General features: G+C 44.6%; 2 protein-coding genes across 4 annotated transcripts; both read left to right on the forward strand.

The window, feature by feature from the left end:
- The first annotated feature begins 14,685 nt into the window (after window positions 1-14,685).
- On the forward strand, window positions 14,686-21,391 carry LOC118792881 (transmembrane protein 154-like). 2 transcript variants are annotated; one of them, XM_036550709.1, is made up of 10 exons: window positions 14,686-15,161; window positions 15,686-15,730; window positions 16,316-16,375; window positions 16,476-16,544; window positions 16,907-16,957; window positions 17,161-17,304; window positions 17,863-17,914; window positions 19,380-19,459; window positions 20,650-20,699; window positions 20,807-21,391. In XM_036550709.1, the coding sequence occupies exons 1-9, from the start codon at window positions 15,104-15,106 to the stop codon at window positions 20,685-20,687; spliced, it is 597 nt and encodes a 198-aa protein (XP_036406602.1). In that variant the 5' UTR covers window positions 14,686-15,103; the 3' UTR covers window positions 20,688-20,699; window positions 20,807-21,391. The 2 variants fall into 2 exon arrangements, with proteins under 2 accessions (XP_036406602.1, XP_036406603.1); XM_036550710.1 differs by lacking the exon at window positions 15,686-15,730 and having other exon boundaries at window positions 14,694-15,161.
- A 2,753-nt stretch (window positions 21,392-24,144) lies between these two features.
- Window positions 24,145-56,559, forward strand: LOC118793200 (transmembrane anterior posterior transformation protein 1 homolog). Of its 2 annotated transcripts, XM_036551260.1 has the most exons (14): window positions 24,145-24,328; window positions 26,132-26,262; window positions 30,348-30,466; window positions 36,888-37,050; window positions 37,271-37,406; window positions 38,281-38,378; window positions 39,186-39,255; window positions 39,976-40,056; window positions 40,815-40,924; window positions 47,080-47,139; window positions 47,255-47,323; window positions 47,994-48,070; window positions 51,611-51,771; window positions 56,016-56,559. In XM_036551260.1, the coding sequence occupies exons 1-14, from the start codon at window positions 24,145-24,147 to the stop codon at window positions 56,258-56,260; spliced, it is 1,704 nt and encodes a 567-aa protein (XP_036407153.1). In that variant the 3' UTR covers window positions 56,261-56,559. The 2 variants fall into 2 exon arrangements, with proteins under 2 accessions (XP_036407153.1, XP_036407154.1); XM_036551261.1 differs by lacking the exons at window positions 24,145-24,328; window positions 26,132-26,262 and adding an exon at window positions 29,169-29,230.
- The last annotated feature ends 4,389 nt before the right edge of the window (window positions 56,560-60,948 follow it).

The raw sequence follows: 60,948 nt of genomic DNA on the forward strand, positions 1-60,948 counted from the left end.
TTTGAATGTTTGCCAACAGACGTGGATGATTTGAAAGGCAGAGAGCAGTGAACAAGAGGAGCAACAGATTCCAAGAAGACTCCCGTGATGTAATGGATGATGTCACTGGAGCTCACCACCAACCAATGAACTGTTTGCGTCTGTTGAGCTCATGGTGACCATGGATAGTTTTATTCAAATCAATGAAAAGTAAACACCAAATTAAAATTGTCATTTGTGTTACTTGGTGTTTTTAACCTGTTTTACATTGATTTACATGTCCTCGTGGTTTCATCTTCAGAGTGTTCACACTGGTAATGAAGCAGATCATTGTTCATAGTAGTTTCCATTTTTAGGCAGTTTTCGTGTTTCTGCAATATGGCCAACTTTCTCCTGAAAGTATATGGACGCTTGTACTTCCAAATATGAACAAAGATGCCCGACATTGATTTGTAAATACTTTTGCTCAATGCAGAAAATATTAGTCCCTTTTTGTATCATGTTGTTTCATTCTGATTACGTTTTTTGTTCACTACTAGTACAGTTATGTAGATGTCACAACAAATTCAAAGGAAAGAATTGTTTTGTAGTTAATTAAGCAGTACAATTTATTGATCATTGATCGCACTATCTCAAGAAAGCTGAATTGGATTGAAAGCTGGAAAGATTTAAAACAGATGAATATGACATAACAGATTGCTTTTGACAAATGTAAATCAGTAATCTCTAAAATAAAACAACAGCTAGGTCATCTAATATAAATGGTGAATGAATGTCTTGCACAAAGGTCAGTTTTTAAGAAGCCTCACTCCATTTTATTTTTCATTACAACATTACAACCCAGATGTTTTTTTTTCTCTTGCTACATCATAATCAAATATACGCTTGAGACATAAAAAGCCAACACTACATGCTTAGTCATCAGATTTGTTCTGATTTGTTGACAGGCAATTTCCATAGATTACAATGTGCAAGCCCTAGAACTGCCAGCAATTTAAAATAATCTAAAGAAGGCAGAACATAAAAATTGAAAAAACTGAAAATGTGAGAGTATTAAGTTTTCCTTTTAAAAAATGTCACTTGTTAAATGTAAGTGCTGTGTGGTGCATCCTTAAATGTCACCAACTAATTAAAGAATGATACATTTTTAGATTCATGAACATTTTTCATTGATATGTAATTAATTCATTTGTTACTGACTGCTGATTTGACAATGCTCAGATATCAGACAAATAGTGATATTCACTCAAACTGAACTCTCAAACAAGGACCCATTGCCTATAGAGGTGATTATCTGGGCAACTTTTGAGACCAACAGAGGTTTATGTATAATTACAGAATAGAGGAGATTACTGCACCAGCAGGCAATAGAGACTTAGAAAGAAAGAAAGAACACAGTGCAGTATGCTCGCGTAAGAGCCGTCATCTCGTGTTATGAAACAAGATACATAATCAGGCTAATGACCCACACACACAAAATCAAAGTACAGTGTAAGTTTCCTGCCTCTTTGCCAGGTCTGGATAAAAGCCTCTAACATCTAACTGAGGGGTTGGAGAAAAACATTCCTCCAAGTGTCCTGCTAACAGTGACTCCCAGTGCTGCAAAGCATGGCCTTGAATAAATAAAACCCAGTTTCAGCCCAAAAGAGTCTTAAATAGTTCAGGCTGCTTTGAAACTGTGCCTGCGACCGGCAGTTTCTCTCTTTTCTCAATTCAAATGATCTTGCTGGAGTCTTTTCAGCTAATGTTTCTATGTAGACGCAGCCTGCGACCAGCTCTTGTTAAAGTGCTGGATGGCATGCATCTAGATTTGGAGCACTGCACTGGATACAACTGACAACTGTGTTTGATACAACATCAAACACAGGTGAAACTGTCTCAGTTTAATCATTTAGAATGTAAATGAAATGGAGACATCTTTATTCTATCAGTGTTATGTGTTTTAATAAATATATATATATATATTCCTTTTTTTTCTAATTGCTGTATTTTGTAGACAAATATAATTCACGTGCAATTTAAAATTAACTTGATAAGAATACAAACTAACAATTATTATTATTATTTGCAATCAATTTTATTGTTTTTCTGTCAACCTAAACCGCTGCAGAAACACAGAAAAACAACTCTTTACTAAAATTTGTGTCTTGAATTGGATCAGTGGAGGCTGTTACATCACCGCATGGTTAGGACTTGGCACCAATGAAAGGTGAAGCTGGCCAGTCTAAGACTTCTGTGAGTTGGCAAGCGGTTGGTAAAATCTACTGTACTACAGTTACTCTCTTTGTGTGTCAGGTCTCCTCTTCATCTCGTTAAGAACACTGTGAACCTCAGCACTCCAAATCTGATGTGTCTGACAAACACATGCCAACAGGCACAAGGCTCCTCGCACCGTGAGACTGACACTTGTGACACCAATGACTCATAGTGCCAAACAAATCCCTTGTTGATGGTGAGGAGAAATGCATGTGGTTCTAAGAGCAATAAACCACACAGCTAAATTTAGATGTGGTTTTCTCAGCCTCTGACCTCTTGAAAGGTTATTGACACCGCAGAGTAGAAAGTAATAACACGCAATAAACCGCACAGTATGCATTTCAAGACTCCAGCATTATCTCTGTGGGGGCAGTGGGTGGGTTGTTATTTATTGTAAAATAATAAACATCCTTGTGTCTGATATCACATGTAATAAATACAATCATGTCATACTTTTTCCTTCCTTTTTCCTGTTCCTGGTGCTACCGCTTCACATTAAACATTAATGAGCAACTGCAGATAACAGGACCGGAATCAGATGGAGCCGATTGAGAGCTGGGTCCAGGATCACATTAAGCAATGTCGCCGTGTTAATTGCAGGCGTATTTGCCATCTGCCTGCCTGTCTATTGTGAGGAATTGAGGGACCTGTGAGATTCACTGTAACACAGATGTTGATGGAGAAAGCCACAATCACATAACACTGTCACATTTCTGTATCCTTCAGGGAATGTTCTTATGCTCCTGGGATATCATGTTATGGGAGTGCCACGTTTATGAAAATGTTAAACATTAAATGGGGATTGCAGCCCTTTTCAAATCAATGTTCACATTGGTTCCAGTGCTAGAGCTGTCTCTAGCCAGGTAATGCATAATGTGAAAATGATATTGCTGAATAATGACTTTTAAAAAGGCACTAAATATATTTTATCACTTGATTTCAACATAGGGCACCATGGAGGTGGTTAGGGAACTGGACTTTCAACCAGAAGTTTACAGGTTTGCATCTGAGGGGAAAGTATATGCTTATATGCTTGAGCAAAGTACCTGAATTGCTCCAGTAAATGGACAGTAAAGATATGGACTATATACAATGAATAGCTCCAGATAAGAGAGGCTACCAACCAAACTACAGATAACCAATGATGTTGGCTCCCCTCCTAGGTACAGGTGTTCTGTTTTTGATTGACAGGCTTCGGCCTTGTAGATTTCAGCTGATACCTGTGCTGCTCCTGTTGTTTTTGTATGTAAAATTCAGGCAATGCCTGGGGCCCGATCAGCATTAGGTGGCACGCTGCATCAAGCCAGTGGTTAAAATCCCTCCAAGTTTGCTCTTTGGATTAAAGCAGCGTTCTCACTCTGTCGAAAGACATTCAGCCAATGCTGAAAGCAGAGCGGAGCCCGTGGGATAAGCTTAATTAACACGTTAAGCTAACATCTGCAGCCTGCTCCGCGCACGGTGCACTCACAATCCCCATCCCAGACAAAGGCAGGCAGGTTAGAGCAGGAGCCTGGAATACAAATGAACCGGACGCCCACGGATATTGGAGAGTGAATTAACACGGAAAGACATCGCCGCCTCATTGGCACTGGCTCAGGCCAGGACAATGTGGCGTTCTGTGAAAATGACTGATGGGTAAACTGTAATCGCAGATTTCCAACAGTGAGCACAGAGATTGAATGGCTTATCAGGCCATGGGAGAGCAGTTTTGATATCATGTGTGCTTAGTTAACTTCCTGGATATTCTATTTGTCTTCATAAATAAAATAATGCATCACTCAGCAAGGCCTTTGCCTGGATTTCAGTTTGCCCTTAACTTTGCTAAGATAATTAAACACTTTGTTTCTTATTTTGTTATCTACCTGGTATTGTGAGTTTGACAAGACATTGAAATAAATGAAAAAAAGCTGTTAGGATAAAAAAAGAAAATTACACTTACCACAATATGGTGATCAATGTTTAAGACAGACTGCACCACAGAAGTGAATCCAGACCTTTGATGTTAACTGCCCCAGCAATGACTCAGGTTTAGATGACCACGGCAGCTGGGTAATACCAAACACAGAAATGTATGTATGTAACATTTTTGGAAATGTACACATAAATGAATGCCAAATTTCAGATTTCACCGAAGGATATTCAACGTGACAGTTTAAAATACAATGTCACACGTCGCCGGACTACCAGGCCCTGAAGGGTGATGTTTAGGATATGTAATGTTATCGACAGGTGTTAAGTGGAAGAGAGTCACCTCCGTTGAACGTCCCCCTTCGTTTGCCAGCAGGGCACCCGCGCAGTCCCGTTATTAACGAGTGTAATGGGCGTAACGAGGACGTGATAATAAAATTAAAGGGAAGAAGTGACACCTGCATGTATTCAAATAGCCCCCTCTGTTAGGGGGGAGATGCCCCCGTACAGGTAACACAGAGACATCTGGAGCTCCATGGTTTGTGTGAAAACGAGCCTGGTGTACAGCACTGTAAGAACTATGCGAAAGCAGCCTCTTTCCATGTGTCTGGGACAGCAACCCACAACATACTTCACTATGCAGCAGGGACTGCCCGAACCGAGGGTGCTGAATATTTGCTTATTTAACTAGAGTGATACAGCGGTACTGACGATACTGCAGCGCGTTTACATTTAACAGACCTCCAGCCTTCGGTTACTGAAAAGCGAATGCACATTTAACACAAAACACAATTTATGAGCTGCAAAGATAAAAGAAAAAAAAAATCATGCAATTGCTCATGCAATAGAATTGCCTTGACCATTGTCGCTGCCGTCGAGCTACAGTTGCTGAAGCTACAGTAGCCTACATGAGTTAGTGTTAGGGGTCTAATCCTAGTTGTTGGACACATCTTGTGACGATGTAGTGTGAACTTGCACAAACAGTCCGCTCAGAAATTACATTGTGTTAAGCTACGCGCATCACAAACCTTAAAACAATTTTTTGCTTGTAGCCTTTGGTCAGATTCGTACATACTCGGGTTCGTCATTGCACTGACAAATTTATTGTAAATGTAGCCTCCTGTCAATTATTTTAAATATTTAGTTATTATTACGTTTGTTGTTTATTTATTCCAATTTTCACACTGATGTTTAGGATATGCAATGAATGTTCAGCGTCTGCTAAGTGAATATTAATGTAAACCATACCATTGGACTGCGAGTAGCATTTTAATTTACGGTGGAACAAGTGATGTGTGAAAATTCCAGAGGGCATTCATTAGTGAAAATAACAAAGCTCTTCTGTCAACCCTAATCTTTCCTGTAAATGCCACTATGGGTATCAATCTCCTCCGTCACCTCACTTAGGTCTCTGGATGTCAGATCGCGAAAACACAAAAGCCTCATTCACAAGTGTGGGTCAGCAGCCTTGCCATCTCGACACGAGGGTGAAAACTGATCAAGCATGCATTTACGTAAGACATGCCAATTTACAGACAAAAATCAATGTCTAGCAATATAATTACCGATAAATAAGACAGATTTCAATATAACTATAATTTAAGCATTTCAATATAAGTATACTTTAAGCATAAGGCCTACTTTAAATTACTGTTTATTAACAGTAATAACCGTTTTTTTTTTATTTCCTCAATAAGGATCATTCCACAAAGGCCATGGTGCCTATCCTTTAATTGTGTAGAATGGTGAACAGCTTCATTGACAGATTTAGAATAGTACCTGCAGTTGTGATGTTGCTGAGGCTACTGAATTTACAGTTGACGGGATAACATTACATCATGTCAACACATCTTCCATTTAAAGACACATGTGCTTTCTCAAGTATTTGAGATATTGCATGGCTTTCAGTGGAAAAGCTGGTCCTTCTGAAACAATGGGGACAATTCTCTGTCCGTGCTCTCTTCAGCACAGTGTGTGACTTTAAGGACGTGCGACAGGGCCAGCTTTGCATGTCAGCTTCCTGATACTGGTGAGTACCACCCACTCTGTATTTTCATAGTGCAATTGATGTAGGTCGGGTATTTCTGTCATTATTGACTTTGATAACACTGAGGTCACTTGTCGTCCCCCCCCCCCCCCCCCCCCCCGCATGCTGTTTGCTCCAGTGCCAATCCCCCACTGCTCATCTCTGCTGGAACGGTCACCAGGACACAGGGAAAGAACCTCAGGCTAGATTTAAAATGTCATCCTCCTACCCCTCCTCTCCAGCCCTGTAATAGCCCAGTATGCTTTTACTCACCGATGCCATTCAGGAACCTGTGTCACAGTGCGATAACAAGTGACCGTGTTTCAGGAACAATCAATACTGTTAAATAAATGTGTCAGTTCATTCAGCGCCCAGTTTAGCACTGAGAATACAAATTAATTTCACGGAGCACGAGAATCACAACAGCCAGTCAGGCGGCAAACCTTTTATGTTAAGGAGGATATTAAAGGAATTAGTTCTTGGCTTCAAGGTAAAGTATCCCACAAGGCCCTGTGCTCTATGCAGCAAAGGATTAGGCTGTGTCACAGTTGCAGGTGCAGCTGTTACTCAAATCTGCAAAGGGCAGCTTGCAAGAGGGAATCATAAAACATATACAAAGACAAAAAAAACAAGAGATCCAAATTAGAATGGGCTGCTGTGTGTGCCATCATAAGCCATGTATTGTGAGTAGCCCACGCCCAAGGCAAACAAAGGCTTCCTGATCTTATTTTTGAAAGGCACCTGCACATCGCCCCTGAGGAATGGTGATGTCTCCTCCTTCTTTTCAAAGCACAACACCCTGTGCCCCTGTGTGAAGGGACAGGTGTTAGATGAGATGTTAAAAGTGCCCCAGGTGAGCAGGGGAGGGAGGATGGGAGCCCACCCCAGGGCTGTAACCCCATACAGCCACAGTGTGAGCAGGATATAACCGGTCAGCCTGCAACATTAAAGACCATGTGACCAAACAACAAGTGGCAACTGAGCACAGACTGGGGACAGCGTCTGGTCAAGGTGTTATGAACAAAACCAAGGCTGTTGCAGCTGTGACACTGATCTACGTTACTCTACTTGAATGGTAGATACATTCAAGTTGAATGGATATGCATTTGTCCTTTTGTGCTGGAAGTCACTCTGGATAAGAGTATCTGCTAAATGAATGTGATGTAATGTAATACTGAATGGAGGGGACTTGCTTTATCTTGAGTAGGGCTGAATGGTGCTGAGGCCCACTGTGACACTCATTGGACATGGGCATTATAGCAAGCCAGTCATACCTTTAAATTTCATTTTTTTTCTTATATCCTTATGTGCTAGTGATAAATGTCGTGAAATGTGTCTGATAATGGGTAAAAATGCAGTTGAAGTTGGGGAAATAGTCAACACACATACCCCATAGTGGTTTAATGGTGTCTTTTGAGCCTCAAAGGATGGTAACCTTAGGCATCCCTTGAGTGAGTGGACATCAGCAGTTGCTACCCAGGAGCACTGGCTGAGAATGGTGCTTCCCATTGCTGTTACTACAGGGTAGACAAGGAGATTATAAAACGGGTTCTCTCAGTGGAAGGTGTAATTTGGACAGCCGTCACCCTTCCCCACCCTCCGCCCCCCACCCTGGTGAGAATGCATCCGCAGTTTCCAAGAAAGCGCAGGGACCCCTGCGATACCGGCAGGAGCAGAGATCAGGTCTGGCTTTGAAGTCGCACACGCTCATTAGAGCCCCCGAATTCATCACTGTCGCTGACAGAGCCCATTACTTCCTGTGCGCTTAGCGCAGTCGGCCCTCTCTGTTCTCCCTGACAGCCCGGGCGCTACGCCCTCCGAGGCCGGCGTCAGGGGCGCGGGGCCGGCCCAATCGGAGCGGACCGGGGCGGCGGCTAGTTAGAGCAATTCATATCAACGTCACCGTCCCTGCGTTTCGCCTCAATTAGGAGCCCCGTCCGTCATCACCTCACCTGCCCCCGGGGCCGGACAGCCAACATGCTGTTCCACACCCCCCCACCACCCCCTGTCCGAACTCAACACTCGCATGAAACGAGCAATGTTCAGCTACATGTCTCACTCTGACATGTCCTGTCTGTGCTCTCAGCATGCAGAACGACCTTTGACCCACCTAATAGCATGTGTGAGGTCCTCCCTTGAGCGAGCCATGCTCCAGAGACACAGGGCACACACATGAAGAAAGTAAGCCCACAGACAGCGGACTTGTTAAAATATCCTCACAGATGTTAAAAAATACCCCCCACAGATATGAAAAAAATCAAAACATGATTCATTGACTGCAGTTTTTACAGACCGGGAGGACGGAGCAGGAAAACCTTTTTAGTCACCAAGTACAATGACTTATGAGAGATGTCTTATGCACTACTATTACAAGCGAATTTACAACCTCCCCCAGCAAAGCAACCGAATGACAGACTTACACACGTGGCGCGGCGTTAATCATCGCTCTGCCGGGTTGAGTCACGGTTGCTGAGTCACTGCCGCTTCGCCGCGCGGCCGTTATCTGCCCTGCCGTGCGCACAGAGAGCGCTGACGTCACCGTCAGCAAACAAAGTCGTGAGTCGGCTTCGGGTCCCCGTGAATGACATAGCCCTGCTCGCACCGCCCCTTTTTGTTCCAATCCTTTCACTGTACCTCTTCACACCACACAATGGCCTTCTTATCAGGTAGATAGGAAGGCTCCGGTGCTGATCCCTCTTTGTTACTTTGCTACTGATAGAGAAAACATTTATTATAAACAGGTCACATGCATTGAGCTGCGGGCCTGAAAGTCATTATTGTGGACTCTATATATTTTTGTGGACATGGCATCCAATGATTTCTAGGACATTAAAAGTAAATCCTATCTATTTAGCAGTCTCATTGTGTGCTATTTAAACACAGCGGTGTTGCCGCCATCATGAGGAGCCTCTGATTTACCTCCAGCATCTTTGTTTGCACATTTAGAACCACTGCTCTGTCCATACACATCTGTGAGGCACAAAAGAGCCTAGATCAGCCCCTCTGCAGCTGTGCAATAAATAAATAAATAACTTGCCTGGTGCTCAGACTGACAGAGAGATTGCTGCACGTTCGGCCGTCTTGCCGTAAGACCAAGGCTTTGGCTGAAAAATGCCCTCTGGGAAACTGACAGAGTCTCATTGTACGTAATGTCAAAACATTATTTCCAATCTACAAAAGAGAAACCGGAGCTCTCTTGAGAACGGAGTGAGAACTGAGACAGATTAATTAGCCGCAGAAGCCAAAAAAATAAGATGCTTATTGGATCCGGGGTTCTTAACGTAACAAAAGCAGAGCGGCCCACAAAGCAGAGCGGGGGAAGGCTTTGTGGGCCGAAATCCCAATTTTAAACTTTTAAAGGCCTTTTTGGACATGCCAGGGTAATGAAGGATGAGAGAGCTTTTCAGACTTTATGATGTGGATTTATGCTCACAAAGGCGTCCTTCGCCTTATTTATGTGTAATTATTTCTGGGGATGGGTCAAGACTAATTCTTCCAAATGAGACAAGAAATTTCTGACTCTTTTTCTCTAATAAAAGATACGTCCTGTGCATCCCTGAAGTCTGGACAGATAGATAGATAGACAGACAGACAGACAGACAGACAGATAAATAGATAATACATAATAATCTGAGACAATAATGTGAGAATTCTGTTCAGGGTAAGTCTTCTTTAACAGTGATCTGTGAATAAAAAGGCCACAATTCAGTACCGGCTATGGTGAGGCTTGACGTAAAACTCACAATGATAAATGCATGGGACAGGCAGTTCCACCATTTATGAGCAAACAATCTTCCTGATTCGATAGGAAATCCACCCTTAATATCAGAGGCCCTGCTTACAAAACGAGAAGGTGGAAACCTTAGATTAACGGATAATCAGTGGGTGTGTAAATAGCACTACCAGACACCTCTCATAGAACCAAGGTGATGCATTTGATATAGCAGGCTTTGCTTTGTAGGTGTGGGTCACTTCTATAATGATGCTTTCTCGGGACAGATACCATTGTGTGCGTGCTCGACTGCAAAGAACCGACTTACAGCTCAGCATTACTGACTGACAGGCAGTTTGGATCTCATTCTATGTTCAGTACATATACAGGGATTAGGGGATAGACTGCGAGTTGAGCTCTAAAAAGTTTATGGAGAAATATCAGTAAATATCCAACTGTATAAATGGATGATATGTAAAAACTGTAACCTATATAAACTGGTCTGGGTAAGAGCGTCTGCTAAATGACAATAATGTAATGTAATGATTTCAGGATCAATAAAGAGTAATTCAAAGAACTCGTGTTCTCAGAACAGTGTATACATGATACCCCCTTGTCAGGTGTTGCTAGTGGTAATTTGAGGATATTTGAGGATATTGTCCCTCTGTGGCTGCCTGAATGAAATGCCAATGCAAACCCTTTAACCTGCACACACAGTAGACAGACATCTGCGCTGACTTTAATTCATAAATCAGTGGCGGTGTTTTCAGAGCATGGGGTCAATCCATTGTTTACAAGGATGGATTAAATCTTAATACAAAGCCAACTCTGGAGACCTCCAGTCCCACTTAATTCACTTTACTGAGAGCATCATCCTAATACTTGTACTTACAGTGTCTGATGCAGTATAAAGTCAACAACACAGCAACGAATTACAGTATATAAAAAAGCAAACATACAGTACCAGTCAAAGGCTTTGACACACCTACTCATAGAAGGATATTTCTATTTTTACTATTTTCCACTTTTTAGAATAATAGTAGACATCAAAACTACAGAATAACACAAATGGAATTAAGCAGTGACCACAAGTGTTAAACAAACCAAAACTTTCTTATGTTTTAGGTTCTTGAAAGTAGGCAAAAAATATTTTTTAAAATTAATATTTTCCTGGAAAGAAATTCGTACATAGACATCAACTTCACAAGTTTTATTTGTCTAAGAAACAAATTTCAAGCATTTAAGCACAATTTTTTAGATCAACATGTCTTTGATCGCATGTTTCCCATTATCTTAACCTGGTGTGTCCAATCTTTTGACCGGTACTGTGTACCTTCTTTTACTACCACTACGAGTAACATTTTCTGAGGGACAGTGTGCTTTCCTGTTTTCTGCTGAGGTCGTTGAAGGTTTTGAATTCCCCATAGCTTCGGTCCAATGGATGAAAGAAAACAAACCCGCCTGATTGACATCATGGGATGAACATCAAAAAACTAATTACAGAGCATAAAATCAAATTAAAATACGATAACATTCAATCATTGGACAGAGATTCTAACATAAAGGGGGTCTGGTCATGGTAAAGAAGGATGGGTATTAGCAGATTTTTGACCATGTTAAAGAATGATACAGTCTGGGGTTCAGAGTTGAGGTCCCTCTGCATGACCACAGCAGTTCGCTGCTGATCTCAGGTGATCCCTCTCCAAACTGGTTGCATGGCATAAGAAAACCTGTTACGCTACCGAGCCTCGGACCTCGCTAATTTCTTTCTAATTTCCATTGGAATTACACATTTCTAAGTTGGATGTCGAGGATAATCAAAATGAATGCCATTTATATGTTTCCAGTTCGTCACCTGTTCAAACATAATTAGCATCTAGTAGTGCTCGTACCATATCCATGGGTGTGAAAGTGTCTCAGAGAGGAGGAAAGGACTCTGGTCCTGGCCCTTCTGCTATGGCTGCAACTACTATGACTTGTTCCAGGCCAGCTCCCCTGCCAGTGCTGTTCAATTACCCAGCGCTCTGCTGCCTAGCTGGTCTTTCCACTGACCACCTTTTTTCGGAGCCTCCACTAGCTTCCGATCGCTGCCTGGATCAGGCCCACGCTGTCCCATTCTCCAGACACACCCCGGCCAGAGCTCTGTATACACACTCCCTGTTCCATTAGCAGCCTCTCCATGACCTTATTACCTCCTCTGGCTTCTCATTGGTGGGATGAAGAACAGGTAGCCACGCCCACTAAGGACTGCTGAGGTCATTCACCACCTTCAGACACCATCCCTTTAAGTCCAGGTTAAAACTCTGACACACCCGAGACCTTTGGGATGACTTATGATTTAAAGCTTAGCATACCTGGTACATTGTTTCATAATCGAAATTAGTGCTTACATGGTTGATGGCTATGGGTCAGTCCTCATTGTGGTAAATTGTGGCTTTGATATAATGTTATGCTGCAATTTTTGTTTTTAGGCACATATTGTATTAAACTGTGCACTGTGACTGCACCCAGCCCTCTGTAGGATGGCTGTTATTGGTGCTGTCATTCACTCTGGTAACTAGCAAGCTCAACAAATCCTATTGGGTAAGGGCGTTTGCCAAATAGAGGAATAATGAGAAGTAATGATCCTGGAACTACATTCAATATTATGCTGGGTGTATGCTGCCACCTAGTGGTTATTTCATGTGCCCCCTTTTCTCCCTACTGTCCAGGAGAGAGGAAATATGCCTTTGTGCTGGTGGATATTGTAAATTAAAATGCTCAGTTTGGGTATGTCTGCTTCACTGTATTTGCATTGCCTTGCTTTGCCAGGTTTATTCATACAGCTAGCTGTGATCTGGATTTTTTTTTTTTTGTTTTGATCAGCTGGTCTGGTACTCAATACCATATAATGTGGCTAGACACACTGATTGCACTAGGTCTGCATTGATAGCCTGTAAACTACCTCAGTTGCAGGCTTACAATTCCAATCATATTCATTAATCAAAACAAAGGCTACAGGCTGTTCAACAAAGAACTTCTACCATCAGTTTGAGGTCCAGAGATAGTCAGAGATGGCATGAACCGCTAGGGGGCAGCAGTGTAACATAGTGGTAAAGAGAAGGGCTTATAACCTAAAGTTTGCTGGCTTGATTCCCCACTGGGGCAAGGTATTTAACCCACAATTGCCTCAGTAAATATCCAGCTGTATAAATGCTGTTAACATGTAAAAATTGTAACTTATGTAAGTCTGATTAAGAGCATCTGCTAAATGACAATATTGTATGTATGTCACATTCATGTGTGTAGTCTAGAAGTTCTATTTAATCCCGAGTCGTGTGATAGCTGGTTATGAATCAGAACCCGTGAGTGGGAATGACTGATTCAGCGTGTACATTTCTTGCTAGCTGTGTGTTTCGTGCCAGTGTAAGCATCCACATCCTTCCAGCGCTGCAAAGCGTCAACTTTTCCTGCTCCGCCCCGAACACCTGCCTCAGACGCCCCTGAAATCCATTTCAGAGGCCGAGGAGCTCTGTAGTTTCTCAGAGGGTGTAATTATAACTTTCACTGGAAAAAATAGTACAAATTTCTTGAAATACTATGCCCTTGAGAAGAAGGGCCTTAATGTTCCTGAATAGTTTTACATTCTGTCAAAATAATTTGTATGCGCCACTATGCTATTGACAGCTACAAAAATAGAATAATTCTGACTAGCGCATTAACAATACAATGGAAGACTGTGTATAATGATTCAAAAATAGGTTTTATACTGTTCTGATTCACTTTGCTGTTGTACATGAGTTATTGGGAATTTAACATTCAGACACAAGCACAAGCCTTCTGTCCTTTTTATGGCATTACATTACACAGACATTGATACTTTTAGACTTTTTTAGTGTGTGATGCTGTGCGATTCTAACATCTCAGATGTAAGTCACAGGCATGAAGTGCACCCTTTGTATATACTGAAAATTCAACATGTTAAAAATGGCAGTGGACATTTTCTGCAGAAACTAATCTGAAGTGTGACATGTTTTCCTGTGTATTTCTAGTTTGTGTTCACTCGGTGTCTTGGAAATGGTTTTGTTGTGCTTGAACGTTGCGAAATCTGTATCTGGAGCTATCTGGTGACTGTGAACAATTCAGCGTGAAGTGAACTTTATCCTCTCCATCAAACCAACATGACATCACCTTACTGCTTTGAATTTGTTCTCATATGGGGAACTGTGTAAGAGGAAGTACCCACAGAATGTGACACTAAAAAGAGGGACCTTGTTCCGCTTTGCCAACTGGTGAAGTGACTGTGTTTTCCTGTCTGGCCCTCTCAGTGGCAGGGGGGCTCTGACTGGCCCACTCTGGCAGGTGCTGTGTGAACCTGCTACGGCCTGGCCTGCGGTGTCTTCCTGAGCGTGACTCATGACTTAGCGGAGGAAGACCAGACTGCCGTGAGGCTGTGACACGTAGCCCCTACGGACGCGGCGGTCACGGCTGATTTCAGCTGAATGGGGAGCAGCGACTATGTGTTATTGTCTCAGCCGGCCGAGACGCCGCCGAGTCCTTGCATGTCCTGCCTTTGTCGGAAATCCCCCTGTTCCCATTCGTAAGGCACAGTGTAATGGAGCACGCGCAGCTCAGTGCAGGTCAGATCAGTCCAGAACAGGCCAGCTGATGTTAGACAAACCGGCTCGCTTGGTTTTCATATTCAAAACCGAGCTCTTCTGCGTTCAGATAAGCCCGGCCAATGAGGGCTTTTGTCCTTTTTTTCTGTTCTTGGGCGCGCGTCAGGCGTAAATGTGTTCATAGTTCGTTGTTTTTACCAAGCCTACGCCCCCAGATGGAAACTCCCTCCCCAGATCCTACCACAAATATTACATGAGTGGGGGAAAAGAAGGGCTGAGAAAGTAGAGCAGAGCTCCAGCAGCCAACTGAAACCCCCCCCCCCCCTTCCTCCACTCGATGGAGCTCGGCTCTCTGTTTTTCTGGCATGCCTGCATACCTTTCGCCGGAGGAATCTGTTTGAGCAGCTTGCACAAGAGCCACGTCCAGGCTTGTGGCCACAAGCCTCACAGCTGATTGCATCACATCCGAGAGACTCGGTCTACCACCAAGAAAGCTTTAGGTGAGTCAAACCCTGAGCAGGAAACAGGAAGTACAGAGTGCCATGAGAACGAGGGAGGAAACCGGAGGGCTATGGCACAGCGTCTGAGTTTGACGGCGCCGAGGGCCAGAGGAGGGACAGGGAGATGACCCCGCTGCTGTTGCTGGGACTGCTGGTGGCCGCGCTGGCTGGGAGAGGCGCAGGTAGGTGCGGAATGATCACCTTCCCCGCCCAGCCTGCCCGGTCTGACTGGAACAGTAATTAAAAGATGCCTCGTAGAATTACAACCAGACTTTTGTGTGGTCGCGGTCGCCAATGAAAAGTTTAAAACATGTCGGGCCAACGAATGTGTAAACCTGGGCTTTAACTCTTTTTTAGATGAAAGTTGCTACGTTTTACATATATGTGGTTGTGCAATTTAAAGTTGTGTTTAGCTGTACCTGAGGTGACAGTATTTTAATCAAGAGAAATTTTAAAGAGGACATTGAATAATTTTGAGCTTTCTTGATGAGTCATTTGTTTAACTGCTGTAAGTCTCACTGAGCAGTATTTATGTGACTGGAAGAACATGTGCGTACCTTAGACTTGCTTTAAGAATGGGTGTGTGAGTAAAGGTGTTTGTGGGAGCCTGGATACTTCTTTTGTCGAATGTGAGTGCCAGCAGAGGGAAGCAGTGATTATTATCAGCTCTAAACAGGCGTTTGTATTTAATCAATTTTCTCACAAGGTTATCACTTAACAAAGGAAGCAAAGCGTTTCGAAACAGAGAGGGGTAAGCAGCTCTCATGCAAATATGACATTTGCTTCCGTTTCTCAGTTGTACTATCAGCTATTCTCTCCTCTGGCCCCACAGATAAAGAAGTCATCTGGTCTAAGAATTCTTTCATGTGGAAATGTGGAACTGTACATCACATTGACAGTGTACATAGCCCCCACGCAAGCAGGGATTCACACCTGAGTGAATGTCTTCTGTTTGTCTATTTTCTCTTTTTACGAGCTGTCAAACATGTACACCAGTCCCAATTTGGTGCGGGGGGAAGAAGGGTCTGTTTCCATTCTGTTTCAAAGTTGAAAGGGTGTTTTTCGGTCCTCCTTGGCACTCTCAGTTTCGCGTGTGAGCTGCGAAATGCGTGGGGCCTGTGGGGCCTGTGCGCCTTATCTCAATCGCTCAGGAAAGGAGATAGCGCCGATCTCACGGGCTTGTGGCGCTCAGCTCACGAGCTGCATTCCTCTGTCTGCTCTGCATCGCAGTGGATGCGCCGCTGCATGTTACAGTCGCGCAGTTCGGTTCAGTTAGCACTGCGCCGCTCGCCCCCCGTTGCATTGAAAGATCTCATCTCCATCTATTTGGCTCCAGTGACCGCCGAGACGGACTCTCCCACCGAAAGCCCCGAATACGGCCCAGACGTCACTGCAGGTAACAGTCTTCTGCTTTGTCCTCTTCCTCCTCCTCTTCTTCTTCCTGCCTCTGGTTACCTTCCCGCGCCAATCACTCTCCTCCCGTTCCCTGTGTCCAGAGAGCTCTCCGAGTGAAGACACTGACGACACTGAGACAGAATCCGGAATTGAACCAGAGGGGTCCTCAGGTAAGTTGCATTGTGGGAGGAAAACCAGCTGGGCTTTCTTATGCGTTTCTCATCTGTATCAAATCAATATGCACATCTCATTCATTGAGGCACAGAGCATGCTCCATTCCTACTGAACAGATAAAACCTCTCCGAGCAGAAGCAGGGTTGTGCTTGTTGGATGTGCGTGACCGAACAGGCTGAGTGACAGTGGAAAGAGCATTACAGTGATAACCCACAACAGCAAAATACAAACCATGGCAAAATGCACCACTCCAAAGCCGAACTTGCTAAACCTGTTTTTCACCAAAAATGTTCAAGTCCTTGATATAAAAAAACCTGATCAGCAATGTTGATGTTTGTGTTTTTTTTTTTGCTTGTAGGAGATGGTGAAAGTATTGCTGCTCGAGATGAATCATTTCAAACTGTCGGAGGTTTGTTCAGCAAAGGCCGTATTCAGACCCGTGTGCTGAAACACTTGCAGCATCACCGAGAAACCTGGATACCTGTTTCAAGAATGGACATTGTCACAAATGCAATCACGCTATGCTCCAGCTGAAAAGGCAGATAAACAGATCTGCAATGTTACTTTTGAAAGTTAACTGCGGTCATTTTTACATTCCCACCTCTTTGCTAGATGTTGAAGCATCTGAGCATGAGACCGAGGACCATATGCCCCCCTACATGATTGCTGTCCCAGCTGTGCTGGTGGCCCTAATAATCGCAGTGATCGTCGCATTTGTGATCACCCGAAGGAGGCAGAAAAACAAGACCCCCCCTGGTAAGAAGCACAATGTTCATCTCCCATATTTTCGTCTGCATCGGCTCTTCCCACAACCAAAAATCTCACACCGGTTTTTGTGAAACAGCAGTTTTTCTGTCTTGGGATTTGTATGTCATTGGTTTGTAACTGGCCGTGACCTTCCAGGGTTAATGTGTGAATTCATTCCTGTCAGGGCGTTTTCATTAAAGACAGCAGCAATGACACTTCCATGTCTCAGGCTCCCCTCATTCATCTCCCCCGCTCAACCTAACCACTTAATGTGTCACTTAGCGTAGCAAAGGTTACATTTCATATTTTATCACGCCACTCAACACTTCAAAAATGTTGTGCCGGACATACAACAGTAACCCATGGTCTGGGTTATGAACAATGTGTATTGTTTTCAGATCGAAAAAGGTCCAGATTGTTACATTAATGTGTTAAAAAGTATTCCTAACCCATTGCAGAAACAAAATAAACTCAGCTAATCAGCAGTGAAGAAAGGAGAGGCTACAGATTGTTTCCATGGTTTCACTTTTAAACTTACGCCTGTCTGTTTTGTTTGCTTTCTTTCAGCCGACGTGAGAGAGGAGGAGTTTTTGGCCGGTTGTGATGAAAAGATACCGACGTAAGGACCTGCTGCATCCAGTGTCATTGTATGGAATAGCACTCGGTCAAAACTCAGTCTCATGCAAGTCAGTCTCGTGAAACGCTTGAAGGAGCCTCTTTTTGGTTTGGTTAGTCTTTGCTGATGTGCATTACACTGCAGTGCAATGGTGGCCTGTTTTCACATACTGAAGCCCTTACCCCAAAACACCAGGAGATTCTCTCAGCAGTGGTTCTTATAGGCACGCCGCTTTCTGTTGTCAGAGACCAGTAGAATAAAAGCCAGCTTTAAGGAGGCGCTTCACATTTTCCACGTGGTTTCCTATTGGTTGAGTGGGTTGGTATGTAGCACAGAGAGGTCTGACGAAGGTTCCACTGTGGCGTGAGTAGTGGCCGCAATGCTGAATGCATTTGCTTGTGCAAGACATTTGTTGCAAGACATTTGTTCGTGGCTCGTTGGCAACTTTGTGGAAATTGGTAACCTGTTGCATGCTGTGGTTCCAATGGAGGTGTGGTGCAAAGGGTTTAGTAACCAGCTCTTGCCTTTTAGAGAGGTCCCCAGACTCCTTCCAGAGCACCCATCCTGGTTCTATAAGTTCTTGAAGGAACAGCTCAGGAAAAGCATTTGGTCAGACTCTTTGAGCATTTACAAGTCAATATTATTAGGGCTGTTGACAGGTCTCCTTAATATGTCCAACCAAACGCTTTCACTAGGTTTCATTTTCTAACACTTACTTTGTCCAAAGCAGTTTCAAGCTCAGATTAGATACACTATGCATGCAAACCTATGGCTAAACAACTCACTGGAGGGCCACAATTCAGTAAGATTTAAAACCACTTTTAGACCACTGAGACCTTTTTTAGTCACGCTGACAACCAAAGCGATGCACACAAACCATGGTGGAAACAGTCTAGCATCTAGCTATCATTTGCTAGCAGTTACCCCTGGGAAGATTGCATCCTTCAGCACTCCTGTCAATTAGTAAACATGGGCAGCAGTGTGGCAGAGTGGTAATGAGCAGGACTTGTAACCCATAGTTCTGATTCCCTGGTGGGACATTATTGTTACAGCCTATAGCAAGATGCTAAGCCATAAAAGCACCAGTAAATATCCAGCTGTATAAATGGACAACATGTGAAAAATCTAAGCTGTGTAAACTGGTTCAGGGCATCTTCTGCTAAGAAAATAAAAATAAGAAAAATAAGTACGTTTACGTGGAGGATGTGAGAAATTGGTAAATCTGGCCCTCAACTAGAGAACTGCATACTCCTCAAAAATGCTGTCTTTAGCTCAGATGCATCCTGTCAAGGCTTTTTAATGACGCAAATTACTGTGAAACTGATTATATGAATGCATATCATTATGGTCATTTTGGATTTTTAGTATTTTACATTACTTGGCACTCTCTTCCCTCTGTCTCCCTTATGTGCTCTCTCTCCTCTCTCACTCTCTCTCTTTCTTTCCCTCTCTCCTTCCCCTCTCACAGGCCTAGGTTTGAGGAGGACATTCCCTCTGTGCTAGAGCTGGAGATGGAGGATCTGGATAAATGGGCAGTAAAGCAGGACTGTGAGTACTCCCCTCACTGTTTTTACCAATGGTCTGCACAGCTCATGAGATGGGTTATGTGTACTTGTCTGTAAGATGCACCTTGCCTTATGAGGTCAGTATTGTCTCAGTCTTGAGGTTAAATAAGGTGCATCATAAGGCTCTCTCACACAAAAGCTCAGGAACTCTTCCATTCCGTTCCATAGTTGCAGATGTCTCATAAAGTAGATCATAAAGATCAGATCCGAGTAGAGCAGGTCAGTTTCTAAGCATGACGAGCAGCAGGTCAAATGCACGTCAGTCTGTTCTGAAAGAGCTTCTTCGTTTGTGTCATTCGGCACCCGAGGCGTTTATGAAATGGCTTGCTGGGAGTTCTGGCGGTGACCACATGAGGTTACTGGGGTTTCGGTCTGCGCGTCTCTCTGCAGAATCCACAGCATGTCTGCACTGCATCGCGGAGAGAGCTCCTTCGCTGCTGCGCACGCCTCTGAAACCTGACACGCATGTGCCGTTACAATATCCTCTGCTTTGATCTCTGCAGAATTTTCCTTTACGAGCTGCTATTTTGCCTCTACATGTTTCTACCTCATCTATCATATTGTGTATTCTCAGACAATTGTTGATGACCATCAATTACATGATAATAAATAATGACGATACATGGTAATTAGGAGGCACTTTTCTCATACCAGAAACTCTGCGCAGAGTAAAACAAAAAAGGTAAAACAAAATTTAGCTTACAAAAAGAGAAAAGAGCGAATGTAAAATATGAATTTGGGGAAAAAGCAGTAATGTGATGAAATGAAGGCATAGAGTATATGTCTGCGATTGCATCAGCACCTCTGTCAACTGCAAATGCAAGTGCAGTACCCTGCCATATACTTTTGCATCACCAGGGGAAACTGGCTACCTTGTCACCGGTGACTGAACGTTTTATAATGTTTATCTGGAAAAACAATTTAAGGAATAATTTCAAGTATAAGTACAAGAGTGGACACGTTTCGTACAAACACATCCGCAAGCTCAGCAGCTTTCTAAGTGAATGTGGAAAAGTGTAATGATATGGGTTTTTTTTAAATACATAACAAGTCCATGCTTCTCTTGACAGCTTTTCTGGTTTGACTCCTGGTTCCTCAGTACACATTTTAATGCCAGTAGTGCGTAGTGGAATTAGCTCCAAATGTGTGTTTATTTGTTTCGTTTTTTGGCAGCTGGAGGTACTGCTACAGATTCTGGGAGGGAAAGCTAAATGTGACTCCAGGTAAAACTACCTTGGTAACCATTTAAACAGTGAATAACAGGATTTGAGTGTTTTTTTTGTTCCCTCTGCAATGATTTTGAACACGCCTTTATGTCTGCTGTTCACAGTGCAGAGTCTGGTTCTTCGTGGGAAACCGGGCGCGCCGTCTTCAAGAGCTCCTGTTTGGGACGCGCTAGTACCCAGCTAAGGATATTGAGGCTGAAGTTTCACCGCTTCAGTCGGGCCCCGGCGCATACCGAAGAACCTGAGCCCAGCCAGTACACGTTCTGAATACTGGGGAGCTTTCTGTGTTTGTTTTGCTTAGCTTTCGTGTGTCTTCCAGGAAAGATCCTTTTTCTCTCCTGTCAATCCAGCGTTTTGGGTGACTTGAGTTTTACATGCCCTTATGTACAGCTCGATATTTGCTAAGGCAGTTCATGTTAAGGGTACGAAAAGGAGCGCTCCCGGCACGATTCCGTCAAGGTCCGCCGTCTTTGCATGCCGTTAAATATTTGCATAATTTCAGTTGCTGTCCAGTTGAATTGTCATATTTGTTTTGTCTTTGTGCAATGTTTACTTCACAGCAAAATCCTCAGGGCAGTTACGACCTCTTCTGGTACAAAAAAAGACCATTAGCAAGTTAGTTAAGGAGTCTTCAATTGTGCGGCTGCCCTGAAATGCAGTGTCTGAATCAGTAGAATGTAGTGTTTGAACTCACCTTGAAATTTTGCTTGTTGTTTGAAGTAAATTATATTTTCATATACTTTGTCTCTGTACTTCTTTGTGACAGGAGGCTATCTCACAGATTTAAACCTGCAACCCTCTACTTTAAAAATCCCACTTCTCTGATCCCTGTTACACATTATCATCTAAGTCTATCTACTGTATATTGTTGAACTGTACCAGATCCATATTTATTCAGTAGTAGTTTACTAATGTTTCCCATGCATTCAGGATGTCTTTCATGTAAAAACAATGTAAAACACACACACACACACACACACAAACACACACACACACATACACACACACATACAAAGCATACATTTGACTTTCAAGACAAGTAATAATCACTTCATTGAAACCTGGTGTCTGCTAATACTCCCACCTGGTATTTACTTTGACAATTAATCCTGATATAGCCTATGCACTGCTGAAAATGGCTCTGGGCGATGCTTGAACCCTGACTCATACCCCTTTCCCGTTGCCCTCATCTGTTTGCCATTACAGAGGCATGCATACATGTATCAGTCCCTTTGTCTCTTGCTCAGAGTGTCACAGTCCATTTAGATGAATATGCAACCATTTTGCTGTTATTCTTTGGCTTGGCAAATGCCCTCATCTAGGGTTCTCTACGGTGCTTACATGTCATCCATTCACAGACAAGGACACTCGCTGATGCATCCCCAAACCCCCAGACGAAAGTCATACAGGACCCCTATTAACACACAGCAAGTCAAAAGCTTTATGATCCTTGGGATTCAACAAGACACAGTGGTCAGAGTGCTAACTGCACATGTGGAGAGGAAATGGGTTTTTACACAATCAGAGTGACAAACCAGAATTTGATATTCACCAACATGCTTTTGTATATTTTATTGTATACTTTATTGATCCCCATGGGGAAATTTGTCCTCTGCATTTAACCCATCCTACACACAGTGAGCAGTGAGCACACACACCAGGAGCCCACCAGGAGCACACACCAGGAGCTAGGAGCAGTGGACAGCCGCCGTGCTGCGGCCAGGGACCAACTCCAGTTCTTTCGCCAGCGCCTTGGTCAAGGGCACTGACAGGAGTATTAACCCTAACATAAACCGGAGGCCTGAGGAAACCGGGGCACCCAGCGGAAACCCACGCAAACACGGGGAGCGCATGCAAACTCCACACAGAAAGGACCTGGGGCGGCCGGAATTTAAACCCAGGACCTTCTTGCTGTGAGGCAACAGTACTAACCACTGAGCCACCATGCAGCACACTTTCACTAACACTGTGGGGCTGCCATCCACACACACCACTTAAAAATGTGAAGAGCACCTGCATGCCACTACCCTGGCCAGGGTTTGATTACGCATTTATGTGCATGTCAGTCCTCCACACAATGTTATCATTATCAGTGTGATATTGAATACGGGTTAAATCATCTCCCCAGGACAGTCTTTGGACGGCGATCGGCTGAGAATCCAGGCCAACAGCTACACAGTACAGGTGCTTGCTTGGTCACCAGGTGAATGCCTCTGTACTGCAAGCACTTTGTCAAATTTTCAGGTCAACGTGCACACTCACCCTCTGCAAAAGCGGAAGTCCAGTAGTTGCTCTTCAGACAATATCTGTCTCCACCCAAGCAAAGTCACTATTACTCTATCTTGCTGAACATGGTTTTACCCTCCCAGGGCACGCCCATGGGAGTAATTAATGCTGCTTGAAGCACAAACTGGTTTTCCACACTCCCCTCCATCTCTCTGGCCCACAGACAAGCCCTCATGTTTAAAGCAGTCCCCTCACACCCTGCCTCTGTCCCCCTGACAGAGCTTCTTCTAGAGTTACTTCTGGCCGGGTATATTAATCAAGTTTGTTTCGGGCAGGTGTGTAAGTCTTCTGTAGGCTACGTGTCATTGAACCCAGATATGAAACAGTAAAGTGTGCCGGAAAGAGACAGAGACCCGAAGCCAGGCTGCTCTGATTGAGTCAGACCTGAACTGCATGGTCACAGCTGTAATACACAGGTGTCCACAGCGGGCTGCTGGATGGATTCCACCAGTGCCGATGTGTCACTCGGGCAGTGCCGGACAGGGTCTCTTCCAGAACACCCTGTAGCACCCCCTGTGGTTTGGTTTGTCACTGCTGCCTGAAAATGGAGTGATTTCTCAAATAAGGGCAAAAGACTCCTCTTCATGTTCACTGCCTCCAGAGGCTTGTATTCCATCTGTGCAAATTCCAGGACATGCGGTCACAGTGCTCCCCTGTCTTGCAGTTTCAGGATGATACACATGTGATCTTGTGATGTGTAACGCTGAGAGGGTCATGCAGTCACAATGTTAAAACTTCCCAAGTTCGAGAATTTCAACATCATGGAACAGACAACAGATTGTGAAAAAAAAATTTTGCTTTCACTCTTCACATTAAAGGCTCCAGAAAAAAATTATGTGTAGTACAAATAACATGTTAGGATGCTACATTGAAATACCCCAGAGTCAAACCAAATGTAGATTTTGTAATATAATATTGTCAGTGTCAATCACCACTGACATCAACATGAGGGAGAGCTGTTAAATTTACCGAATGAATTTATTTGCTGCTTGATATCTTTCTGCTTTTATGTCTTACACTCCGCTGAGCGTCAGCCCCGCAGTTGTTTGGAAAGAGACAAAAGTGAAACGACGCGGGCCAGACGGGATTAGTAGTCTCCCGTCTCGGAAATGGTGACGTGTGAGCGCTGGATTTGTTATTGCAGCGCTCAGCCAACATGGCGGATTCGGTGACAGCCGGTCCAGTTAACGAAGCGGAGACGGGCGATGACAAGGAGAGGGGAAAACATCCCAGCAACAGCGCTGTGAAGTCGGGGAAGAGCGGCGAAAATTCGGAGATGGCGGAGACTTTGGGCTTTTACGAAATAAACGCTGACAAAAAGGAGAAGCAGAATTTTTCGGGTGTGTAAAAACTCACTTTGGAGACCGGCGCTGACAAGTTCGTTTGTAGCCACTGAACTAGCTAGCTATCTTGCAAAACTTTCTTAACTAGCTAGCTCCATACAGTCCCGTCGGTACCATCTATATAGCTATACTTAGTTAGCTGTTTAATTTGGGGTTTGTGAAGGGTGATGTTGCCGCTGTTGATTACTTCAAGGAGAGATTGTGTAGGAAACTCCATTCAGTTCTGGTTACGTCTTGCAATCTGGCTAACGTACACAGGTTAGCTGATAGCTGTCGCAGTTTACCCGATGGTAGTTTAAAGATGGTTTTGCTAGCTACACATCTATGCATATCCGTTAGTTTGTCTTGCTGACGTAGCCAGCAAGCTGGCTAACCCCAAAATTTATGTTCAGTTAGTTGACGTCAGATGGCCATATGTATAGCAATTTAGCAGGTTAACACGCTCGCTATCGAACTGCATTGCTAAACTTTTGTGATATGAATGAATCGCCAGCTAAATTAATGACTTAAATAGCAAGCAAGCTAACGATAATACAGTCTAGATACGTTTAATCAAATACCTGTTAGGGTGAACTTTGTGAGAAACCCAATGTAAATGATCTATTCCCGGAATGGGGTGCAGTTAGCAACATACGCGTACGTTTGTGTGTTCATTGCTTTTATTTATCCGTAACGTTATATTGAGCTAGATGGCTAATAGGTAATTCAGACAGTCCAGCACACACGTTGGTGTTCGGGAACAGCCTTACCGTTGCAGTGCAGGGAATTCTCAATCATGAGAACGCCATATAGCAATCTGAGCTAGATATGTCTCGCTAGTTGCACATAAGATTAACATCACGTTTGTGTTAAAATACCTAGGGGTTCGGGGCATTTCAGTTTTTGTTTAAAAAAAAAAACTGTGATCATCTTCAGGGCTGGGCAATGCATGATATGAGCGATTGTCAGTGCGGGGTTATTTAAGGTCGCAAGCTGGCGCCCCGTTGGTCAGATGCGTATTTTTTTTCTTTTAAGCCGTGAACGCGTCCTGAAAATGGGCGTGCCTTAGTGTTTTTATTTATTTATTTTCTTTGGTCCCTGATTGGCTCTCGCCACCACGGTCTTCTGGATCGCATTGCGGCCGGGGTACCCACATGCAGAGCAACATGAATCATTTTGCAGTTTGGATTAATTGTTTACTTCGTCGTGATGTTCTCACGGTTACGTAACGAGCCAGATAACTAGTTTATCTCTCTTGGAAGTTGTAGCTGGTGTGTTTGTGCTGTTTTAACTCCTCATTGTCAGTTCAAAGTAAAGGCAGCTTGCCTGTGGAAAGGCGTTCGAGGCACTTAGTAATTTTGCTACTGGCGTTCCCACTTCCCACGCAAATAAATGGTTTGAGCAAGGCCTACACGTTCAACGGTTATGATGATAACATAACCGGTAAGATGATAATATGATATCTTAACAGTCCATCATCACCTGGGTCATTGTGATAAATCACCAAGGCAGAATCTCTAGGTGTGGTGTAAGAAAAAAAACTGAGTTTGACAATATCTGATATGCATCTTCCTTGGTGTGTGCAGAAAAACGCAATGAAACCGAATACCAGTAAAGAAATAAACACAATCACGCCTCTTCTTGCTGAGTGCCAACACCGTGCTGTTTGTGATCAGTCCAGAGACGTGGGGAACTGGAGCTGTAGTTGATGTTGAGATATGAACCGTGGCCACAGTGGTAACGCTCCAGGGTGATCGCTTTGCACAAGTGGCTTCGTGCCGAAACTGATGTTGCGTTTTGTGCGTTTCATTTCGGATGCAGATCTTTCACTGCTGCGGTTCGTTTGCACTGAGCTGACGAGGGGCTACTTCCTGGAACACAACGAGGCAAAGTACACAGAGCGGAGAGAGAGGGTGTACACCTGCATGAGAATCCCTCGGGAACTGCAGAAGGTAGGACCAAATAACGCACACGCACGCACGCAGCCATATACAGCCGTTTATTCAAAACAGTACTGATTTCCTGAAAGACAGTGGGCAAGTGCAACATTTAGTTTTGATACATTTATTTTTCATTCAAATAAACTGTCGTCGAGACATAACAGGTGTTGTTATTACATCATACTTCTGCATCTGAGTACCGAATCCCCAGTTTGAATAGTGACCCATGCTGTCATGTTATGATGTGGGTAAACTGCTTGTCCCTCCTTAACTGTCAAACCTATTGAAGTGGTTTGGCTTGGGCGTGTAACTGTTTCCACTGGAAGGGTGTCGTGACTGTCGTCACGCAGTGCTCCGCGTTGTCCATGCGTTATTCATTTAACGTCCGGCAAAGGGCAGCGGATGCCCAGTGAAGGTTAAACCAGCATCCGCAAAACTGGCGTGCTTGTTCACCCCTTCAGAGCCATAGGAGCACATCAGCCTCCGCTGCTCCTCCCCTGGGGTCCATGGTACCATTTAGACTCTCACAGGCTGAGTTTGGAGAGCATTGCCCAGCAGGCTTCTGTGCCTGGTCACTGCCAGGCTTCTGTGCCTGGTCACATTTTCCCCACAGCAGAGGATGTCTGCTACCTTACAGGTCTTCGCACGGCTATAACAGTGACCTCCTGTTACAACTCTTGCCCTTAGCAGGCTTCCTGACAAAGATACTGCACTGGACCCTGCAGGAATCATGAGGCCTCGGTTCCTCTGATTGACTATGGAGCACTCTGACCTGCATTTCTGTATTCTGTTGTGGTGTTTTTTTGGTGGTTTGTAATTGCTACTTTTTCTTTAAAAGCGGCAGCAAATCTGGTGCAGGTCAGTTTGTTAAGTTGGTCACAGTCAGTGCAAAAGGGAGCCAAAGTTAGTGTTGTCCTTATTTCAGATGGATTTAGGTACACATCAGCCCAATGGTCTCCAGCAAGCCAGGACTAGACATTCCTGGGCACTCATTAACATTCTGTTCAGTACAAAATGTCCCAGGTCTCTCAGAAATCAATCTGATTGGGGATTTGTGGCAAATAAACAAGTTTACTGTAGGGCAAATTTGACACGTTGCAAAAAACAGGTGTAATGGTGAGAGTAGAGAAGGCAAAGTAGTGTACTTTTTTTTAGGGTTCTGAAATAGCGGTCGGTTGAGCAGTATAATGTAAAATATGAGCTCATCCATGTTTGTATTTTAGGTCCTTCAGGGTTCCTGTAGTTGATGTTTAAAGCCCCAGTCGTTCACCACAGCTTTGCGTTATTTTTGAGTAGAGGATGCTGAAATTGCTGACTGTACTGTTTGTGTTGCAATTTGCATTTCATGTGGAAGCTTAAGTGTTTCACACCCATCTGCTCTTTGATTGGCGCAGCAGTTACAGAATGCCAACAGCTGCCACAGACTGCTCCAAACTCCAGTCTGTTTGGGTCCAGCTCTTCTGCCCTGCTAGACAGATTTTCTGGCCTGACCATTCGGTTGCCTCTAGCCAGTCTAGTCTGTGTTGGCCTTTAGTCACAGACAGGGTATTTTCTTATTTCTGATAGATGCATAGACATATCACCCATTACTGAAAAATTGCTAAGAGAAAGGCACTATGAAAATGGATTTTTGTCATCTCTTAGTAGAATTCTGAATGAGGAGCAGGCTCACTCTAAAGCTTGTTTGGAGTGTAACTGTAAACTGTCATACTTCCCCCTCTTTGATCTTGTTTAGATAGGAAGATTAACTGATATATTTGAGCCATTTCAGCAGAAAGCCTGAACAGTGACATCTGGCCCAGAGGTTTATCAGCAAGAGATAGCTGAATGCTGAGGTTGTATTGGTGAAACGCAGGACACAGTACCTTGTGGTACCGTAGCATTAGAAGCGCTGCAGTGAGCGGGTCGCGGTCTGAAGATGGGTTTGGGTCTGTTCCAAGCTCAAAAGAGCCATATTCAAATAACCCCTTATTTTGTGTAACGGATGAGACAAGAGCAACCGCCTGACGGACTCTCACCGGTAATCACCTCCCCTGCCACTTCCTCACCGGCCTCGTCCTCTCAGACAGAGGACAGCGTTGCTGGCGCTGTTGATGTCTGTCACTCTGAAGGCTGTTGTGCTCGAGTAGGAGTGAGTGGCCTGACTGAAGTGGCTGTGATGTGACCGCAGGTGTGATGTTGTGGGGAGGGTGTGACGTTCATCAGAGCAGAAAATGTGGCTCTCTGAGCAAAGCGTCTTGAAGACAGATTTTTTTTTTTTCTTTTTGTGATGGTTTAGCCTGTAGATGAGAACACAGTTGTCCCCCGTAGCAGGGGACATAGTGTGAGCCATTGTGTGTCGTCATGGTTACAGAACCGGGCTTGGGCCCCTAAGGTAATAATTGGGGTTCTCACATTGAATGAGGTGCTTATCAGTCTTTGCTTAAGTAAATATATAGATGTGCAAACGCATAACATGTCGAGGATGTGATATTGTCCCGAGACAGTGCATCGGATAAATGAATAAAGTATGAACCACCCAAGGGGATTTGGACATAGACTCACTGTTAAGCATGCTCAATAGACAGGGCACCACCACCACCCTTAGAACTCAGTGGTTACGGAAGCGCAGGATATTTAAGTGAGAGTCGACAGACTTGAAAATAAGCCTTCTGTTGAAGTACACATCAGCAGCCTTGTACACATCTGTGTTTGCTTGCAGCATTAAACAATTAAGTGACAGGATGCGGGCGCGCGTGACCCATATGAAGAGGTGGCTTTTTTAGCAGTTGCACAAGTGACACCTGACAGGCTCGAAGTAAACATGACAGCCAGCCAATGCAAAGGCCTCTCGGGACTTGGTAGGCAGGTTTGTGGAGCAGGCTGCATTCCACCCTGCTTCCTCATGGGCTTCAGGAAACAGCACCTCTGCTACCGAGAGGACTGTAAGATCACCCACTACAGCATGGCGGCCGTCACCATCCGTTTGGTATTCATAAAGGTGCGTGTTTGTGCATCCCGGTCATTGCACATGCATAGTTCTTTATTATTCTTTCGAGATTGAGGTTTCTGGGGCATTAAAGGCTAATATGTAGGTCAAGAGTAAATAGAGCTGGTCTGTTCAGATTTGTTTTTTTGGAGGTTGGTGAAGTAATAATAGCTAGGCCTTTCTGAGGTTCCGTGGTCAGTTATTCACTGGAGCTTATGTTGTTGTTGTTTTTAGAAAAGGTTATGTTCAGTCATGAGCAAAAAAGTGCATTTTCCCCAGGTGAGCAGTGAGTAGTCAACATTGCATTGCACCAAAGTTTTGTTTCTGAAGCAGGAAGCTTTTCTCCTGACACAGTGAGGCGGATGCACTGGCAGTTTCTGCAGTTGTCTGTTTGGAATTTGTTCAGGTTAGGGAGCTATGTGAATTCTTTCGGTAGCCTAATTGTTTTATTAATAGCTGTTCTGTCTGTATGAGGCTCACAGCCCCAGCCGTATCTCTGGCATCTGGTCGTGTGAGTGACAGTCAGCCTCTTGGTTCAGGCGTGGGCAGTTCCAGTCCTCATGGGACACAAGTTGAGACACTGATCGTCTCCACGCGTGTCAGGAGATTTCCATTAGCCTGCGCCTCCTCGTGTATAACTGTTTGGAATGCACTATTTGGAATGAACTAAACTATTTGGAATGCACAACCAAATTTGAGATTTATTTGTGGGAGTGATTGCAGAATATTTACGTACAATTCCAATTTGAAACAATTTGAATATTTGTTAAAGTGAATGTGAGACCAGTACATGATGTTCTTTTTGATGTTACATTGCACCAGAAGTAGGAATCTTTCCAACCTCAGGAGAGAGCAATGTCATCAGTGCTTTATGGCAATTTCACCATCAATAGTATCTTCATGCATTGCCAAAACCCATTCTTTAAAGTTTTTTTTTTAAGAAATCTGTGTGGTTTCAGTGCACTGGCATGTCTTGCTGGAAAACCCATCTTTTCTTGAGAAACCTGTGGCATTTACCATACAAACCCACACAAACAGAGATAAAGAGAGAGAGGCAAAGGCACAGAGAGAGTGGGCAGTTTTTTTTCCATGCATGCTTCATGGCGGATCACCATGTTTTGTTTTGCAGTTGATGATTTTCGGGTTCTTCCTGTGCCTGGATGCCTTCCTGTACCTGTTCACCCTTCTGCCCCTGCGGGTCCTGCTGGCCCTCATCAGAGTGCTGACGCTGCCCTGCTTCGGACTGGGGTAAGTACTGCCAGCACACCCGAACGGGCTCCACCATGAGCAGACTCTTTAATGTGCCCTAACCCTCACCAGCACCCCCAGACTGTACAATATGCCCAAACCCTCACCAGCACATCTAGTCCCTACAACATGCCCAAACCCTCACCAACACACCCAGACTCTTCAACATGCCCAAACCCTCACCAACACACCCAGACTCTTCAACATGCCCAAACCCTCACCAACACACCCAGACTCTTCAACATGCCCAAACCCTCACCAACACACCCAGACTCTTCAACATGCCCAAACCCTCACCAACACACCCAGACTCGACAACATGCCAAAACCCTCACCAACACACCCAGACTCGACAACATGCCCAAACCCTCACCAACTCATCCAGAATCTTCAACATGTCAAACCCCTACCAACACACCCAGACTCTTCAACATGCCCAAACCCTCACCAACACACCCAGACTCTTCAACATGCCCAAATCCTCACCAACACACCCAGACTCTTCAACATGCCCAAACCCTCACCAACACACCCAGACTTGACAACATGCCCAAACCCTCACCAACACACCCAGACTCTTCAACATGCCAAACCCCTACCAACACACCCAGAATCTTCAACATGCCCAAATCCTCACCCATACTCCCAGACACTCTCCAGCACACACAGATATTCTCCAACCGACCCTGGTGAGCGACAGAAGGCAGGAAAAAGTAGGTGCATGGGTGATATACATGCCCCATCATGTAAGAACAGACGATCGATATCTCCTATACTTTCTCATTCAGTCCCTTTATCTCTTAACTCTAAATTTTTTTGTTGTAGCAATATGGGCTGAACACTATATTTAGTCCATTTAGATTCAACTACACAGACGCCCAGTTCATGCTTATAATTTGGTGACGCTTTTAAACTACATGATGATTACCAAATGCACATGTGTAGTTATTCTAGTTAACAGTTGGGAATTACCACAGTGACATGCTGCCAAGCACCTAAATGTTGGTTTACTTGGATATGGCCTATGTTGATTCTCTTAAATCTATATTTAGGTTTGACTGGAGTACGTGTCTGTGCAGGGCCTTTCATACCAAACATGAGACACGGTCTGTATCAGTGGATCCCAGCGATGGTCCATTCATTATCTCTAGTCTAAAGGAACTCCAGCCCCACTGCGGTAGAAGAACGAGTGGGAGGCAGAAATACTGTACAAACGAAGCATTTCATAAAGCACTTTCTCCTCAGTCACACACAGGGAAAGATGTTTGTGCAGCCTCTCTAATTAATTGCATGAGCAATAGGATTTAGGGATTTGTGGGAGCTATTCTAATGCCCGGGAGAGCGTATGGATATTTTTAAAGCGAAACTGCTACGTGTTAGCAATATGAACATGTTTTGATTTCTCTTTTGATTTTTGTCCTTCTTCTCTCTCTTAAGGAAAAGTAAATACCCATTTTATAAAAATAGGTATGAACAGATTTGGTATACTGCAGATGAGTTATGCAGAGATTGGATATGATGAATGGAACGATGGAAGAGGAGCAGGTATACACAGACAGTACACACTGTAAAAGGAGCAGGTATGCGCAGACAGTACACACTGTAAAAGGAGCAGGTATACACAGACAGTACACACTGTAAAAGGAGCAGGTATGCGCAGACAGCACACACTGTAAAAGGAGCAGGTATGCGCAGACAGTACACACTGTAAAAGGAGCAGGTATGCGCAGACTGCACACACTGTAAAAGGAGCAGGTATGCGCAGACAGTACACACTGTAAAAGGAGCAGGTATGCGCAGACAGTACACACTGTAAAAGGAGCAGGTATGCGCAGACTGCACACACTGTAAAAGGAGCAGGTATGCGCAGACAGTACACACTGTAAAAGGAGCAGGTATGCGCAGACAGTACACACTGTAAAAGGAGCAGGTATGTGCAGACGGCCATCCTGTAAAAGGAGTAGGTATGCGCAGCTGATTGGGTGTACTGCTAAAGGATCAGGTTTACACAGACTACTGAGGTTGTGTAGTGAATGTGGTTTAGAGTGCACTACAGAGTACACCAGGCTTTTCTATCAGAGCTGCTATTCCTCCTGGGCAGAGTCCAAGGTCCCTCCCCTATGCGCGCTAATGCTGTGAACAGGCTAAATACACCAAAGAAAAGGCCACTCTTCCCAAATGACTCTCTCCAGGAAGGATATTGATTTGCACAGTCTAGTTTTAAATCATTTTCACAAGTTTGTCAATCTAGGGAGCTACACAGCGTATTAGGAACAGTCCCGATTTTAAATAACAACTTGAGTGGAATATTATTGTGTTCTTCTGATGTTTTCATGACACATTCAGTAGATTTTAATTGTAAGGTTGATTTTAATTTAAGATTCAGATTTAACTGTAATGTGTAAGGGTGTACAGAATACTGCTGTTTGGTGTGCTGTGGGGTTCTGCAATAAACAATAGCCATGGCTGAGTGAGAGTAGAGACTCCTTCTGCCCTGACAGCCTGAGCACAGTCAGCTCTGTTCTTCTTGATGAGTGCTAAATGAGCTGTGTGCTGGTTTGTAGCTGTGTTGATTATCTCTGTGCTGCTGGGTTTTAGCTGTGTTCAGTATCTCTGTGCTGCTGGGTTTTAGCTGTGCATTTTAAGTGGGTAGAGGAAAGAGGCTACTGTGACTGATGGCTTTGCTTTCAGCTCCTCCAGGTATTTCTCTGCACTTTGCTCAGGGTTCACAAAGCAGTCACATTTATCTGGTGAACAGCACCATTAAGGCTGCTAGATACCGCTTGACTCCCCCCCGCCCCAGGCTCACTGGCAGATATGCTCCTGTTATTTACCTGTCTGAAATTCCAGTTTTCAAACTGCCTTGGACTCATATGATTATATGATGTGGGGAATGCAGGGTCACTTGGCCTCACTGCATGCTGAGGGAAACGTGTTCTTGTCCTAATCTGCTGGATGCTTGGGTCACCTGAGTGGCTTACTCTCTGTTCCTCTAGGAATCCTTATCTAGGAGGGATAAGAGGACTAAACATAGTTCAGTGCAATGAAATGTTCAGTCATTTTTTTGTCTTGTGTTTGGATCATGCTGTGGTACCCTCAAGCAATGTTCTTTACCTCAAATGCTTCTGTAAACATCTTGTAATTAAAGGAAGTGGTTTGATGAATTGGTATGATGTAAAATCATAACAAGCCCCCTGATGAACTAGTGTGTCTGATACGCTAATTAATAACGCAGTGAGGATTGCATATACTGCAGCAAAAGTGCCTTGGTCTCTTGGTCTCAGATATCTACTATCGCGAACCTTGCTTTACCGAGACTCCATCAGCCTGGTAAAAGCTTTCACAGGAACCGAAACTGATCTCAGACCAGTCTGTCAGTCAATCTGTCCTGCTCTGTCCAATCAAAGCCATCCCTTGAGAGACAATGTGTCGTCCATATGGCCAGTGACGGTTTATTGCTCTGTACGCCCATCCACCAGAGGGCGTTCTAATTCAGTACACTGAGAATGATCCTGATAGGATGTTACATCTCATTATTCACACATATCTGTTGCCATTTTTATTATTAATCTTTAATGTAGTTTTTATTGATACAGCACAGAGCTTGAGAGGGGTTCTCTGCTAGGCAATGCAGAGTTCAAATGTCATTGGGAGATTTTTTCCTTTAAGATCAAGCGAATTTGAGCTGATTTAGCAGCTCACAGTCCTGGCTCACAGAGGGAGAGAGGGCCATGGCTGCCGTCCAGCCCAGCGTCCTAAACAAGCCAAATGCTGCTCACGCTAACGAGCACCGCTTTGTGGACCGGCCGTGCAGATTGTGTAAGCCCCGGGCGGTCTGCTGGTCCTGGGCCACGCCTGACCTTTAAACAGCAGGAGGAGTGAGAGGCGCGGCAATGGAGGCTAATGAGCTCGCACCTGTTGGCCTTTGCACGTAGCCACTAGCAAGCCCAGCGCTAACAGGTTCGACCGCCGTTACCACAAGCAGAGCTTGTGCGTCAGACCCTCGCAACCACAGACCGCAGTCCTTTATGTTCTCATGTCCAAAGCCTGGTCTTTTGTTTTGTCTGAGGAAGCCACCGACTAAAAGCGTCACCCCAGCTCAGTCCGTGCCCCCAGCAAGGGTCAGTGAGGAGTGAGACATTCTGCAGTGTTTTTCTGTGTGCCTGTTACAGCGTTTGACCACCAGATGGCAGAGTTGTTGTTCTGAAGGGCGATTCAGAGCAGCGTTTTTCTCCAGTATTGTCTTTGGACTCAGTAAAATGCTTGTACTTTGCCTGTGACCCAGTTATCAAATGTCCTTAAAAGTGTCCTCAGTTTGCTTCTGAGCAGCCCTGACAGAGGACATATGTAAAGGCGGTTTGTGAAGAAACGTTCAGTGTGTGTGTGTGTGTGTGTGCGAATTCCACCCGCCTGCCGCTAATTCAGGTTCAGTTTCGCTCCAAGGTGTTTTAAGGCTGCTGCGCATATTGATGCATTATGCAACATCAAGACACATCTGTTTTCTCTCAGAATAACGCCAGTGGGCTCCTAAAATGAGAGATGTGGTCAAAACCTTTGATTTAATGTTATTTCTGAGATGCATGTGTATTCATAAAGCGATTCCTTCAGTGCCAGAGAAATGCAGAGGCTGCTGCAGGTTGAGCCCTGGCTAGCCATCTTAATGACAGCGCTGGAGAAATGGCATTCCACACACTGCGAGAAGTCACTGGCCTAAAAACACAGATGGTGTGCTGAGATTGTGTTCACATTTATGGGTCTAAGTGGTCAGACCTTTTCACAAGAGAAAGAAACTTGTTCCGATTTGAGAGAGAGAGGGAAAGAGAAAGGGATTAGTCTCCAGTAGTGTGCAGAATTGTGTATTTTTCACTGTATACATTGCCACGGATATCATTTCTTCTCACTATAGTTTGAGACCAGTGTTCACCTTTTGTGTGTTATTTTAAGGATCTTTCAGAATACATTGGCCCAGTTTTTACCAGATGTCCTCGTATTCCTTACACATTACTATATTATAAAATAGATAATTGAAATCCATGCACTGTTAACCATTTGTTTTCAATGTGAGGAGAAATACCCTGTGACCTTGTATTGCGTGATGGTGTAAAACACCGTATTGTAGGTTCCCCTGTTTTGCTCTCCACCATATCTGATTGCTCGTGTGTAATTTTTCCGGCTGTGGAGCGTAATTGTATTCCGGAGGATTCAGGCGCTTTGTGCTATCCCCTTGCTGATAACAGAAATTAGGACAGGAGACTTTTTCAGGATGCTTTTGTTCCACCACTCAGCCCGGCTATCCGATTGCATCATCATGAGCGGCCTCCTTGCCGAACGCATTGCATAACAGCCTCACCCTCGCAGGACTTGCCGCGCTATGGTGCTGTCTGCCCGGTAATGAATTCGATTTGAGCCCATGGCCCACGCCCCCTCTTAACAGTTTGCCTTTCGTAAGAGCCGCTGTGTATAGATTGGTGTTTAAACTGCGGTGAGGGACCTCTGTAGTCCATTATGCTGTTATCCTTTCAAGTGAATGTGTTAAACTGATGATAGTGACTGCAGTGGCTAGATGCTGTGGATTGGAATGCGCGTAGCACGCCGCTCTGTGTCCCTGGTGCACGGCGCACAGTCTGCGTCTGCTCAGAGACACAATGAGCCGGTGCAGTGAATCACGCTTGTGCCTCTTTTTGTTGTCAGCGGGCTGGATCGTCCCGAGTCATTACGGGACAGATTGGGCATCATCGCGCCTGTCAGCGGCGCTCCTTGATGGATCGCGCTGCCCCGTGGTGTGCGCTGAGCCTGTTCAGCCGAGGGGGGGGGCTCTGCGCTCTGACAGGAGATCCCGCGTTCCCCGCTTTGCAGAGACAGCTTGCCGGGGTTTGGGCCTGTCTGAGCTTCACTGATCAGCCCCTGTGTCTTTGTGTTTTTGTGTGTGTGTGTGTGTGTGTGTGTGTGTGTGTGTGTGTGTGTGTGTATGTGTGTGTATGTGTGTGTATGTGTGTGTATGTGTGTGTATGTGTGTGTATGTGTGTGTGTGTGTGTGTGTGTGTGTGTGTGTGTGTGCGTGAATGGGTTGCTGTGTCTTTGTGTGTGTATGTGTGCACATGTGTATGTGTGGGTGCCTATGTGTGTGCCTGCCCGCATATGTACAGTATGTTTGACTGTGTGAGCATGCATACAGTTGCATGCCCATATGTGCATGTGTGTTATTGTGTTTGCGTGAATGAAAGTGTGTGTGTGTGTGTTTACGCATGTGTGTGCACGCATGTGTGCGTGTGTGTATGTGTATGTGTTTACCTTTATGTGCATGCCTTCGCAGGTATGCATGTGTGTATGTTTGTATGTTTTGTCCTGTGTGTGCACGTGTGCCCACATGTGTATGTGTGTGAGTGCACGTGTATGATACTGTATGTGTGTGTGTTTTCAGTGGCTCGCGTCTCCTGCAGCCCGCCCAGGTGTGTGACATCCTGAAGGGCTTCATCATCGTCCTCTGCTACTCCATGATGCACTACGTGGACTACGCCATGATGTACCACCTGATCCGGGGTCAGTCTGTCATCAAGCTCTACATCATCTACAACATGCTGGAGGTACTGCACCCTTATTCTAACGCTTATTCTAACCTGATCTGGGATCAGTCTGTCATCAAACTGAACATCGTCCACAATACGCTAGAGATACTGCACCTTTATTCAGACAGCATAAACCTGCAGTCCTTTTAACAAAAGTGTCCCTTTGTGATAGGGCTCAGTGTCTGCATGGCTGGAGACCTGTCTGTGAGAATGACCAGGTCTGTGCTCCCTCATGCAGGTCGCAGATCGCCTCTTCTCCTCTTTTGGGCAGGACATTTTGGACGCGCTCTACTGGACTGCCACGGAGCCCAAGGAGAGGAAGCGAGCACACATAGGCGTGATACCTCACTTCCTCATGGCCGTGCTGTATGTCTGTATCCTTTTGCGATAAAGCCTTCCTATGACCAATCTGCACGTGCATCCTGATCTGTCCTGCAGACATACGACTCTTATTTCCTTTTAGCTTTGAGGTATGACCTTGTTAATGGATATTTCTGTCATTGTATTTTCATTATAAGATTTCTTGGTGAAAAGGTGCCAGCTAACATAGTTTCTCAGTGCAGAAAATTCCAGAAGTTCATTATACAGCACCAGGCAACAGTTTGGACACACCTGATTAAGATAATGAGAAACATGCTTTGAAAGACATTTTGATCTAAAGATTTATGCTTTATCTATGCTATAACTGCTTCTTAGACAAATATGACTAGTGAAGCTGATGCCTATGCGTGAATTTCTTTACAAAAAATCTTTAATTTTAAAAAATATTTTTGGCTATTTTGACAAATCTAAAATATAAGATTGTTTTGATTTTTTTTATAGCACTTTTTTGGTCACTGCGTAATTCCATTTGTGTTATTTCACAGTTTTAATGTCTTTACTATTATTTTAAAATGTGGAAAATAGTAAAAAGTAAAGAAAGAAAAGTGTGCCCAAACTTTTGACTGGTACTGTATGTGTGTTGCATGCTGTTATGTCTGCTGTAAATGGAGGAGCTTCATAACCACTGCACAGCTTATAACCAGAAACATGCAGGGGAGGAATAGCAAATGCTGGAGCTGTGTCGTAGCCCCCGGCAAAGCGCATAACCTGAGGTGCTCGTAGAAGTGCTCAGCTGTGTGACTGGATTCGCAATGTGAGCTATGCAGGTCTCCCCGAATGAGGACGACCGCAGAGAAAGGAATGTAATGTAGCGTGCTGTCGCAGTTCAGTCTGAGCCGAGCTTTTTCCTCAGCTGCCCTCTCCCAGTCCTCCACGCCATCCTCGTCATGGTCCAGGCCACCACGCTCAACGTGGCCTTCAACTCCCACAACAAGTCTCTGCTCACCATCATGATGTCCAACAACGTGAGTGTCTTGTTCAGCGGGTGGCGGCGCCCAACTCTGAAAGCCCATTGGATGTTCTTGTTTTTTTTTGCCTTTTTTTTTTTTTCCACTGAAACATCAGATAATCTCAAAATAGTTGAAACCCTGCAGGTACAGAGTGTTATGTTTTGAGCAGCGCTTTCTGAAGAGTTGGCTGTGATGGAGGCGAGTGCTCTCTGCTGGGAGCCAGATCAATACTGCTTTTCATACATTGTCGGGTTGTAGCGATACATCTTATGACAGCTGAACAGCATTGATTGAATGCTTTGAATGCTTGTTCTGGGCCGCAAATGAAGATTCCGCCTCATTGCGATTCAGCGCGCGAGTGTAACTCTGTAAAACAGCAGTAGAACTCATACATACAGAGCGATTTTAAGTTGTGGGCGCTCTGATAAGGACAACCTAAGCATTAAAATAGCTGCATTTTGTCCGTTTCAGACTGTCAGCGATGTAGATCTGCCACTTGAAAAAACTGAAAGTGAACAGACAGCTGAAAACAGTGTGGTGATTTATTGTGGCACAGCACAATTGTGTCAAAATAACAGTTCGGTTGAAAGTTTTCGGCAATTACTTTGGTATCGTTCTCCATGCATCATTCAAAAGACATTAGCAATCCAGGAAAGGTGGCAATCTGGCAAAACAAGCACTGCATTTCATCTGTCCTTCTGTTGTTAGCTGAAAATTTACTTGGCCACACAAAATTCAGCATAGCTGCACTAGAAGCTATGAAAATTGTATCCTCTGTAACGTTCTCCCTGACTTTGGAAAATGCCATTTGTCTTCTGACAGTTCGTGGAGATCAAAGGAAGCGTTTTCAAGAAGTTCGGGAAAAACAATCTGTTTCAGATGTCAAATAGTGGTAAGTAAACAGACGCACACTTTGTGGGAATTCAGTATCGAATCTGAGTGCGTTTGTATTAGAATTTGCATTATTTTAATTGGTAACGTATTTATGAGGAAGTATATTTCAGATTCGGATGCGGGGCATTTGCTTCAGGGGTTTTAATTCTGAATGACAGTAAAGGATGGTAGCAAGCTGGAACAGGCTGTGCTTTTTTTTGAAAAAGACTGTTTGAAAGTCTCGTCTTTAAAGGTACCGTAGCTCTTTTGAAATGCTAATTGTAGCTGCTTAGTATGCTTTGACAACACAGTGAAACATAGGAGATATGGATTTAAATGCATTTTCAGTTGTTCTATAGCATTTTAGGTCCAGGTCTTTTCCCCATTGCTCTCTTTGAATTCAGATGTGTTTTAATCAAATCATTGTTATTTTAATACATACAATTTGTGCCCTCTATTCACGGTGGGCAACTGAAGAAGCCACTGTTGTCTTTGTATTGGGAGCATTCAGATAGATGGCTTGACTCAGCCTAACAGCGTTTTTTCGTGACGAATATGAATTCACGCATCCTGAAACTCATAGTGTTTCAGGTGATCTAATATTCATTTGGAATATATATTGATGTGCTCAGATACTTTGAACATAAACATTTAGATCCTTTACTCTTTCAGTAAAACATTTTCCCACCTGCAATAGTGTGTGATGAATTTAAATTTTCCTGTTTTTTTGTGATTCCAGACATCAAAGAAAGGTTTACAAATTACATACTGCTCCTCATAGTGTGTCTCAGGAACATGGAGCAGTTCTCCTGGAATCCAGGTAATCGTCATGGCCATCACATGACGCCGTTTTGTGACACGCCACCCGATGTGCGAGCAGTTTTCAGCCTTCAGAAGGGAGATTTAAAAGCTTTCTGTCCATTTCATCTGAAGTCTGTAAATTACAGATATGCATCTAGATCTAAAGCTAGAATGTCATCAGTGCAGTGAGGAATGGGCATTTGCTGATAAACACAGGGAAGGCATTTGGTTGGACGTGCCAAGCTTTTCTAAATCAGCTTTTTTGGTGTCTACTTGATAAATTTTTTGCATAGATCTAATTAATAATTTTCCCAGGGGTTCATTTTTTTCAGTTCTGTACAATACATGGTCAGACAGCTGGGTGAACTAAGGACACTAGTTCTTTAGATCGATACCCTTGGAGTACCTTAAGAGCTTTATTCCGGCCAAAGCCATTAATATATTACTTTTTCATTCATTTAGTGTCAGTTCATTATTTCTGGTGGATCAGGTTGTGTCAGGTTTTCCCACAGCTAGACTGTGTGGGCCGGGGTTACTAAAAGCATTAAGGCTGAAGCTGTCAGCAGAGAGAATTTTCTGTAGCTCTGGGTAGGAGTTGATGGCTATTATATTACACTGTCTTGCAGGTTCCCCATAGAGTTGTTAAGAAAGGGTAAAGATTTTAACTGCCTAATATCTGAGAGCTGTCAAGTGTAACCTCTCCATTACGGGAGGCCAGCTCGCCCACCCCCACTTGCGAGTATGCCATTCTGAGCAAAGGATCCACGCTCTCCTCAGATCACCTGTGGGTCCTGTTTCCCGACGTCTGCATGGTGATCGCCTCGGAGATTGCGGTGGACATCGTCAAGCACGCTTTCATCACCAAGTTCAACGACATCACTGCAGACGTGAGTGTCCTTCGCACCCCCTCCCACATTACGATGAGATTGCTGGAGTGGGAGTTGTTATTTCGGCAACCAGGGCATGTGATTGAAACGAAGTCCTAAAACGTAATTACCGCTCAGCATTTGAACTGTGTTGTCAGTTCAACAGAGATGGCGCAACACGTTGCTCTCCGCTGCCTGTATTTGAACTGCCTGTGTTTACCCACACCATCTTCAGTATTTCATTGAACAAGACTGCTCAGGCACATCCTCAGGATACAGTCCATAATCACTGGATATTATTACTGTATGTATTTATTTATTTGTTTTTGCATCATGTTCTCCAGGATGACAAACATTAGTTTTCAAGCAATTAAAGTACAAGCTTGGAATACAAATAGCCTATAAATGTGTAATATACATCATTACACACCACTGCTATCAACAACTTACATATCCAAAGGCAGCACATGTAAATAAATACAAGTTCAGATTCAAATTTACCAGGGGCAGCAAATCCCATATGCATCCCAATTCCTAGCTGCTGATTACCCATTGTAAGCAGGTTATTATGCCAGTTAAGCTGTTAATCTATGAGGGCAGCAGTCCGCAGTGCTTCAGTACAGGTGCAGACTGATTCAGGGAAGGTCCACATAGGGTGATCCACATAGATCTGGTGTAGAGCTGGGTGTTCTGGATCTCCTCCGTAGCTGTACGGTTGATTTGAACCCTGGATGCAGGAGAGACCATCCCTTGGCAGCGAAGGTGGAGAAAGGGGAGAGGTTTGTGACATTTTTGTCTCTTCAGAAGGGGGAGGTACCTGAGGTAGACTCGCCCCTTCCATCCCTGGGCTTAGGTCATCGCACTCTTGAACTTCTGTGAGCCTGTATGGAAGCAGGTCTTGCGAACGGTACAGGTCCTGCATCCTGAAGCAGGCTGGGTGGAATGCTCAGGGCTGGTAAATGATTGACACAGAGTTCCTCCACCCTGAGGCCTACGCTCCCCATTTTATCCCCATTGTAGTGTCCAACTGCCCCACCCTCCTGCACAGGCCTCAGCCCTGGCCACAGGCCTCGGCTCCACCTCCTGGGAAAAGGCAGCCAATCGTTGGCTTGTATTTTCCTGTAAACGGAGCAAGCGCTCCCGTCGCAGTCTGCATCAGCCTCGCTCCGAAACCTGTCGAAATCGGGCACTGACCCTTCCTGCTGCCTCCGTTTCCTCACAGCAAAAGCCTGTCCTAGGAGCTCAAAATGGAAGCTGCTCTTGTTGAATTAGCATTACTGGTTCTTCATCCCGTGTTTTTTCCATAGAAGTTTCACATTGATCCACTAAGGAAGAGGGGGGCTTGAGGTTCCTTTTTCAGATGGGGCCATTCGGCTTTCCCACATTGTTGTTTCCTAATCCCTTAGAGTGTCTGTGTGTGCCTGTCTGTGGGTGTGTTTGTGTGGGTGTGTGTGTGTGTGTGTGTGTGTGTGTGCGTGCGTGCGTGGGTGTTTGTGTGTGTGTGTGTGTGTGTGTTTGTGATTTCAGAATGCCATATCTCTTGATATTTAATGTGATACTTGTAGGGCGCAGGGTGCCTTTCAGAGTGGGGCTGTGTGAATTCCCGCTGGTCCTAATTCTGCAGTGAGAACACAGAGGCCCCTCTTGTGATTCCATTACAGGAAGAGGCCTGTTGCCTTGTTATATAAGAAGCACGGCAACCACACAGCTTGGCGGAAGACACAAAAATATCCCTAAAACAGGTTGGCTTGGGTGATACAAATCACCCCCTAATCGCACTCTGATGGAAGACCTGGAAATCACCTGCCCTCATTTACGATTGTTACTTAAACAGAACCTGCACCACAAAGTCTAACTCAGTTTAGTTTTTTTTTATGTGTGGAAAATATATCAGCATACTAATTTGGTCATCTTATAAGAATGTACATATGAATACAAACAAGATTCAGATCTTTTGGTCTTTAAAATAAATTTTGCAGCTTGTTAGTAATATTTGAAAAGGTACAAAAAGGCAGCTTGCGCTGGAACTCTAGCATTGTGTGTTTTAGTGTACCTTTTTTAATGGGTTTAGGAAATCCTCTCTGTGCCCCCCTCCCACAGTACACCTCCAAAACAACCCTAGGGGTCCTGTAGGATAGCAGATGAATTTTCGGAATAAAGTGGAGAGGAGTTTTAGCCGCACGGTTAATTCGCACAGAAACAATTCCACGCTTCATATCCTTCATCGAGGATATGATCCTTCACCAAAAACTGGCAGTCCTGTAGGATTACGCAGTACACATGCCAGAATTGAGCCCCCTATCTCTTGTAGTGCAGTGTCTCTTTGTTCCTGGCCTGGATAATGTATGGTACATGTATGGTTTTGTGTGTGTTTGTGTGTGCGCGCGCACCCAGGCCTTTAGGTGATTATCCCAGGTTAGCTCTATGGATCTCCCGGGTTTACCATGTCCTAGGCAGCTGAGTGTGTGTGCTGCCTGCTCCTCGTCCACGTGCATGTTTACGCTCCTCTCCCTCTCCTCCTCGCAGCCACCAGCAGCATCCCTAAATCCCGGGAGCCTGCAGCATCTCCCAGGGGCTGCACCACACAGCACGCTCCTCAGCCATTCCACACACTGCTCCGTTTCTCACATAATATACCCCTGCCTGTGCGTGAGCTGTACAAAATGGATGCAACCTTTCCTTAGCGCGTATGGAAGGGTCAGAGGGAGATGCATCATGTAGACAGGACCCTCTGTGTATAGGTCATTGCGGTTTGACTGTAGATGCAGGTGCTGAATGGGGAGGGTTTTTATTCAGCGAAACAGCATTGCCCTTTTTCCATAACAAATTTGAGCAGGTTTTACTTTCTTCATAACTTGCCCATCGTAACAAGTTTATAAGTCACTGGAATTAGTGAAAAAATGTTGTGAAGGAGGCAGAAACCACATCGGCTGGTTAAAAAGGGGGCTACTCAAAGTACGCTGTGTTTTGGTTGAATTGAGGCCATAGTTTTAAACCGTGTCTTGACTCACCCAGTTGGAGCCGACAGTGGCAGAAATCCTGACGTAATGGAACCTGACCCCCTTAATCTCAATTAACCCTTTCTTTAGCTTCTTAATTCACTCACTGTGTGGGGTAAATTGACTGGAACTACTTTAAGTGATTATTCTAATATGGACAAATGTTGTGCTGGTTTAGATTGCCAGTAACAGAAGGGTTCAGTTAGGGACAGAATTATCAGCCTTCAGAAAACAGCTAATTTATATTCAGGTTACTCCATGTCATTTGAAATACAAGGTTTTGTCGTAGTTTCCGCTTAATTCAGTGCTGCCATTTAATACAGAAATGCTAACCAGTAATTTTCTTTTTTGAATTAACAAAGAGTGATCATTAAAATGCTGATGTAAGTTGTGCCCATGTGATGGTGTGAATTTCAGTCTTGTATAGCCTTGTATAATGCAGACTGGTACTTCAGGTACATATGGTTTCTGACCTGTCTCTGGGAGGATAAACATGATAACAAAATAACAAGTGACTTCAAAATGCATTCCAAAACAAATGTATCAAATAATGCTGGGTTTGGGGAAAATACCTGGTTGGACACCCTAAGCATTTCTGAACCAGCCCTGTCATTGCCGTTGGCTTGGTGTTTGTGCTGCAGTGAAATGTTTCCAGAAGGTTCATTTACAAGCACTGGTTGACTGTTCTCACGAAACTGCAGGTGTACTTCAAAATCCACTCAGGTATGCAGCTCAATTAAACTCCTGATCAGAGCGGCAGTGTAGCACAGTGGTAAGGAGCAGGGCTTGTAATCGAAACGTTGCCGGTTCGAGTCCCCGCTGGAGCACTGCTGCTGTACCCTTGGGCCAGGTAATTTACCCACAGTTGTCTTAGTGAATATCCACCTGCATAAATGGATAATGTGTAAAAATTGTAATCTATGTAAGTCGCTCTGGATAAGAGCGTCTGCTATGGCAATAATGTACTGTAATAGTCCGAGTCAGGAACTGAACCCTGGGAACCGATCGCGGTCTCTTGCTGACTCACAGGGGTGACGTCACCTTGTGTCCCAGACTCGCGGTGGTCTGCGCTCTGCTACAGCATCCTCGGGTGCCCTTCCAGAGGACGCGTTTAATACCGCCGCAGATAGCGCTGACAGACCTAATCGTGAGGCTGCTGCGCTGTGGGCGCGTGCGGCGCTGGGATTTTTAAGGAACACTGCGCTCATCCGGCCTGCCGAGCCACGCAGCTGTCTCCTCGTAGCCTAGAGGACGAGAGAGCCCAAAACGACATGACATTAAACCCCCGTCTCCCCCCCCTTCCCCCATCTGTCCGCTGCGCTGTCATGACTCGCGGCTCTCAGATGTGTCCCTTTAAAGGTGGGGTGCATCAAGTGGTGAGCACCCTCCTTTTATCCGGAGCACCTCAGCCACACGTCGCCCGAAACGGCCCCCGTCACCCTCAGGTGGAGCTGTCGTTGGACGGGGACGGAGGTGCCCGCGTGTCACGGAGGCTTCGGCGCCCCGGCCAGCCCTTCGCAGCCCCGTCGCGTCTCCGCCGCGGCGCGCGCCAACTGCGTTTCTCCATGAAGTGACATTTACAATGCCTGTCCCTGTCTCTCTTCGTCAGAGCTGTCGCTCGGCTGAATGGCCCGTTGCTCCGAGACAGGGGCCCGGTCTCCAGGGGCCTGGCATCCCGGACTCCGCTCTCTCCGGAGCCAAAGCAAAGACAAAACGCTCCGGGGTGGTCCCGTGTAAATGTTTGCGCAGCGTCAGCTGCGGGGGACAGACAGTGATTCATTTGATCAGGTAGTCGGGGGATGATTAGATGACCGGTTCTTGATTGACGGATCTGGCACTTGGATGTGACGTGAGGGCTCGCACCTCATTCTCTGTTCAGCGGGCTGGGAAAGTGTGATTTCAGCCAGCCTAACAACCTCTCCCTCTGACAATGTTTGCAGCCCTGACATAATGCTCAAAAAATAACCAATCTGTCTTCAGTGAGCAGTTTGCTAGGCAGTTACAAAATGAAGCTGTACCAAGCGGGAATGATATAATGTTGAGCAGCACATTTGTCTCACTTTACTAGCGTGTAAATGGAGCTTTAATAGTTGCAGTGAGCCAGGGCCTTATTATAACTTATTATCTGAAAGAAGGCATCCCTGAATGTAGTACTCGTTTACTATGCTTTGTCCTTGGGAAAGAGTGAATTCCACTGAGCAGCCACCAACAATTTTGGCCCCAACTCGACTTCTTGGAGGCGTTCCATCCACGTATTTAGCAAGTCCAGATGCATTTGGCTTCTGCAACTTAAATCTTAACTTAGACTGGTATGTATGGCCGCTGGTATATATTGCCTTGAAATAACTGCCCTGATTATGTTGTTATTGCCTAGAGTCAGCATGGATTTAGCTTGTGCTCAGTCTAGTAAGCTATGAATGCAACTCTTGAAGACACTACCCTCAAGACAAAACAGTGGATAATTCAAGTGTCTGTCTACAAATATAAATAAGGAAGCTATTCAGCTGTTGAGTATCTCCATGTCCTTTTGAGGGTGTTCAGAATAGATACAGAATGTTCTGATTCTCAGCATGGCATCTTCTTTATCCTTAAAAGATCAAAGTACGGATTCCAACACTGAATGGCAGTTCCACAAATCAAATTCTGCAAGCTGTTAGTAAAAGCGAATTGGAATAACACAGACCCTATGGGCCCTTTCACAATGGCAAACAGAAGCCAGTTCGATGCACATCAGTGTGGTTCATAGTCCTTGTTAAGTCACTGTAGTTACCTAGCACTGTAGCTGGTTCAGTATTAACAGTATTAGCTAACTGCATCATAATTGGTGAATTCAGGAGCCCACAGCTGTGGTGCAGATGCAATGGATATGTTGCCCTTGTGAGTTCCAGGAAAGCCCAGCAGCTAAACAGGGCAATGTATCCCTGTTCATGACCTTAACATGACCAAATTTATATCACACACACCTTCACCAATCGGAGTCCACTGCAAAATGAAGCAGAATAAATTAAATGTGAAAAGAAGACACAGTTCATCAACTGGGTTTGCTTTAATCCAAATTTTGGCCAATTTTTTCTGCCTGACTGTGCGAGGCTTTTAAGAGGTCGCTTTGATGCCTGTTTCATGTATAGGAACTACACGACATCACTCATGGCGTTATTATTTTTTTTTTTTTTACAGGTGTACAGTGAATACAGAGCAAGCCTGGCCTTTGACCTAGTCAGCAGTCGGCAAAAAAACGTAAGTCCGAAAGATCTGATTACAGTTTTGTGTGAATGCTGCTCTTTTAACCTGCTCCATATTCATTCATGGTCCATATTCATTCATGGTCTGCTGCCCGTGTCTTTGATTCCAGGCATACACAGACTACAGCGACTCTGTGGCCAGAAGAATGGGGTTTATCCCTCTGCCCCTCGCTGTGCTAGTAAGTTTGTTCTGTTTGATCCCATATATAGTCAGTGTTTTTCTAATTCGCATGTTTTGTGTTTGTTTGCGTGAGGCGTCCATACCAACAGGCTAGCCAGCTTCTCATAATTTGTTTAAAATAATCTTGCCTCCCTTTTCGCTTTCACGGATAGGTGGATAAATTGATTTAATGGCCTTTTTGAGCAGTTTGACTTTACCGGAGACATTCATCACGATCTTCCTCAGAACTTTTTTGTTCCCCTCCGTTGGTCAGCCACTAAGTCTGCAGATCATTTTCACATGGATTACAGTGTCGCATTGTCTTAACATTTGGTGAGAAACAGCGGCCGATAAGCATGAGTCACCGCTTATTAATAGCCCTGCTCTTATCATTCCGGCCCGATTTGATCCTCTGCAAAGTTTCGAGCTGGCTGCACTGTAATTGGAAAAGTGCCACTCGTGAAAAGAGCGCAGTTCTAAATGAAAAGTTCAGCCTGCGCGTCCTGAATTTAAAGTCAGGAGCGAACGTAAAACCCCCGCTTTGGGTTTCGGATTCGCTTCCCTTCGGGATGCTTTTCGAGACCTAACAGATGAAGAAGACTGGTTACGTAAGGGTTTTGTTGGGAGTTGCTTCATGGTCCGCTGGGTACCGGGAATTTGACGGCCGTCTTGTGATTGTTGCGTAACAGCTAACCCGGGTGGTGACCAGCTCGGTGTCAGTCCGGGGAGCCCTCTCTTCGGCGTGCGTCCTGCTCTTCTACCTGGGGTAAGACTCCGCAGGAATACACCTCAAAGCATGTTGCATAGTGATCTCGGCAACACACAGAACTGTGCTATTAATAGCACACACTCATACAAGGCAGGCAGCCTTGTATAGAAAGATTTACACAGCATTAAAAAAACATGAGAATAAAAACGGCAAATAAGCAAGTGCAATGCAGCCTTTATAACACAACACACAACCCTTTAAAAGGCAACACAAATGTAGATACCCTTTAAAACACAATCTAAGGTCATCCAATATATGGAACAAAATATCATATAATAAGGTATATGTTATCTATAATAATGTATCATTTGTTTTCATATCATATGTGATTATCTGAATGCATTTTCAAGTGTATTACAAACTATTTAATTCAGGGTGACAGCACTGAGTAAAGTCAGTGATCTCAGTCATTGTTCTTTCACAAACTGTATCAAGCAGTAATTCTGCTGCAGATACATGGGTAGCGGTGGGTTCGTCAGCTGAAACATTCACTCAAAGGAACAGCTGACCAGTATTTGACCTCTTTGAGTTTATGACCTATTTGAGTTTAACAATATTATGTCACTTAAGTATGCACCCAACTGCCTTGCGATTTGCTCATTGCTCGGTTTGCTAACCACTCAAAACTCTGTAATCCTGAAATCCTACAATTACAGTCAAGTGTTCAACAAAAAAATCTCATATCAAGACATATAGATGGAGACTCTTAAACATACTTCTGGTGCCTTTTCCTCTTTATGCAACCCTATTTTTGGAATCGGCAATTGGATATGTCATGCTCATCTCACCGTGACAACCGCTGTACTTGTGTGGGATCGCTGGGGCATAGTGAATGCAGTCCTCCTACACTCACACGCCAACCCGCTACTGTTTTCCAAACCACAAGTTTCCCTTATGCACTGTAGTGAGCTGAGAGTCGAATGGGGGATGGGTGTGGCTTCGCTAATGTCGTCCAATCACCCTGTGGGAGCCTGATGAGTGACAGGGTGTCTGAGAGTAGCAAGGCAGGCAGCCCCCGCCACAATACCCGTCCCTGTCCCCAGGAAAACATAGGCCAGTCGTCAGTTTATGATTGAAGATTGGCGCTCGATGTCAGTTTGCACTCAAAGTGAACGCTGTAACCAATGAGCAACTCAGGAGCCCGACTCTTCAGTATACTGTGGTTCCAGGAACTAGAGCACCCTGCTTATGAGGGCACGTGGTATTTATGAAGGTACAGTGGCGGTAGTCAACCATAGGGGGAGTCTGTTACTTTAACCGACAGTGTAAAATGTTATATACAGAAAATTCTTTTCAGGTAGATTTTTTTTGGGTCAAATGATTCTGAAGTGCACAAATTAGCATCTCCTTCTAGGTTACTTCCCAAACGTTGTGTACAATGCTGTTTTGTCTTTTTAATTAGTGTAATTTTACTGTCCCTCTGGGGCCGTGGAATGGAAGACTTTTCCCTCCGGCGAAGTGCGGCCCTGTCATTTTCATTACCGCTTTCCCTAGTCCCATTTAAAAATAGCCGCTCCTAAACAGACCGCGGTGTGTTTGCACTGCTGGAACGAGCCGAGCCGGTTCCGGAGAATACCGGACCCACTTATGGCTGTCCGTCTCTGTTTAAAACCTAATGCGTCACACACGCAAACAAACATGTTGAAATCCAGGGTGCTTTCGGCTTGTGGTTTTCATGGTTGTTTGCGTTTGTCTGAGATAAGCTTGTGCTAATTCTGTGAGCATACATGGTCTAGTCAAAGTAGTTGGAGTGCGCACACATAATGTTTGCATGAGCTTAATTGGAATGATTCTGATGACTAGGAGAAAATGTCTGTCTCCAGCAAAACTATTAAAATAGTAATGAATGTGCGAAGACTCCACTCAAACTGCAATACTTTGTGAATGATATAGAATTAGAATCTTAAATTGCACAAAACACTTCATCCATTTTTGCGCCATTTCCTTTGGTAGTTAATAACATATGTTTACATAATATTCATTCATATAGCTGGATATTCCGCTGAAGGAATTCGGCTCATGTTCCTCACTCAAGGCTTAGGACAGCAGTGTCCCTGTGATATTTTAACTTTTAACCCTCTCAATACAAGTCTAGCACACTAACAGGTACACCATTCCACCACACCTATTCACATGAAACTGTTCGACGTGACCACAGTGTGACTGTGTGTGAATGATCAAATCAGTGAATCTGCCATGGTGTTAGGTGTGGCTTAAGCATGATAAACCAGGGCCACACAAATGCACAGTATGACCAGGGTGACAAGGAGACAGGTTGTCCTGTACAAGGAACTAGAGCTGGTGGTGCACACAGCTTGGCAGGCTCTCTTCAGGTAAACAGATTAGGGTCATTAGACAGGCTTTTATGAGGCAAACGATCACCAAACTGCCGGAGTAATTGCCTCAAACTCGCGTTAAGATGTGTTTTTTCCCCTCTTCACAGTTTGAAAGTGATGGATGGGGCCCGTCTGCAGCGGGAAAGGCAGTAAAGCATTTTGCAGGCCGTTATTAAACACTGTGTCCTTGGAGTTACACCCTAGTCCCGCTGGTGAGGATGCAGGCACTTTGACAAGGGAGCAGAGAGCTATTAGATTCCCTGCCAGCATTGCCAACAGTCAGCAGCCTGGAGTCATTGCTCTGTCACACGTTCCACAGGCCACAGGTGTGGTGGAACAAAGCTGCCGCTCAGAGACCCTCATGCCCTCCCGCTGCCGACGCAGGCCGCTGTGAGATCGGGTTACACGTTCTCACCACGCAGAGGCTGTGGTTCGCCACAGCTCTCCCAGAATGCTCGCTTCTCTCACACCCAGTGAACTGCAGACAACGCAAGCAGCAGCGTGGCATGCGATAGAACAGAACGATGAGAATAGAAAGCTCTGTAAATATTCATCCTGGGAATATTTAATTGAGCTTTTATGTTCACATTTACTCGCTGGTGTGAGGCGGCAGGTCAGCTGTGAAAGTCAGGACTGTTTTTTTTGATGGCTGTGCATTTAGACTGGGGGAGGATGTCAGTTTGTTTTAGATTTGCAATATAGGGCTTATTTGTTTTCATTTAATACACCAATCAAAATCCGTCTTGGTTTTTTCTGGTGTACTAGCATTTTGGTGGATAGAAGAGAAGACGCTCTCTGTGGGGTTTTCACTAAAGCTCTCATTTCTGAAGTCACCCTTGAAACACCTTTTTTAATCATTATGGGAAGGACATCTACTGCGCATCCATTTTTTCAGTTGCATACAAAGTAGCATTATTTTTGAACAGTACATTCTGGTTCCCCAGCATCTCTATAGGGATCTGCACAGGGAGTTCCAGGAGTCCGTTCAGAAACAAATTGATCTTAATGGAGCCACCCAGTCTGGGTTAGTGTGGGAGTCGCTGCCGCTGCAGAAAGCACATACATTGAGCTTACCCTGACACATTCATCAGCGAATCTAATTCTGCTGCTCTACACGGGAGTGAACGTTGTTATTTATACGGAAGCGAGCGTGCCTCTCGGCGAGCGGTCGTCCTTATCACCTCCTCCTGCGTGTCTACAGCATGGTGACGCTGAAGGTCCTCAACAGCATCGTGCTGCTGGGGAAGTCCTGCAAGTACGTGAAGGAGGCCGACATGGAGGAGAAGCTGTTCGAGAGGCCCCCGACCGCACCCTCCAGCAGAACGTCCAGCAGGTCGAAGGTCAACGTCATCACCCCATCAGGTGAGCTCAGCGCAGGCTTACAGTAGGTGCTTTGGTGGCGCTCATGTAAGTACATATCTCGGGACCCAAGATGCTCTCTGAATGATTATATAAGTGTGTTTGTGCTGTTGTTTTACGAATTCACTCACCATAAATATTAAAGAGAGCACAATTCACAGTAATTACTTGTTTTGTTTGTTGTGTATAGTGTAATGGAATTTGATTGGTTTTATTTTATTCACTGCTCATTATGTGAACTAAACGGTAGTAAAATTTTGGCTTGATGTGAGAACAGGAAGCTTAAGGAAAATCAAATATGATTACATTTTTAGCAAAGTGATTTATTTAAGAGGACATTAAGCTATGGCACTGTAATTACTCTAGTTAAAATACCTTTGTGTTCCATAATTCTGCCTTCAACACCTTCTAGCACATAATCCATGAAGTTTTGGCAAGGGTTCATTGGCTTTTAGAGTCAGAGCCAGACTGCCTTGTTTTATGTCCTTACCATTTGGGCCTTGAATAGAATAACAGGCCTTTGTCTTCAGCAGGATAGAAAGAAAATGTCTGATGAACTTTATCTTCATCGATAAAGTAACATGTTGTCGACATCATGCGAAAAGTTATTTTCATCTAGTGGAACAGCGAAATCGTTATTTGAGGGTTTAACAATGTCCCGGAATGACTGAGCAACCGCTGTTCAACGCTGCATTTGAGCCTGGACACAGCTCTGAACAGAGAACACTGTCTATCCATCTCTCTGGTCAGAATGAAAGGAATCCAGTTAATATGCTTAATATGCTTCAGTAAGTGCATGAGCGGGGCAGTCATTACGAGTGCTACATGGAGGAGCGGGCCCGTGTCAGAGCAGGTGCTCGGTGACCGGGGGCCCGGTCACTGGCTCCCCCTCTCTCTTTTGTTAATGGACTCTGGTGGCGGGGACGGGGAAGCGCTCATCGGCGCCGTTCCCCAAATTAGGCTCCGCTCGGCGGAGCTTTCAGCGGCGGGCTCCCAGGGAGAGAGGACAGTGGGACCCCTTTGTCCGACCCTAGACGAGCCCCCCTGCGGAAACCCAGGAAGCGAGCCTAGGACCGCGGGGCCCGTTAGTCACGCTGTCTGCCCTCCCGACTCGCTCCGTGGTGACGAGCACAGAGTGGCTGGACACTGCACGCACACACACACACACACACCCCTTCCCATGCTAATACCACACACACTGCAGGGCAGCAGTGCAAAAGAGCGCTGTCTCTCCAGCGCAACAGATGACTTTAGTATACAAATGAAAATGTGTATGAAGGGAAGGTACCGCAATGTAGAGATACACAAACACTTCACATTTTCATTGTTGCTGCAGCTTTTGAAAATACGCGAAACACTGAGAATCGCTCAGAAAATCTCACTGATGCTTCACTGAAGCCTGAATAATCACTTTAATTTCATTATCACGCGCTGTAATTTGAGCATAAATGGGTCAGGTTCTTATCTGGATCGCTGGAGCTGCTCGTGTTTGTCTCGGAGCTGTCAGGTGACGGAGAGGCTTTTAAGCTTTCACAAGTAATTTGATTAAAATCGAAGTGAAAATCTGTGCGTTTAGGTTTCCAATTAAGAACAAAAGGCAGCTTTAAGTGTTTCTGTATGGATCCGAGGCGCTGATCGGTATCTGTGAGAAAAGCCCAAAGCCCTTCAGCTCACCCGTCCCTCTGCTGCAAAATCCTTCAGCTTCTTGAACATGCTGAAATAATGTTGCTTACTTTGGCTCACTTTAATTCCTCGGACTCAGCCTGTAGACATTGTACATGTCTAAATGTGTTATTACTAGAGAGAGAGAGAGAGAGCTGTCTGGAAGCAGCGTGTTTGCTCAAAATGCCTCTTTACCCGATTAGCTTAGGCATTGCAACAGGTCTCGGACACCCATCGGTTCAATTAAAATTCCTGTCAGTCAGAGGGAACGTCAGGGTAGGTGCATTGTGCGCTGTCAGAAAGCTGAGCCGGTTCCTTAAAACTGAGAGCGCAGGCAGAAGGACCGCTGGTAGCGTTAAATATCAAGAAAGTTTCAAGTCTTCCTCTTTGAGGAATGAACCCAGAAGTCCCAGCAGGGTTTATTTATTTGCCAGGTCTTTTTTTTCGTGGTGAGGGCGTCGATCTCGTTCGTTCATTAACCCCGGTACTGCCCTCGTCTGCGTGCCTGCGTTCGTCCAGGCCCCACCCAGCCTTGCTGTCACCTTCTTTCTGCTGTCTGTCCTTCCATGTGTCCGTGTGCTCTGTCTCTGCTTCTTGCCCTCTGCCACCTTAAAATCCTAATCTGAGGCCTTTCCGCACCCTTGTCTCCTTACTCACGCCGGCCCCACCCTGGCTTGTTCTTTCTCCTCCCCTGTGACTTCCAGCCCAGGGTGCTATCCTCTGCTGCTGCCCCACACGGCACTGTAGCGCACCCCATCGCCCCCCTCTCTGCCCCAGGAGGGAGTCTCCTCCCTGCCCTCTTTGTCACACTGTTACCCCTGTAGAGGCCTCTGAGCCTACACTCATAATGACTCCCCAGCCTGGGCAGAAAGAAGCCACGCCCCACTTCCAGATAGCCAATCACTGCCAGCCTCAGACAGCAACCCCGTCTTCCAGGCAGGTGTTCCAAGCAGCCCAGGGTTGTCAGGCAGGTTGCCGCACGGGTGACGATAATGTCCCCTCAGAAAAGAGGCTTAGACAGAGAGCTAAGTCAGACTCGCGACTCAGCAAGGTTTCTGCAGCGGCTGGCATCATCTGTTTACCAGAATCGGTTCCCCTGCCCTAAGCCCTTCCAACAGATAACACCTGCATTTCAGCAGAGAGGTGGCTTGACTGTGTGCCAAACCTAACGTTTAATCCGTTTACCGTATCTCTTTTTTTTTTTCTCCCTCCCGTGTGTGGAGAAGCAGCTAAGCTAGAGGAACTGGAAGTGTGCAGTGCGGTGGTGGCCTCCTACTGTATTTAAGTGGAATTCTCAGGAACAGTTTTACCTTATGGAGAAAATTTGGACTCAGCAGGAACGCCCAAAGTATTACTTAAACCCCGTGTAGTGTATTTGTTTCCATATTCATCTCAGAGTTCTAATAGAAACTTTGTTTTCGGCAGTTTATGTCAAGCTGTTTGTTTCGAGCGGCACCTTGAAGCAAAGGTTCTAAGCAGAGTTGTACTCTGTACGTGTGGTGCTTAAGGCTCTAATTTTATTTACTCTTTTGTTTGTTTTGCTCTTCTCTTCTTTACTCTAATTTTGTGTTGAAAATCCCACACATGCCTCATATATCCAGGCCAACAGGACACTGTCTGGCTATGTTGAGTGCCCGAGGGGAGCAGTTTTTGGGGTAGAAATAATGGCCTCTCTGTCGTCCTCAGGATGATGTATGTACATCTCTTGAATAAAAAAAAAGTCAGAGTTGGCCTGCTTTAAGTGATTTATTGGCTTTATCGAGGCCCTTGTCTTCCATCCGTGATTGCGTGATTTGTGAAGTGGCTAGAATGATGCAGGTCTATTGGTCCAGTGCTCTGCTGTAAGGAAATTCTGGACTATTGTAGGAAGGGAGAATGCTAATCATTTAAACGACTCTCAGAATATCTTTGCAGTACTGTAGCTGTCTAAAAATGGAACATTAAAGTTGGTCAGCAAACTGTGTGTGAGAACTCTTATTCCTAGAATTCACTGTTGCATAGCAATACTGAAAACATAACCATTATGATGATATTACATATTGGACACTGTTGTTAGTTGTAACATTTTGTCTGCTACAAATATAAGGAATATGTCATTGGCAACAGCAGAAATTAAAGTATAACTACATTATCCACCCTAATTCACATATTTTTGGCTCAGTGACCTAATTATCTGTCTAATAATTGTAGCTAGTACTTATCTGCAAGCTAATAGTTTGTTGGGTGTCACATTCACTAGGGAGACAATACATAAATTTTTTGTGTTACATTACATTATCTCTGGCAGTCAACAGACAGTCTTATCTAGAGTGACTTACATCAGTTTTTTTACAATGTTAACCATTTACACAGCTGGGCACTTACTGAGGCAACTGTGGGGTTAAGAACCTCGTCCAAGGGTACAACAGCAGTGCCCCAGTGGGGAATTGAACTGGCAACATCATGGTTATAAGTCCTGCTCCTTAACCACTATACTATATTGCCACCAAAACTGTGTACCAAGCCGTTATAACTTTAAAGATACTGGTTACCAGTGGTCGTGCCATGTTTCACACCAGGCTAACCACACCCTTGCCTTGTTCCAGTTCACCCCGATCCACCTGAAGACGACAGCATCACTACCTCCATCACCAGCCAGCCGGCCCAGCGGCCAGAGAGCCCTGACCTCCAGCCCCCCGCTGACAGCAGCTCCGAGCAGCTCCCGACCGTGCCCGACGAGCCGGAGGAGAAGGAAGCGGTGCAGGACAGCCCGGAGCTCAAACACCGGGCCCCGAAAAAGGACCTGCTGGAGATAGACCGCTTCACTATCTGCGGGAACCGCATCGATTAACAGACCTGATCAGGGGTCCCAGCGAGGCGGACAGCCCACTGCCACCAGCACTCCCCGCCAAAGAGAGCGGTGATAGCGTATTTATTGAAAGACGTCTAACTTATTTATTAACAGAGGTGTGATGGGTATCTCTCCACTGGGACGTCCTGCCAGGACAGGTCTCTGGGGGTCTCTGGTGAGTGGTGACGAGAGGAACCTCAGTCGCCCGGGCTACGTGGTCACATGGCTCCCAGGACAGGAAGTAGTGATGGTGGCAAGCCGTTGGATTGCTGAAGCATAAGGGCGACCAGCAGGGTAACAGCCAAAATCAAACTACAAAGGCCTTCAGTGCAACGGAGGTGCCGAGATAAGCAGCTAGATGAGTCAGTGGTGAAGACACTGGCAGGATATAGGTTGCCATACATCACATAACCATCCCCCACCCCCCCATCCGTTTACCAGCATGTGAGGTTTAATTGAAAATGTAACCTTCTGCCAGGCTCTAATGGGGTTTTAATAATCCCATTTTGGATTTGCTAATGAGGCCCTGATGGCAATTTGGAATCAAGTGTAATCTGGTCTCCTGAGTTGCTTTTCACATTTGAAGAGTGTGACATCTGAATAATGGCATGTAACGGGCCTGTTCCATTCAACTGTATTCAGGGTTCTGCTGGTAATGGATGCCTTTTATATAGTTTAAAGCTTTTATACAGTTGTAAGCTGCAATCTAACAGTTGGGCAACCCTGGTGCTTGAGTGCCAGAGATACCGCTGGCTTTTCCTTGCATAATGGAATCAAGTATCAACCTAAACGAATGGAGGTAACCATGCACTGAAGGTACTTCAGATTTTATACCCCTTTTCCCACTGTAGAGCTGGAACAAGCCTGGTTCATTATACCTCTTTTCCCACTGTAGAGCTGGAACCAGCCTGGTTCATTATACCCCTTTTCCCAAAGTAGAGCTGGGACCAGGCTAGCTCACTATACCCCTTTTATACGGTAGAGCCAGAGCCAGGCCAGGGTGAACTGGAGTCAAAGCTGGCTGACTCAGAACAACATAGTCACGTTCCTAATGTATTTCCCACATCCAGGTCCATACAGTAGGGGGATGGGGATGTGCCTGTTTTCCCTGCCCCCTTTCCTGTTCTCTCCAACTGCTACCTTTTTCATTGTTGACAGCATGGCAGAAAAGGTCATGGGAAATCCACCTGGAACCTGAAAAAGCAAGCAAGCAAGCCTGGTCCCATGTATACAGTGGAAAACGGAAGCAGTGAGCCAGCCCAGTTATAGCTCTTCAATGGAAAAGGAATGAATGAGCCAGCCTTGTTCCAGCTATGCAGTGGAAAAGGGGTATCGGTGTTTACAATGAACTAGAAAACATGCAAGACTCCTGCGGCACTTAAAGGGTTGTCTGCCATTGCACTATAACTATGAAGTAACTGTAGTTAATAAATAATACAAAATCCTAAATACTAACAATATAAACAGGAAACAATCATTTCTTACTCCGCCTGTCAGTGTAGAGTTTCCTACACGTTCACTACACAGTTGTATATGCTCTCCAGTATAGTAAGTCCTGTTCATAAACACACACCAGTACAGGGAACATGTGTTGTGTCACATATTCAGAGTATTTCCCAGCTAATCCTCATTTTTACAAGCCACAACATAAAGAATACCGCGTTTGTCTGTATTTTTGTTGTTAGATGTGTTGGGGTTGAATTTACTTTTGCACTGACGCGCCGTGCTGTCTTAAGATTCACGCTTTGCAACAGTTTTCCACAGCTGCAAATAGGGCTTCGCTCACACCGCATTCTGTTTGCACCAAAACGGTGTGCATGTCAGTGTGTGGTGGGATCATTGACTCAGGAATAGTATTTGTCATACCGAAGCAACGTGCAGATCAATGTGTGTGAAGGCATTAGAAGCTTTTACCTACAAGTGTGTTTCTTCCAAATGTGTTAACGTCTTTCAGATGTTTCGAATAATGTATTTTATTTCTTGGCTTTCTGAATCAGACCATTGCATTTTTGGTAATCATTCGGCATTTTGGTAAGATCATTTTGAATGAATGCCTTAGTTTAGTTAACGGTTTAGTGTCATTAGCACATGGACCCCTGTTAAACAAGTGACCCAAGGGAGGTTCCGGTGTTTTAAAAGCCATTCTTTTGTGGAATCTCAGAGTACCTCCCATTGGACTAAATTCAAGTTGTTTTTAAAAGTTGTTCCTAAAATTTAAATTTCTTAGTTAATCAGAAAATGACTCAAAATTGTGGTTAATCTGTCAGTCAGTTTACCGTACAGTACTACAATTATTTGATGAATCCATCTGCAGTACTACTACCGTTAATTGGTCAATCTATCTACAGTAATACAATATTGCTCAATCAGTGTATTTACAGAACTGTTGTACAGGTTGGTTTTGGGACAGGTGATTGAGATTAATGTTACAGACATGGATTTTTCTATTGTAAGGAATGGGATTTTATGACAGGAGGAGTATGTGTGTCTACAAATGTGAAATCAAATTAACAGGAATACACAGCAATATTGAAACAATTAACCAATTAGAGATCTTTGAAGTATGTTTTCAGCTTTGTTAGACAATCTTTGAGACAATGAAGGTATCCTTTTAAAATCCAACCAAAGTTAAAAAAATATATATAAGAACATCACATAAAACTGACTTTGATCTGTGAATTATTACTGTTTTTATAATTATTTATGAATAAATTCTGTAAAACATTTCCATACCAGCACTGATTAAATTGTGGAAATGTTTACAATTATTGCACATTTGTAATAATAATAAAAATGTATTTTTTGAGGGCTGTAAACCATGACATACTAGCAACTGTGCATTAGAATATCATTTTTTACCAGTAGACTTAGGCATAGGCATTCCAAACCATTTTTAACCTCATCTAAATTATCTTTATATTGTGTTTGTAACAGTTTTAATAATTTCCTTTGTTTGTATTTAAAAGACAAATCAGTATGTTTGTAATAACACAAATCTCATTTGGAGTGATGAATAAAATGTTTTTTTTCTAAATTTGCATGATGTTGTCATAGGTTACACCAGTGTTCCACAGTCCTGATACTTGAGACTGTCATTTTATTTATTTATTTATATTATATTATATTATATTATATTATATTATATTCCAGTTTCATTGAGACAGCTGAGTTTTATGTTATCCATTTATGCAGCTGGATATTTACTGAGGCAATTGTGGGTTGAGTACCTTGCTCAAGGTACAGCAGCAATGCTCAAGTGGGGAATCAAACCAACAACCTTTTATGAGCCTTGCTACACTGCCACCTCAGTAAATATACAGTTACAATATGTACAGTTTTATATGTATGTTGGTGTATACATTTTGTTTTAAAATATATTATAAAGTGTATATAATTTATGAGTCCAGAATATTAATATGTGTATTTTAAATATATTCCTAGACTTTTTATATTATGTACATTGCTGCTTCTTAAAGGAAGTTTTGAATAATATGCATAATATTGTGATATACTTCTTTTACTCTGTCGGGAAAAAAAACTTTTCTGACATGGGTAGAGGATGAATCTTCACTAGGCTCAGCCTGACCGTAATAATACCTCCTCCACAGTGAATGGGGCAGGTGTAATGAGCGGACTGAGTAACCGCGCTGTGGACAGGGCTGTTAAGCTGCCACACTGCTGACCTCCCTGGCCGCTAAGGAAGTGATGACACAGGCAGGTAGAGAAAATCCCCCCAGTAGACTCCTCTTCAGCGTTAAGCTCCTTAATGGCGGGGGTTGAGCCTTCTCCTGCTCTGCTCTCTCCTTTTCAGCATACGGGAAGGGTTTTACTTTGAACCGTCACCTTCTGGGAACTGGGTTTATTTGTTTACGGTCAGCTTCTGAGAAGGGAGAGTGCTTGTAGCGGTCAGCTTCCGGGACCAGGTTTACTTGTAGTGGGCAACATCTGAGAAGTTGTTTACTTGTTTTCTAGGGGTAGATGCCATTATGGAATGCCATCTCCAATTCCACTATGTAGCTCTCTTGCGTAAAACTGCTACACATAAGTGGGTGGGGGCTCAGTTAATGCTGGAATGGGAGACCAAAAGGGAAAACCAGTTTGCTGCAAAAAGTGGTGTTGGCGGGCCAGTAGGGGGCGCTCTTTGCTCTTTCCATGTAAATCAGCTTCGCCAGTGGAGAGCGCTGACTTTAAACTGGGGTCCTGACTCCTTGTGGTCGTTACATATTCCATGGCACTTTATCAAAAGCGCAAGATTAATCCCAGCGCCCTGATCAAACTCACAAACTGGCCATACATCTGACCACATCATTATTGCCCCCTGCCAGCTGATTGACTATGCAATCCCTTACACCCCACATTCCCTACCCACTCTGACTCCCCACATTGTCACTGTAAAGGAAAACTGAGATCCCATTTGATATTCCTGGTTAAGTAAAGCTTGGATAAATATAAATACAGTTAGGCGGACAGGGTTAACACAGTTTTTTGAAGGGAAGCTTGGAAAGGATTTTGACTGAAGCCATGACAGCGGATATGGGCTTTGTTCTGGAATCGTTTCGCAGTGGCAGAGCTGGAAGCTCCGAACGTTCCTCCGTTTCTGAACATTTCATGAGAGTGTTGCCTTACTGTCCCCTGTGGTTATTCCTTATCATGGGGTGACTGAGTATACCTCAGCATAAATGTCAGAA

This window comes from Megalops cyprinoides, chromosome 18 (genome assembly GCF_013368585.1).
Source record: "Megalops cyprinoides isolate fMegCyp1 chromosome 18, fMegCyp1.pri, whole genome shotgun sequence".
NCBI classification, from domain to species: domain Eukaryota; kingdom Metazoa; phylum Chordata; class Actinopteri; order Elopiformes; family Megalopidae; genus Megalops; species Megalops cyprinoides.

What these genes read in the sequence shown, in the direction of transcription:
- LOC118793200 (XM_036551260.1), top strand. Translation starts at nt 24,145, where the DNA reads ATGGCGGATTCGGTGACAGCCGGTCCAGTTAACGAAGCGGAGACGGGC. An exon ending in GTTTCAGATGTCAAATAGTG is followed by an intron (nt 39,256 to 39,975) that starts GTAAGTAAACAG and finishes TTGTGATTCCAG; the next exon opens with ACATCAAAGAAAGGTTTACA. An exon ending in CAACGTCATCACCCCATCAG is followed by an intron (nt 51,772 to 56,015) that starts GTGAGCTCAGCG and finishes GCCTTGTTCCAG; the next exon opens with TTCACCCCGATCCACCTGAA.
- LOC118792881 (XM_036550709.1), top strand. Translation starts at nt 15,104, where the DNA reads ATGACCCCGCTGCTGTTGCTGGGACTGCTGGTGGCCGCGCTGGCTGGG. An exon ending in ATCATTTCAAACTGTCGGAG is followed by an intron (nt 16,958 to 17,160) that starts GTTTGTTCAGCA and finishes CCTCTTTGCTAG; the next exon opens with ATGTTGAAGCATCTGAGCAT. An exon ending in GAAAAACAAGACCCCCCCTG is followed by an intron (nt 17,305 to 17,862) that starts GTAAGAAGCACA and finishes GCTTTCTTTCAG; the next exon opens with CCGACGTGAGAGAGGAGGAG.